This window comes from Grus americana, chromosome 2 (genome assembly GCF_028858705.1).
Source record: "Grus americana isolate bGruAme1 chromosome 2, bGruAme1.mat, whole genome shotgun sequence".
Classification (NCBI taxonomy): domain Eukaryota; kingdom Metazoa; phylum Chordata; class Aves; order Gruiformes; family Gruidae; genus Grus; species Grus americana.
The window spans coordinates 79,445,940-79,518,028 of record NC_072853.1 but is presented as its reverse complement, the minus strand read 5'-3'; the positions used below and the strand labels follow the sequence as shown (position 1 = coordinate 79,518,028).

General features: G+C 42.5%; 2 protein-coding genes across 2 annotated transcripts in view; one reads left to right on the top strand and one right to left on the bottom strand.

Annotated features, from left to right (window-relative positions):
• Positions 1-1,525, top strand: part of DAP (death associated protein) — a 57,187-nt gene extending 55,662 nt beyond the window's left edge. Inside the window, exon 4 of the mRNA XM_054816811.1 lies at positions 1-1,525. This exon is cut by the window's left edge and continues 1,286 nt beyond it. The gene's annotated coding sequence lies outside the window, so the exon portion shown is untranslated.
• A 19,504-nt stretch (positions 1,526-21,029) lies between these two features.
• ANKRD33B (ankyrin repeat domain 33B) lies at positions 21,030-66,695 on the bottom strand. Its single transcript, XM_054814721.1, has 4 exons — positions 66,258-66,695; positions 33,915-34,044; positions 27,682-27,822; positions 21,030-21,880 (listed from the first exon to the last, which is right to left on the bottom strand). Exons 1-4 carry the CDS (start codon positions 66,693-66,695, stop codon positions 21,030-21,032), a joined length of 1,560 nt encoding a protein of 519 aa, XP_054670696.1.
• Between the last annotated feature and the right edge of the window lie 5,394 nt (positions 66,696-72,089).

Genomic DNA, 72,089 nt, shown 5'->3' with positions numbered 1-72,089 from the left:
TACAGTACAGCCTTTAGTACCCTCCAGGTTTATAAAACTTCTAATAATGTCAAAAAAGTGGGTACTGGAGCTAGTGCTGCAAACATTCACCTGGCAAATCAATGAAAGCTTGGGGTCACTTGGAGCTTTACTAGTCCATTTATATTTAAAATCAAATAGTATAAAAACCAGTGAGGAGAGTTTTAAAAATACATTTTTAAAAAAAAAAATCTGCAGATTAAATAATTCCCTGAGTAGCTGATTTCAAACAACAACAACAAAATCATGTGAAATATGGCCCATTTCACAAGTGGAATCACTCACTTCATGTGGATGAGAGGGACATGGCATTTCCATCTCTTCATAGGCTTGAAATGGAAATGATGTTTTGCAAAGGATATGCATGGATATGTTTATTCTACACCCAAGAAAGGATGTTCAATCTGTATATGCAGCCCTTACTTTCAATTTAATTAGATAACCGTACTTGCCTTAAGGAATGAGCGTTGTTTATAAGAATTATTCTGTATTAGAATGTACATAATTTTAAAAATATGCTTCCTGTTTCTGATATCAGTACGCCTGAGGCCTTGTTTGTAGCCGCTCATGAGGGTAGCATTGTCAAGCACCGTGGAATATCTGCACGAGGTAATTTGCTGGGAGGAACGTTTGCAGATTCAGGACAGAAAGTGGTGGCATCTTGCTGATGGCGCAGCCAGTAGCTGTCAGTGTGCTGTGTCAGCGATGAAGCAGATCATCACAGTCGCTTGGTACCTGTGGCTGCTGGCTTGAGAGTGAGCTGCATAGTCTTGTGCCTACGTCTGAAGTAGTGTCTAGATTCTAGCTGTAGTCAATGGTGATGTAGTCAAGACAGTTGGTACAGTTTAGGTATGGCGTCTTCAACCAAATGGAAGTGTCTTTCAAGGTGAGCTGGATCACTGCAGTGGAAAACTAAACGTACCTCAGTGTAGAAGCACATGATTAGGTGGGGCTGGGTACCCCTACTCTGTGTCTAGTAATAGCTGGCAGAAATGCATATTTCTGTCTTCTGAAAGCAACACCACATTTCCATTCTCATGCTAAAAGTTAGGAACATGGATGCTTCTGAATTATGAACTACTGCTTCTGGTTGTTAATGCAATATATACAGCATATATAGACAATACCTGAATTTTGTCTTTGATTACTTAAGATGGATATGTGAGTTTGTACAATGGGGTATGACTCTCAAGATAGCATTAGTGGCTTTTAGAGTGCAGGAATTTCTATATGGTTAGAAAATGTCTCTGTATGAAAGCATATTATATATTGTTGGGAGGTATCCATGTTTATACATAGGCGTCCTTACCAAAGCATTACTTTGTCTAAAATAAAGAATCATAACTGGTGATCTGGATTGCCTACTGATGGTTATTGATGCTTTTAAAGTATGTTACGCTAATGTGCAAGCACATGTGATGTTTGATGTTACCTTCAAATTAATGTAAAAGAAATTTTCTGTAATTGTCAATGTGGCAATAATGCAACAATAAAGCATGAAGTTGTATATTGGGCTCTTTTTTCCGTAAGTACAATGTAAATCAGCAGGGTGCGGTTTTGTGGGGTTTATGGGATTTTATTACAGGATGCTGCACGGCAAATCAACATTTTATAGATACTGAAGTTTATTAGGAAGTTTTATGACACAGTGTATCAGCTGTTTTGGTCAGTCCAGTCTCATTTAAAATGAAAACTAGATGCTATCAGCTAGAATGGGAGTTGCTGTTTTTCACTATGAAGTTGGAGATCCTCACTCAATTTTTGCAAAGCTATGGAATCTAAGCCTGGTAATAAGTCATTATGGTAAAGGAAATGAAATTTACCATTTTCCATTGCTTTTCAAGTTCTAATCTTCTTTCAGAAAAAGCAAGTATTGTAATCAGAAGAGGTGGCAAGCTTCTCATAACACTGCAGTTAACATTACATAGTACATGCCATAACACGGTGATTCACAAAAGAGTTTGGAGAAATGGCCACAGTGTTTCTGGAAGCTTTCTGATACTTTGGGCATCCTATGTTTAGTGTATGTGTAGTGTGTATATAATACAACAAATGTATGTGACACAGCGCAGGTATGAGAGATTTACTGCCCTGGGACTATTGTAATGTTACATGCTTACACTTTGCAGTCACATGATGATGTGCTCCATTATTCAGAAAATGTCTTCTTTCATTAACGTTTGGGGAAAATACACGTGTGTGACGTCTGGCATGCTGCTGATTGAGTTGTCCATATTTATTCCAAGTTCCATGGCCCTGCTGTCAGAAGTATTGCAGATGTTAGTAGTAGTTAGAAATAATTTACTTCTAATTTCAACAGTATGGCTTACCCTTTTGTCATCAGATGTCTTGAAACATAAGTCTTGTACTGTTGTCCATGGTAGTTTGACCATCACATGCTCCTGCTGTTTAATGAAAGTATTCACGGCAAGCTGTTTCATACAAAGGTGAAGGAGATGGATCGGACTTATGTTTTTGTCCCTTTGGAAGAACTTTATTCTGAATACTCACTATCTTCATGGAGGAGGGAGGTGTGGGTTTTATAAACCACTTCTGATGTCCTCTGCAGACTTGGGTATATCACGTTTAAAATGAGATTTAAGCCTAGGCCAACGCCTTTGATGACAGGATTAAGATGTGTTAATTGCATTTTAGAAAATGTGGGGATGTCAGTAAGGGTACAGTTACTTTTACAGCAGGAAGAAATGTTGCTGGTCAGGTGCTGCAATGATGTAAAGAATTAAGAAGATAAATCTCTGTTGTAGTTGAATTTCTTTGCACACAAACCTTCTCCCTCACAAGATAAAGACACTTAACCCTAAGTGGTTACAGCTAACATGATCTGCTCTGTCTGTCAAAGAGGAATCCACATCATAGTGACTGGAGGAGCCTTAATGAGCAGAAACTGAGTCAAGTCTACAGTGGTAAATTTTCATCAGACTTCTTCAACAGGCGGGTAAAATAAATCTGCATTTTAGCTGTAGCCTTTGGTAAGTGCTGTGCATGATTGTATTATGTTTAATTAGTAAAGGTAATTGCCAAGTACCTGATTTGCTTTCCTGAAGAATTATTTTTTTCCTCAAAATTTCTCTGTCACACCTCTGGCATGCACACTTTTTTCTTAGGAAGGTGGAGGTTTGTATTTTGCTTGTTACTGTGTTCTTGGGTCTCCTTCAAGAATGTGTGTTTATTTGTTTTCCTCATCCCCCATCAGAGAAGAGGCTGCACCTAGTGTATACTGGGTTTTGAGTCTCTTCATAAAATGGTCACGCTAGTATTTAGATGGGGAACCTGAGAGGAGAAGAGCAATGGGTTGTGTTTGACAAAGCACTCCATGAACGAAGAAGCCAATTCTGTTGCAAAGACTGTTTCCCTTCCCTTCAGGATGCAGATCAGAGGTGAGAACAAGAATACAATACCATTTTCTGAGAACGTAATTTATTATTGCTTGGAGCTGACGGGCACGCGTGGATGCTGACAATTGTTTGCAAAACACGCTCCCAGCACTGCCAGGGACAAAACTGAAACACAGATACTAAAGCCATTGCAAACGTAGAGCTTGCAAGTGACCTTGAAAGAAGCCCTGTAACGTAATCTCTGCTGTCCAGCTTGTGTTGAAGATATTTTTAGAAAACTTCAGTGGCTGGCATTCCGTAGGTCACTTGCGGCTTTAAGAAAAGACAAGCATTTGTAATCCACAGTGATTTTAAGGATTATAAAAATTGTTTAGCTGTTAACGAGCTGTGAGCTCTCTATAGGCAACAGTAGGGGCACGTATATTACCTTTGGTGTATTCTCACATTGTTGTGACTCAAGCTGGTTCAGCAAAATGGTTTTTATCCTTCTTTCTGGCTGGCAAACAAGAGGCAGGTTATGAAGGTATGTAAAATAACTTCTTACGAGCTGTTTTTGGTAGGCTGTGTCAGGTGTCAATGGATGTCTGATACCGCGTTAGGAAGGATAATGACATCACTTCCTTACGTAGGGAGGAGCAAGTGCATTGGAGAGCACAGCAACTAACCTGGCTTCCCTCTTAAACCCAAAGTGTCTCTTGAAATACAAACCAGCAGATTTACTTAAAAGCAAAAGTTAGGTGCTAATCTCTGCGTGCTGCCAGCAGCTGAAATAACATGACTGAAACTGCAGGTGTGTTCAATGCCTTTTTGAGTAAAATTGTGCCAGTGTGCCAGTGTTTGGAGGAGTGGGTCTGAAGGAAGACAGGTGTCCATTTTCTCCTTGTTTTATGCTTATCTTTGAACCTACTGTATCTGAAAACTTGGCTTAGTATTTTAAAAAGTCTTGTTTCTGAAGTCATGTGCATCTAATCCTAGGCTTCGTTTCATTTTTCAAGTGATGTATCACACTCTGCAGTGAGGGTTTGACTTCTGCCGATTTCATGATTCATTTCTTTAGAAAACCTGTGCTAATCCCTGATTGTTTCTGTGAATTCAGAGCAGGTTTTCACAAACAGGAGCCATGGACAGCAGGTTCCTGCGAAGAGACTCCTAATGCTGATCGAGGTCAAGGAGTAAGGGGAGAGCCCACAGAAGGGGTTGACGAGGGAGGGAGGTGATGGAAAAGAGTGGGCAGCCTTCAGCTGCCAGGGCAGGCTCAGGAGGTGGGGGACCGTGGGAGGGGGAGTAGTCGTGAGCCAGCAGGACCTGATCTTTTTGAGCTCCCTCTGTCGTCCTGGCATCTGTTATTGAAGTATCAGAGGAGCATGGGCTGAGTGGAGCCCTGGTTCTCAGCTCCGAGGCGTTGCTCCAAGCAGGTCTGTCCCCTGCGGCAGGGTGGTTCAGCTGGCTTTGTAACACGGTAGCGGGGAACTATGAGGAAGCGAAAGGTCTTGGAGCTTTGCCTCGAAGACCAGCAGACTGGGGCACATGCTGGTGGCATGTTGCATACTTCAATTTATTTTTTCATGTGTTTAAATCTACAGTGAACGGGAGCTGTGATTAAAGCAGTAAACCCTCAAGTATTAAAACTGGAATAGTAAATGGATCAGCATAGAAGCGGATTCAGTTGTGCTCTGTAAAATTGTCGTTAGAAGATGATGAGAGAAGAGAAACTGAGCTATCGTCTCGTTTCAGAACTGGATACTGACCATTTCTTATGGTGCTCAGTGACCTCAATTTCCATTGCCTAATTATATACTGAAAGTACAATTCATTGATTTGTAAATCTACATGTCCTTGAATCATTTTGCATGGGAGAGACCTTTGGATGAGGAAAATCTGCAAATGCAAATATATTTTAACACACTTCTGGTTCTTTAAACCTACAAGTTTTAGTATAAAGAAATATATATTCTCTCTCTTTGTTGCAAAAGCCAGCACTGGGTGTATGCACATGCAGGATGTGGAATTGAGACATATTCTAGTTGAACTGAGACCTAATTAATATTCTAGTGTGTGTGTACCTACAAAGAGAGAGAACTGTCAGTTTTGGAATCTATAATATTTTATTCATCTCAGAGGCATTAAACAGTACGAGATCTGATTCCTCGGAACACAAGAGTTTGGGTGAACACGTTTCACAGCCTTTTGCAGGTAGCTTTTCACTGTGTTAAATCTGAGTTGCTAATAAAAACTACATTAGAAGCTGATTCCTTATCTAATTCCTACTCCCTGGGTAAAAGATAATGAATAGTAAATGCAAGAATTCCCTTTCAGGGCCTGATTTATCACCCAGAACAGAATAAACATTACCCCACTGCTGATGTGACAATTGTAACAGTTGGAGGAGTCTGGAATGAAAGGCTGAAGCCTTAGATACGCCTTTCAATTGAGCTCGTTATGAGGGCGTTCGTTAAACCCACAGCCTTGCTTTTCACCGTGCTAAAGAGCTCCTACGACGTGCACGCTGGAAACCTATACTTCGTAGTACGAGAGCTCCACTTTGCGTGCTAATAGCTGGTTCACCGTTAGCCAATTGTTGCTAAGGTAAATATTTATGGAAAGTATGGAGCATGATCTGATTTTGATCATGACTCATAATACTCCGCTCTCCTAGGTTTGTATGTTTAGTTTGTTTACAGACAATTTTTTTCCTGGCTGTCGTCGTGCACAGTGTGGGTCACTCTGTGATGGTCCATCCTTTGTGACAGGTATGACTTTGTTCAGTGGGAGCACGTTAAAAGGCAGGATCTATACCTTAGAAGTATAGAAAATGTTGCTAATGGCATCTAAGCAGATTTTTCCTGGCAGATTTAGGAATCCTACAGATGTAGGTTTAAATAACCTTTAAGGCAGGTTATTTTCCCATCCTGTGCAGGCCACCGATCTTTCAGAGTGGATTTCTATTTTGCATTTATAGAATCCTGTTAACTTCAGTGATAACTCTGAGTTACGAAGCTAACTTCAGATTTGTTTTGTAGGACTGGAATGTCAGAATAGGTCTTTTACACGAACTAACGTAGGGGCCTCCAGACATTTGTCTTCTCAGACACTGTAGGGCATATCAACCTGAAAACAGTGGAGTAGAAGACTTGTGGGCAGGTTCTTTTGCTTTACGTGAGTCGTGTTTGTGGAGCTCCGCAGAGGACTGTCAGTGTCAGATGACTTTATGTCCCATCTTCAGTCTGTGGCTTGGTAGCTGCTAAACTGCTTTTTTAACCTTGGGTTTTGGGCTTTTTGCTGACACCCGAATGTGTTGTAAAGCCCTGGCTTGAGGGAGTGAAATTAAATTTGTGATGCCAAGTATGACCCCAGCCTGTTGTTGTGTTAGGTCCCATGATTTCAAAAATAGGGGACTGGAGTTCAACAGAACTCTTTGGAAGAAGGAGCCCCTGTCCATGCAGTGCTCCTTGCTGGAATAGCAAGTTTAGAAGAAAAGACGGTATGAGTGAAAACCTGAGTTATTTTGAAAATAGTTGAACGGAATGCTGCAGAGTAAATTAGCTTACTAGATAGGAAGGGAAAAAAATCATTATTATAATGCACAGGTGTACAAGTACATCTTTACATGTAGATATTGTATAATCTATTACCTGATTTCAATAACTAGGGGAAAATGCCCTTATTTTGCAATTCCTAATAAACGAGTGTACAGTATGTCTCGGCAGAAACAAACATAAGTCCTACCACAACCATTCTTTGAGCAATGATATAGACCCTGGGAAAATTTACAAAAGCAGTCCAAGGGTTACTGTTCTGCAGTTTCTCCTTTACTTATGTGTTGCTTTGCCCATAATAAAAAACAGACTGCAAAGCAATTGGCAAGATACCTGCTCAGCCTGGAGATACTATTGAAATGCTTTTAATAGTCAGAATCAAGCAGGAACTTCACTCTTGATTTATTGTCCTTTATGTTCTGAAAAATACAAATATTTCTATGGTTGTAAGGAGCTGAGATTATAGAGTGAAAAGATTAAAGCACAGCACTTCAGGAAGAAGAGATGTACCAATTACCCCGAGAAGCAATTCTAAATAGCAGTAGTGACCTAGCACCACTATTCTGAAAGGTGTCTAAATAAAGATGGCACCTTTGTGTTCATTATGGGCGTCTGCCTTTTGATAGCTTATAATATGTACTCAAGGTAAAATGCTAGAGCTGATGTAAATGGAGAATATTACTTTGATAGCATTATAGTTCTAATGGGTAATAGAAGCTACAAGCAACGAATATGAGCCCTGTGTATTTTCAGCCGTATTTGCTGGCATTAATAACAATACAGCTGAAGTCTTTTTGCTTTTCATCAGCTGCGCAGCAAAAGCTCTTCAAGTGCAAAGGAGAGGTGAACTTGTTTTTACTCTGCAAACTTAACAGAAATGCTTCTTAAGAACCAGTCTTTGATCCCAGCGCATTTTGCCAACAGCACCTGCTGGAATTGGCTGGGGCATCGCTTCAGTGTGATCAGTGCAAATTTGGGTGAGACTTTTTCTGGCTTCACAGCCTTTCCCATCAGCAACAACAAGGAAGAAAAGGAGGAGAGAGAGAGAGAAAGATTCTGCGAAAACATCAACTAAAGGGCAGGAGAAGTGACAAAACCTGATGGACCTGCAGTCCCTCCGAGGCAGCAGCGTGTAACACTGTCCTGTCTGCTGCCACTCTCAAGGACGGACTGTCGCACCATGCCGTGCCTTGCAAACTCCCAGATTAAATTTGGTATGGTACTGTTTTGTGGTGAGCTAGGCTTCTTAGAGGTGAGAGCTTGTCCAGGTGTGAGTAGGTGTCTAAAAGCAGTGGCTGGGAGAGTATGCAGGGGAGAGACCTCAAGCTGAACGTGCACCTTCCCTCTCCCTAAAACTGCCACTGAATGCTGAGAGTCTGGTAGGCATTTTCTGTGGATTCACTGAGGGATGGTTTGGCAGATGGACAGAATTTAGGGAAGATACTAGCGAAAGATCATGGTAGCAGCTGGGCTGATCTAACCTTGATATTTAGAGAGGGAAATGCTACAGCCTTCTTGGAAATGCATCCTGGAAATGTTTAAGTTGCAGCTGGAAGGAAAGAAAGGAAATCTCTTAAGGAAGGTGCAATTCAGAGAAGTGAATGCAGTTCACATAATTATGCAGGATTACTTTGTCTACAGCATTTGGAATAAGCAAATAATGAGCATTTATTCTGTGGGTGCAAAAACTGACAGGGAGAAATATAGACATGCCTGCTCTGCAGTTTTCACTTGCCTGGCCCTATCATTTCTGTAAGCACAGATCCCATCTTCTTCCCTCTTCCCTTCAGCTCTTGTGGAAGAGGTCACCACACTGTCTTGCATGGGGGTTCTGGTGACTCCTGTCTCAAACTCCCCTGTCCCACTTCCTTGAAGCTTATCACCAGTGGAGCTGCGCTCCTGCAGGGAGCTAGGCATGCTCCTGGCTCTGCATCATTGCTGGCGACATCCCAGATGAGAGCCTCTCAGCAAGGGCAGAAACAGTAGCGCTGAAAAGGTGCTGTTGGCTTGCTCAAAAATTTCCCCTGGAGTCAGCTGAGTTGGGAGGATCTGGGCATGGCAGAGATTTGTACATTGGGGGGAAAAAAACAAATACTCAAAGAAAAGGATTTTCAAGGCTGCCTTTGAGCACCAACAAAGCCTAAAAGAGGTTATGAAGTATCAGAAAGTGTTTTTAAGTGTTCTTGACAGCCTTTTGTATTAAGAGATGAGTCTCCCTGTGTTGTTGTGTCCCAGTCAGTTATATGGATGATGCAGTGGAGAGCCTTTGGTCTTAGCCAGAGACCAGCACGGAAGACCAGAATATGATCTCTGTACCCTTCCTTGGTGACGGTCTCTGAGGTTTATACCCAAATGTTATTGATGTAGGAGCTTGGAGGGCCACTGCCAGTTCTCGGGACTCTGCCATGAATGGTCTTCAGGGCTCAGGCAGCCTGGAGAGCCCCAGCGCATGGGGCATGTCTGGTGACCAGTGGCATCCAGCCATCAGGTGCTGGTCTTTAGGAGAGCCTGTGAAGGCTTGTTGGTGGTGAGCAGTGACGGGAGAGTGGGGAACAGGAGTGTTTTGTTCTGGACCACAGAATATGTTTTGAGTTTGCACCAGACATAAAATATGTGGGGTTACACACCACATGTGACTGCGTCTGCCGGTGATGCTTACGAGTGACCTAGTAAAAGCACACACTGAGTCCCTCAATAAGCAGAGTTTACAGCAATGCCTAGAGCATGTTTAGAGTACAGACTCAGATTTTAAGGGATCCGGATTTCTAGCCCATTTCAGTGGAAGCTTTTGTTATCTTTCATGGAAATTGATTGCTTACCAGTAAAATGTGTGCAGTTATTGTTACAGTTTAATAGGGTTTGCCTGTGAAAACAGATGTGAAAAAGCCTTTGAATAGCTACATGCCCTGCCAGCACCCCAGCATTCATTGCCAAACTCGGTAGATATTTTCTTAAGGGAAAGACATGAATACAATTGAAATTAGCAGAAACGCTTTGCAAGGAATCCTAGGAAAGGTATGAGTGGCTCCCGAAGTATTCCACAGGTGCAGACCTTGCTGCAGAGGTGTGGGTGCAGCGCGGTGCTCAAGAATTCCTGCTTTCCCTCCTTCCCACCACCACAGTTTTCTTGATGCTGTCTTCATACTGTAAGCAGCGTAACCAGTGCATTGATATATGGGTTTGCAGGCTGCCTGTAACTCTCTCTAAGAGTAGAGTACTCTTTGTGCATCTTAATGGGATTGTTGGCTCTGAAACCCAAAGCTGGTGACTGGCAGCATCATTAAAACTGAAGCTGAAGGCAGGGTGAAACATATTCAAGTTCATATTGCAGTAAGATGTCTGACTACTGTACTGACCATAGTATTTATTTTTATATTTAGTTCAATAACTTTGTATAAATCAGATGAGAAAGTGCTGTTTCCTCCAGCCCATGACAGGGTTTGGGCTCAGCTGGCTATGTATGGCGTCCCCAGGGCCTAGTTTACCACCTTCTGCTTCATCCTCACTCATGACTCTCCCTCAGTGCCTGGGAAGTTTTTACAGTCCCATCTAAACATCACCTGCCTCAGCTACATTTCTGGACAAGTTTAAAGGAACTGAGAGGAGCTGATGCTTGAATATACTGCACAGCCTGTTTAAAAAGCAACCTTGCCCAGACTAGTAGTAGTGAAATATCTGCTCTTCTCCTAAAGCATTTCTCAATGCGTCCTTAGAGCATCTCATACTCATTTCATAAGCTTTATTATCAGGTGGTTGGGTTTGATAACCGTGACATGACTGGCATGCCTGCTCTGACACAGGGGAGAGGCCTTCCGGTCATGAGTGAAGGAAATGCCGCTGTTGTCTTCTCTTTCCTGGACCTAGAAATCCAAAGGCTATTTTGGGTGGGTGCAAACCCATAATTGCATAGAAGATTCGTGTCCGTATGCTAATGGGATTTTTAAAGACCTCTGGTGGGAGATTATCACTGTTAAATTAGAACCTGGCTTTGTTTGACTTTCTGCTGCTGTGTTGTTGCTGTTGCCTCTCCTTCCTCTCTCCTCCTGCTCCAGGTTCATTTAAATTCCTTCTAAGTGTCATTCCCTAATGTGTCTTCTTGGCTGGCACGAGGCTTTCAGAAGAGCCTAGCTAATGGGAAATGGCAACACAGGGATTTAATGGCATTTAGACTGCATGGACTTGGCTTTAGCTTTCATAACTTCATAAATCTATTAAATAGCCCACTGGAATCTCCAAAAGCTGGAGCTCTTCAGAAAAGTAGGGTGTGATGGTGGGCTTTGATGCAAAACTTTTTTAGCCTTGCATTTCTAGGCAAAGCTTTCAGTGTACTTTCTGCAATACAGCAAATACTCATTCACTTGAGGAAAACACTCAGTGGGAAAAACAGGCCAAGGGCACCATCAGCTTCCTGTTACTCTGAGAGAAGTATTTTTTTTTTTTTTCTCCTCCCATGGGTTTTGAAGGATGATACCTTTAATGGTATATATCTATACTGTGGGGAATGCATCAACACTCTAGTGCTTCTTTGTCTTCAGAAGCTATACGGGTTCAGGCACCTCCTGGCCATGAGCAGCGGATGATCTATGTTCTGGATGTGTCTGACCTCATCATCATTTGACACCTGCAGGCTACCATCAGGATAGCCCCTGCTGTCCAAACTGCCTCTACCATCTATAAAGAACTTTATGTGGTTTTCCAAAGCCAATAGATGATACGTGTTCAAAGTTTTCATTGTGGGGTTTTCCCACCCATCCCTTTTCCCTCATTACCTGATAACCAGAAGCTGCCATTATCAGTTAATTTGGGATTTAGGAAAATATTTCTGTTTAATTGATGGGGAAACTGAGGCACAGAGGAGACAAGCAAGTTTGGCTGGAACAAGCCCTGCACTCCATCCAGCATGTGCCAACACAGGAACAGCTGCAGCTTTGGTGCTTCTGGAAATACCTGGATGGTGATGTTGGTTTTAATCTGTTTTCTTCCCTCAGTGTTTTCTTAGCTGTATCCCCCTGTGGTGGTGGTTTCCTTTCTCTCATCCAGCCTCACGTTCTCTTTATTTTGGTCATATCCTAGCTCATTGGTGTATAACACTCAGCTGGGATGATGGGCTCAGGGGAGAAGAGAGCCAGAGCTCACCTACCATGTTTGTAGATTTTGCCTACCACGTTTATAGATTTTCTCTGTGTGTTTCTTGTACAGGTAGACACATCCTGAAGCTGACACTTTTTTTTTTGAGCAACTAAAAATTGCTACAGTTATGGATGTGCTCTACACCTGGCAATTGAAGAGCATACCTGGAGATAAAGAAGGAATAGAGGTCTCCAAGCAAGCCCCAAGCTTAGTATCTGGGAGGTAGGCTGTTTGTCTGCAGTATATGGTTAAATCCCACGGCTGGCTTCTGTACAAGCTGTGTTTTGTAGGAGACAGCCTTGGGAAGACCTGCAGACAGAGAATTACTATAATCCAGCCTGGATGTCGCAAAAGCATGGATTAATATTTCATCTTCTGCCTCTGACTGTTGTCAGGCTCACTTTGTTCCTGAGCTGGGACTGTGATCCTCAAAAGACAGCCTTGAATTAAAGATTAAGCCAGTGTTTTACTTGATGGAAAGAGAGCAGTTCTCTGTGGAGGACGGTGACGATGTGGTTCTTACCCAGTGCTGCATGCAGGGGTTTAAAGTTTCCCAAATCCAAACGACAGAGCGAAGCTGCGGCGTGGTGCTGGGGACGGTGCAAGGGGAAGGGTCTCAGGCAGTTGTGAGCCACCTTAATGGAAGTGAGACTGGTAATTAGCCCAAGGTGAGCAAGAGGCACTGAACTGCTCCAGGAGGTGCCACTGACTCTGCTGCGTATGAGAGAGCTCATCAACGATGAACTGTAGAAGAAAAACAAGTACCTTACTGTCTGTTGGAAAAACAAAGGCTGCAAGGAAACCAGAATGGGTCAGCAGAGCCTTCCCCCAGGTCAAGGGTACGGCCCTCTGCCCAGTGGCAGGGCAGCACTCTCACTGAAAATCAATTTAGTTAAGCTGCCACAACTCTCTGGGCAGAAACTCTGATTTCAGGATGAATTATTTATATCGCTTTAATCTCAAGCTGGTTCTGATTGATTAAGTCAAATGAATATTAGCTTGATTTAAAAAAACAACCCAAGAGAGCCTGTGTATATTTGTTCAGTTTAACTCTTCACTTAAATCAGTTCAACTGCTTTATTATTTTTGGTTTTGTTTCTAAATGCAAGACCTCACCGTGATACCTGGCTATTTCTTCTTTGGACAGCTGACATGCAGTTTAAGTCCAGCACTTTATCCTTGGCTTTTCTGAGCACAATAGCTTAGTCAGTCATGGAAACCCTAAGACAGTTCAGGGTATTTAAGGTTCATAAACGGGCAAGCTGTTGGGCAAGTGATTACCCAAGAAAGTGGAGAACCCAGTTTGAGAGTGCATCCATAAGTGCCCATAAGTCACCGTGACAGAGATGACCACTGTCACACCACAGTGTTCCTGTGGCTTGGCGGAAGCTGACGGAGTTTCTTCTAGCAAAGAGCAGGTGCAGACTCTCAGGAGCCGTGGTGCAAGAAATCCTATGTAAGCCCAATAAGGCTCTTGCAGAAGGCTGTCTCGTAGTGGCTGGGAAACCACGGGCAAACACTGCTCATTCTGCCCAGGAATATAAAGAAAAGGCTAATACAATTGATCATACAAAGAATAAAAAACCACAGTTTCCACAAAGCACAAGTGAAAAAGTGATCATGTAAAACATCCACAAAGTATTTTTTTAACTGAGCACGTTAGACGAATTTGAGTTTGCAAAACAAATTTTCAAGAGCAAAGCAAAATTAATTTGACTAGTCTGTTCAGTTCTATTGCTCACCAAACAAGTGTTGTTTTATTTTGCTTATAACAATACATTTCAGGAGGCTGAGGCTGCAGCTTTTGGAAAAGGATACCAAGTGGTCAAAGCAATCGCTTACAAGACCACATATCCCTTGCACGGAAACTGGGCAAATCCTGAGTGACAACTATTCCACTACACTTCCTTGGGAAAGCAGCCAAGCTGATAGTACAGCATGTCTGCTTTTAGTACAACTACGTTTGTATATTCTTTTGAAATGCTGTTGCACCTTGTTTTGGAACAGAACTTTTAGTGGGGCCATTACTTAACAGTATCGCTTATTTAATTTGTGTCACATTAACACTGTCATACAACATTGCAGAGCATCCCCACGCTACTGGCTTCTGCAAGAAGCTGGCTTCAATATAATGGTAGCAAGCCCCAGGAAACCTTAGCTCCTGTTGCCGGATGCAGTTGGAAAGTAAATATTTTATCATCTTTGTCGGTGGAAGCCTGTGTGTAGATACTCAGAAAGCATCTTTGGTGGTTAACGCTTCCCCGAGCAGATTTCGGTTACTACAGCACCAAAAGCATCACACGCGTGCACGTGAACACACACAACGGAGATGTTCCAGCAGTTCCTGTGCCCCTCTCTTGATCCTCATTTCGAAAAGCTCACTGTTTGATCAGTGCCTTATCACTGAGAAATCACTGAATGCATCCAGGATGGCGCCTGCGAGCATGGATTTTGCACATCTGCCTCTTGAGGGCTTGTGCTTATTTTTGATTTGTTTGGGAAGAAGGGCTTGGGCAAAGCAGCAAGCTATCATTCATGTGGGAAGCTGCTATCACGGGAAGGAAAAGGAACCACCTGAGCTTGTTTTCCCAACCTCTTCTGTTTTCCCCAGAGTGGACTGAAACAGCAGTGTTTGGCCCACTAATTATCCACAAACCTCTGCACAGTTGTAGAGCCATAAAAGAACGCTATGAACATTGTGAATTCAAATGTGCCAAGAGAAGTGCCAAATTTAAACCTGACTAGGCAAAATTAATATGCATAATAACTTTAATTACCCTATGAAGGACGATTTTTCACACAATCCCCTGCCTCTTCCCATGCAAGCGCTTCATAGTGTTCAGTGAAAAGGCAGCTGGTCTGTTTTCTTTGTAGCCTCCATATTATACCCTGAATGATTTGTTCCTCTTACAGAACAATTATTTAACGCTAGCTTTCTTGGAGATGTTTATCATTAACATATTTGAGTGCTTCACATTATCACTGGGAGGTGAGAGGCTTTTTATATGTGTGTATTTTATAAATTTCTAAACATATATGAATATATATAGATGTTATATATATGGGTTTGGTTTTGTTTTTTTCTATTTGGGCTGGGGAGATCCTAGAGAAAGTGTCCCCAGGATCATCAGATAGACAACCTTTACAGGTCCTGGGAGGAATCCCGTTAAACTGAGCTGATACAGGACTATCTCTGTGAGAGTTATTTATGCAGCTGAAGAGGCTTATTTCTGAGGAATCCTTTGCCTTACAGCGTATCTGAAGCCCTGGTTTGCCTTTACCACCCGAGCAATGATGTCTTGGCTTCCCTATTAACAGAGAGGAGCAATTTTGGACTCACTGAAGAGATATGTCCACACTGAAATTAACTGTTTGACATCTCCTATTCTGAATGAGCTGATGTCAGGTTTTCATTGTCTGATCTGCGTGTATCCTACAGACAGCCTGCCACCGCTCTGCAGGCTGCCTCTTGTTCTCCAGCTCCTCCAGCATTATTTCTCCAAAGGGCAGGCCTGGGTGCCTTGAACATTTTGAGCAAAGGTACACAGGCAAGGACCTAAGTAATGTTCTTTGTTATTGGCTATTATTTTTATTTTGCGCTCATCGTAACTCATAACGTTGTGGTAGGTGGGACGCCCTACAGTCTAGGGATGGTGGCCAGCCTGCTGGGTTACAGCTTTATTTGACTTTCTTATTTTCAAGATGCTGTTGGAGGCATTTTCCCCAACCTCAGATCAAGTCTTTTACAACTCTGTCCAAAGTCATTGCTGAGTAAAAAGCTTCAAAAGAAAATGCTGGGAAACTGGCTTTCCTAGTTGTTTTCACCAACTGTTTGTAAGAAGTTTGCAAGGTTACCTTGTGTTCAGGAAGGTGTACAAAGGTGTTCAAAATGACTAGGAAAGCCAGTTTCCAAAAACTGAGGAGATACTGAAGGAGGCTCATATTGAAACATTTTCTTTTTTAAATAATATATTCCTTAGCAGACCAGAGCAAGCTTTTACGGCTGCGTTTAACTCTTGTCTACACAACAGTCAGAAAAATTTGGGTCAAAAGACCAATCTTGTTTCAAATCAGAGACACACCGTGGACACCAACATATTTTCTTTCCCCCTCGCTGCCTCCATTACCTCTTGTCCACTCCTCCAGGGACTATCTCTGCCCACTGTTATCTCTGATAGCGTTAGTTTAGCAGTTTTCAGTGACTTGGAATTCAAAGACTGAGTTGCAAAATTTACTGTAGGGAGAGTCTGCAGAACTGTCAGTCCAGTTTTTGCTTGCCTTGAGAAGATGGCTGGCTGGCTGCTCAGCTGCTCTCTCTGCTGAAAATGCTCTCTGGGTGAGTAATTATCGAAGTAATGAAGAACCTCTTTAAATGACCCATATGATTGTACAGGTTTGTCATACTACCTGTGATAATTTAAAAGGAAGAAAAATGTGAGGAAAACTCCCATTTCTTACAAACCTTTCTGCCCTACTTTATGGCTGAAGTTGCTGAGCCGCTCTGTTGCTGGTGCTTGTTTAATCTTTCCAACAAGGGTCAAAGGCGGGGGGGGAGGCCCTGTAATTTTCCTGAATATCTGCAAACCAGTCCAAGCCCCTTTCCTTGGGGTTCAGAAGAGATACAAATACCTGCAAGGTGTCACCTCTGTGTTTCACGCAGCTAGATGTTTTCTGGAGCTGCCTAACCCATGCCGGGGAGCTCTTCCTCACCGCTTTGGGCACAGCCTGGAGCGCTGGCTGAGCCACCTGGCAGCTTGCTGGCTCTGAGCGAGACCGTCTCGCCCCTTCCCTGCTCCCCTGCGCTGGGCTCCAGCAATTTTGTCTAGCTCATTAAACTGGCAGAATACTAATCCAGCAAAATGGCAGGTTTGCTGGGGGCGAGCAGGAATGCATGGGCAGGAGAGGGACAGGACTGCCTTTTGCAGCTTGTTGCCCACCTGCAGCCTCCGGGTATCTAACCAAGCTGTGGAGTGTTAAGTCATGAGACACAATGAGCGGACCTAGCAAAACCAGGCTGCATCGCATGAATTACAGAAAAAAAGAAAAGGCTTCAGTTCAGACCATCTGCAAATTGGCATATCCTAAATTAGATCCTAATTTCAGTCACAGCTTTTGGAAGTTTCCTGCTGAAATTTAGCTGTTTAAAAAAGAAATACCCTCAAAGAATGTTGTGTAGCTATATGCCATTTTTCTATTCAAGGTGTTTTTTAACGACCTGCTCTAATATCTGTCCCTTAGCAGGACAGCATGAGCATTCAGGACTATTAAGACATTCAATGAAGAGGCTCAGTGAGGATTTTTGCCAAGGCTTAACGAACAGTTTTCATTGGCATAAAAAAACCCAAATGAATAATACATAGCGATATGAGGAACCACTTACATGTAATATTGTGTTTCCACCTGAAAAACCTTCCATGGGGTTGGTAGTCTCTTTGCGACACCATTGCTCTCCGGAGATGAGAGCACAACATCATTTTAGAGAACACAGGGAAGCGCTTGGGATTGCACAATATTAAATTCCTGTTGCTTACTGCAGAAGTAAGTCAGCCCATCGGGCTGGGTGCTTCCTTGCGAGTGAGCATCAGACGGTGTAAGGCTGGCCGTCACGTCAAAGCTCGCAGCGCACCGAGGTAAGCAATGGCCGCAAAGGCAGGCACGGCCCGTGCTCCAGTTTCACTCACAACGCTCAGGACCATCGTTCCCACTAACGTGCCAGACTGCAGCCTGGCATCGAGGGCAGGCAGAAAACCTTCCTCCTCCCTAGGAATCAGTGTCCCCTTCCCCTCTGTGGGAGCATCCTCCTGCAGCAGTGCTCTCAGGGCTCCAGCTGCCAGGAGGTGCTACCAAGGGCTCAGTGGTAAACTGTCCTGCTTCAGCGACCGGGAGCAATCTGAAGGACTGTCGGTTTTGCTTGGCATTTCATAGTTATGGGTCTCTTGGAAAAAACCCCAACAACAAAACAAACCACTCTATTTGTGCTGAAATCCAAGAGAAATCAAATCCTTCTCGGCAGCAGCAGCTCAGGGGGGACAGACAGCTGGAGGAGAGCCAGGCGTGCCTCCTCCCTGCTACGGTCCGTTCGCCACAGGTTTCCAGAAGCACGTTTCGCATGAGCTTTGCCCACTGCAACCTTCAGCCTCTTCAGACAGACAATAAAAAAAGCAAGCGAGAGGCGCAGCACTTTGGGTGAGGGCAGTGATGAAGAGGAGGAATAAGGTGGCCGAGGGGGCAGTGAGGCAGCAGGGGAGGAAGGAAATGAGCAGACAGACACCTGTGCCTGCACTTCCCAACCTAGCGAGTGCAAAGATTTACACAGATGCACAAAAGGTACGTAAGGATGCCGGGGGACTGCCTGCTTGCAGCAGGGCGATGTGGCTGCGGGTCATCGACAAAACAGCTTCTCACTCCACTGAGATAGCCAGCCAAAGCCCGATGTCGGGACAAATGTAGTGGTTTTCTTTTATTTGTAGTGACAAATTCTCAGGGAGTGGAAGTTAACCCACAATAGCTCCTTCCAGGGAAACCAAACTGCTTTCAGATGGTGCTGCTTAGTCCGTTGGTGAAAGTGGGTGGGCTTTTTCATCTACTGAAAAGTGAAAAGCAGCATCCCCAAACCATTCTGAAGAATAAGGTCACCATATAAATTTAACAGCTTGTGCCTCTTTTAATGGAAATACAACGTATTTATACACATGTACACAGTAAAGTACAAAGGGTTAGAAAACAGGCTTCATTTTCAGCCCCTAATTCTAACATACTGTACGTTAATCCCTGAGAGCACCTGTCAATTGTATGTCTCCTGCAAGCAATGCTGAGAGTGCAAATTCAAGCGTTCACCTGCAGCACAGGTTGCTTTTCAGATACTGAATCTGAATGCTAAATCTTCCGTATTCTGGGCTGGCAGTAAACAAAAATTAATAGTTAAACCTTTCAATCCAGTGTACCAATTCAAAATCTGTCCTGATATCTTTGCCACAGACAGCTAAAATATTGTGTTCCTACTCTCCCAAGAAATTAGTTCAGCTTATATTCTGGTCACACCAAATCCATTACAAAATTGGTGTCTATGAATTGCACAGCACTGATGCACTTGCAGACTAAAATCCTTTTTATATTCACAGGGCTGGGGAGGTTTATTAGTAGGGTGCATATTCCTCCAACTCTACCCTGGGACGCTACCTGGCAATGCAGTCTAGCCTGCACAGCTGCTCCAGCAAGAGGTACAAAGAACAGGCTGTGTGGAAAAATCCTTGTTTCACACGTCTGCCGTAACCTCTGTCAGGCCCTGACCCCACAGACGCCAGCTAGCAATACCAATCCAGTTTTCAATCACCTGAATTTATTTCTCCCATGACACGCACAGCTTCATTACAAGTTCAGTGAGGCCGTGGCCAGCCTTCGTGCTGGGGGAGTAAAGAATGGAAAAGTTTTCTCCATCTTTAATTGAAGAGAGAAGCTGGTGACAGCAGCAGCTGGGGTCTGCCTGGGCTCTAGCAGAGAACATTGTCAGGAGGACACACCACAGCACATTTCATTTCAAATGGGAGCAAAGCCTGAGCAAAAACATAGTGTGAGCACATGCTGTATGACTTGCTGTTTGTGTGTGACCTCTACGTTTATGGATGTAGTCTTTTTTTCAGCAAGCAGCAGGTTTACAGACCTTCCTTATTGGAATTTGCCGGGGCTTGGTGTGCCATTCAGACCGACTGCTGGTAAAACGAAACGAAGCCTTAACGTGGACCACAAGAACCTGTGGGAACTGTGGGAACTGCCGCTTTGAGATGCACTCATGTACTAGGGAAGGTTTTCTCCCAGGTTGAGACAGAGGGGTGAGGTACTGCCCTCTCTGGGCACCCAGAGGCATACTGCCGAAGCTTGCAATGGCATCTGGCCACGGTTTCCTAACGTTACTGGCCGAGCTGCCTGGTACTGCATCTCTGGCTGGATGTTCATAGCGTATGGCTGGACTTGATACCTAGGAAAATTGCTTGGACTTCTGGAAGCTGCATTATTTTTCTGTCCTGGCTATAATATGGAAAGGCTCACAATAAAGTCAGTGGGTTTTTTTAATAGAAACTTAAATACCGACCTAAAAAAAAAGCTCACCTGTGGCTCACCATCTCCCTTATTTCACAGTTAAATGCAACGACAAAAAAGTCCCTGAGACTAAAGAGGAGACGACAGCTAGCTGACGAGGGAAACTGCATGGGGGAGGCAAATCTTAGGTGATGGTGGCATTCAAAAATTAGCTCAGCTTCTCTGTTGCTCCAAAGAAATCAGTCCCTGCCCCTGATTTACACCTGCAAAGGATGTGAATACCTCGATTACAGAAATATTTAATATGCAGCCCTTTTTATATTCAACAGAACAAACAGCAGCATTAAGAACTGCATCCATACAGACTGTATAGAGCTGTACAGTTTAATATCTATCCTGTCTTAAACTTCGATTACTGGAATTAAAGTGCTTAGTATAGTCAAAACAATTGTAGACCTGGATTTTCACTGCCCATCAACATCATGGTATATTTTAAACTTTTCATTATTACTATAAAACCTTGCAATACATCTACCTAAGCAAGGAGAAGGAGGAATGTCTAGTGTCAAAAGCACAATTCCTTAATTTTGTGCACTTCAAAATGAACAAACACAAAATACGATCCTTTTCACACACATGTTGTTTTTCAAGCTGTCCCTCAGTCATTAACCTGGAACTGGAAATAAAGGAAACTGCAAAAAGACCGTACCACTTAAAACTTCCTATCAACAGCAGACAGGTAAACTTAGTAAGGCTTCCACCTCAAAATACCTTTCCGCTCCACCATCAGACACGCTGTGGCATAGCCCTTGCCCTGTTTCTGCACCTTAAAGGCCATTATTCATTATTGCAGCTCCGTGAGCAGTGGGTATGCACGAAGGCATGCAGTCTGTTATCTTGCTCAGATAACAAGACAAACAGCTCTAAAACCTTCTAAGCAACAGCCTTTAAATCAGGTCCTGCATCTGGCAGGAGACACCTGCCTCTGCTTTTGAGCCTCTGCTGCTTTTTTCTTCTCCTGTTCCTCTGCCTTCTTCCGCTCCTCTTTTAGCTCCTTGTATCTCCATTTGGGAATCTGCAAATAGGGGTCGTCCTTTGCACTGCTCCTCCTTCTCGCCTTTTCTGGCTGGAAGGTGGGTGGAGGAGCCTTGCTGATACGGACTTTGGGGATGACAAATCCCGGCCTGACGCTGCTCCGTCTGAGCAGGTGGAGCGGCAAGAGGCTTGCTTTCCTGGTGGCTACCATGTTCACTTGAGAGACTGCAAGGCTGATGGGCTGCAGGCTGGCTCGCCGGTCCTTCTTCTTGGGGATCAGCGTGACCTTGGAGTTCTGAAATAGCTTCTTGTAGCTGCTAAAGTGGTCTTTGTCCTGAGATCGGATCTCCTCGGCTCTCTGCTTCCTAAGGATTTCTTGCACAGCCAGCCTGCGTTTCCCCACAGAAGGCGGGCTGCCTGGGCACACAGTCCGGCATGACAGAGCAATGAAAGGACTGCTCAAGCTTGTTGTCACCTTCACCATGTGATCAAGGACCCCGTCTTCTTCTGGGCCATAGAAAGACCGGAATGAGACAGCTGCCCTCATGCACTCAGAAATCCTCTGCAAACAGCTTTTTGGCTCTGCAGCCTTGGCAAGAAGTTCCTTCATCTTTGGCCATTCTGGATTATATTGATCACAAAACTGTTCCGGGCATGGCCTGTCCATCAGCTTTTGCATGATGAAGGCAGATTCTGACCTTCCCGTGAAACAAGCCCATTCCCATGAAGTCAGTCCACGGCTTGGGTCAGTCGCGTGAACATTTGCCCCTCAAAGGAAAGAAAAACAATTACTGTTAATTAATGAAACTTCCCGCACTTTTGTTGCTATGATCAGAGTTGAATCAGGCAGATCCCTGCAAGAAAATGTTACACATGACCCACTACAGTATTGGTGTCAAAATGAACATGCAATAAGGATAGATCATAGTACCTGACTTTCTGAACTCTTAATTTGTTTAAAAAAGAAGTAAAAAAAAATTAAGGCTATATATAGGAAATTCTCTTAAAACAATGCAAATAATGACATAACGAGTTTCGACTACATTAATTGTTGCCTGCCATTTTAAAATCCATTCAAACAGGTTTGTAAGAAAAGAGTGATGACTATGGAAAGAAACAATTCTGCACACAAAAATCCTTCCCACACAGAATAATGGACTTTGCACTGATCGCTGCCACTCAGAAGAGAGATCTTGGGGTAATGATCACAAGTTCCATCAAAATAACAACTCAGTGCTCACTAGGGGCCAAAACAGCAAATGATATACAAGGAATTTCTAGGCAAGCATTAAAAAAAATAGAGAAAAAAATAGACTCGATAGGAGAATGAGTATGAGTGAATACTCTCTGGTTTCAGGCAGTCACGTTCTTGAGCTGCAAATCCTTTTTTTATATTCTGACTTTAAACTTCGACTGATCTCAGACAAAGCTTTGCACGCTCTAGAATCTCGACTTTGTTCAGCAGATCTGCAGCACGTTCCCTGGGACAGGCACGGGCACTTTGCCCAGCTGCTTTCAACATAACTGAGCTCTTCAACACTCAGTTGTGGTTTACACATATCACTGGCCATGTAGATAATTTCTGGGTTTCTTGCTAGAGTTTCAAGCTGGGATATCAATGGGCTGCAATGTTTGACTTCTTGAAGGGCTTCTCTATCAGCTGAAGCACCATTTTCAAACAGCCAACAAAAAACTGACCTACACAGATCTTGCCACAAAAGAAAAGACATTCTGTCCTATTGCTTTGGAAGAAGGAGATGTCCAGAGATTGAGACCTGAGGAAAACGCCAGAGAAACATCATGATAAATTATTTTTTTCATGGTGGATTATCTTGGTGACAGCATTTCTAACTAGCATAAGGGGGACTAGATGCAAGAAATGGTAACCAGGAACCAGTTTGCAATGGCTCCAGCATAGCCTTCCCCACAAAGGATGGCTTGTCATTACAGAAAAAACAGAGGAAAAAGAAGAGTATGGGAAAGTGATCAAAAGCTCAGTTTTAACTCTATTAAGTACCCGTTGATTCCTAAGTCTCTGAAAAAAAATCCCTAAAAAGAGGACGCTAGAGACACAGACCAAGAGTGAATGTGGATGGAGACACCCTAAGCAAAAAAGCTGATCTCGGTTTAAGTGTAGTTTAAGTGAATTTTGCAGAAACGATCACTCAGAGAGAAAGCACAGGGACACTGCAGGGGGTAAAGCATGGGGCTCAGACTGGAAAGCAGAGAGAAGGCAAAGAAGAGGAAGATTTAATCAAATCAAATAGTTCATTAGCTCTAGTCTGAAGAAAGGATTGTGATATGTCAAAGGCTGCAGGGTTTGATGAAATTCATGACTGCAGAAGCCCCAGACAAACCAATGAGGGGAGAAACAAAGACATACAAAGACATGTCCTCCTGCTCCACTAGACTGTTTTTGAACCATCCTATCCAAATTTCCTGCACTGAATCTCTCCCATCTCAGGCTAGCCTCTTGTCCTGTCACCTTCTTAACACTTGTCTGTGTCTTCAGTCCTTCCCACTAGAGCTGGCCGGGAACACGGCAGATTACATGGAAGTTGTTTCTTTGTTGTACACGTAACAGGCAAGGATTTACCAAAAGAAGTGCTGTTAAAGGAATTCTCTCCAAATATTTAATGAACAGTATGCTCTGCTTGTAAAGACGCAAGAGGTATAGACAGCTGCTTACCATTAACTTCAAGAAAAAGACATGCCAGCTCTGATACGGTGCAGCTGTGGGACCTTGGATCAGACTCGTGCAGAGAGCTGCGTGAGAAAGCGCTCACTGGGGGCACCCCACCTTTGCTTGGGGGCTGCACTGAAGCTCAGACGCTCGGCTCTGGTCCTTGCCTGAGCTGTGTTGCAGCTATGCCTGTGCCTGGCCACGCGCCTCGCCGATACGGACCCTGACCCACAGGCTTAATTTCTTGTTTTGACCTCAGACCTACCTTGTTTCTATGGACTTGCCTTGTCACCACGGACTTACCCGGCAATCACTGCAGTACTGGCTGATCCTGGTTATTGTCACCAGCCCTGCTCTATGTCTTCATGAAGCACCTTTGTTGATGAGGCTAGTACCTCTGTGTGCTTTGCTGTCACCTGCCTTTGAGGAGAAGCCCACTCCTGCTGCTCCCTGACAGATGCGCCCCCAGGTGTTTTGGAAACTTTGTCTCACAAAACAATACTACAGAGTATTGAAATCCTGATCTTTCAACAGAAATCGATGCTGACTTTGTACCTTGTATCACAAAATCTCTTCTAAGGTATGATTTACTATAGTGGCATTGATTTTCTGTGCAAATCAGGAGACATTTCTGAACAAACCTGTGATTCTGCAGAATGCCTCATCTGGAAGATACGTGGTCATGTCCCTTTTTAAATGTGATAGCAGTCTTACTGAACTAATTGTCATTTCAGTGTAAGTATAGCCTACAAGTTTTCTTTTAGGAACATTGCATTTGCCACTTGCCTTGATTTTCCTACAAAAGTTGCCCCGGAGATCATTTTCAGCACACCTAGTTTGAATACACAAGTCCCTTCGGGATGTCAATATCCTATTTGATTAAAAAGGTTTAATTTCCCTTGAGATGCAAAACTGCCATCCTGAGTTTAAAGAGAGGGAGTGAAAGAGCTCAGGCATCTGTTACCGATCTGCTTATACGCAGTATTTAAAGCCCAGTCTCCAGATCCACAGCCACTCCGATGATTTTCCTAAAGCAGCCCTAAGTTTACAGCAGGGCTTGACACGTGAATTACAACCAGCATTTCTGTGCTTCTGCTCGGGCTGGCTCGCTTGCCGAACGCTGGCAGCAGTGCGGTCCTGGCAGCGCAGCCGCCTGTGACAAACTGCCGACGAGCGACTGGGTCCCCCCCTTACTCGCTGTGCACTCATGAATAGCAAATTCACATGTTCGAAAGACTCACTTTGAAAGAGCAAACATTATGGCCAAGTGTCTCAGAGCGCCTTAATCTTGTAGTGATTGACCTTGGCCACCCTCCAGGAACTCAAATTTTGGAATGAGTAGTCACTTTGACAATCCAGCTCCAACCACCTGTCACGCATTGCCGTTACCTCTTCCCCATCTGACTGTGTTAAATTCATGCTTAGGCAGCCAGGAAAGTGAGTTATTTTCCTTTACTGACCTCCTGCATTGCCGTAAGGAGGTGCCAGTCAATAGAGGTCCTACCCAAGCCACTAAGCAGATACCTCCTGTTTAAACCTCCTGGCTGTATTCTAAAGACACATACCTGCTCTGTAGCTATGCAAGTAGACCCACAGCTGAATATGGGTGCTTTCCCCCTAGATTTCCATGCGTTCTTACATTTTAACATAGAATTTTGCTAGTTTATTTGTGAAATTGATTTTTTCACCGAATCTTTTAATAACAATTTCTTTCATCTTCTTCAGCAAACTACCACTTTATTGTCAGCAGCCACTCAGTATCCCTTAAGCCTCAAACTACTTCTCAGTCCATTCCGAATGAGCAGCTCCCTCCCTCCCTACATTTCACCAGGCTGTACAGTGCTAAAAAATAATCAGATATTAAAATGGGTGCAGGCAATTTACCACACTTCCTTTGTGGCCCCTATTTTGAGCTGAAAATGTGAGGACCTGCAAAATACTCACCAACACATGTATATAAACTGCAGTTTAGAAACTCAGAGTATATTTAGCCAATGGATCATCTTTGGTATCCTCACTATCCTTGATGCACAAACCAGCTGATACAACTTTCTGCAGTTAAACTCTATGTGGAGGTTAACAAAGCCATTTTCTAGCTAGCTAAATGTTTGTTCTCCCCAATATTCTGTTTTCTTATGAATCATGAAAATCAGAAGGTGGCTATTCAGATGCCAGCAGCAGCAACCACATAGTGAACTTTGATATCAATACTTTTTGTACAATAAGTAGAATAACAAGGACTGAGTTATCTACAAAAATGGAAAGGTCGTGAAATAGCTTCTAGTGACCAAAACAGAAAGAACAAGCTTGCATCAGATCTCCAGTGATAATAATAGAAAGCCATGATACTGTAAGGTCAATTTGACAATCATGAGGTCTTGGGATTGAAGTTTCATTTTAAGTGATAATTTATAATGGGCACTGGAAAATTTTGAACTAGCATCTGCACGAAGTATGTGTTAGTACAAAAAGTGCATCTGTGTCTAGAAATACTCTCTGACGGTTACTTTATAATTTTGTTTCATAAAAATTTAACTCCAAAATGAATGATCTGATTCCAAAGCCTTGATTCTAGTATAAGAGGCCACAGAACCTTGCAGAAAAAAAACATGACAGTTACCACATCAGCCAAACATTTTCTGTGTCATATCAACATCTAGAAACTGGATATTATGAAAATGAATGAAAGTAATATCACTATGCTTGACAAATGTCTGCGACTAAAAATATTTAGATTATGAGGGGTTAGACTTCTGTGAGAGCAAAATGACTGAAATATAAACTACTTCTTCAAGATCTCTCTCAATGAAATGGACCTGTAGGATTCTTGGTCTAGACAGTAACAATACTCACATAACTCACTGTTATCATTTCCATAATATTTAATTTGTGTCAAATATCTGCAACTGTAATACAAGAATATATACTAACATATGCTAGTTATTTAATCATCAGCTAATACTTTATACACTGATTACTTAATATAATAAAAACATACAACACTGTGGCTAATAGGTGCTGTATGCTGGGACTGCTCCTGTAGAGGCTGTTGCCCCAATGCCTCTCGCCCTTCCGAGTTTCCTTGCCATGACCCCTTCACCTCGCAATGGATACAGCTTGAAATTCCACCGCAGTCAAGAGCCAACAGCAAGAAACCTATTTCCTCTTCTCAGATGTGAAGAGAGGCAGATGGGCAGAGATGGACCCACTCACTCCCTGTACTACGACTCCCTCCTTGCAGCAGATACAGACCTGCTGGTGCCCTGTTGCCCATAAACCTGGAGACCCAACTCAGATCTGTAGAGGGGTTAGAAAGAGGGATTATTCCCTATGTCACCAAATTTCCCACCAATGTCCCCTGTGGGATATGAACTCTACACTCAACTCTCCTGACAGAAGCCGGGGCCCCCAGAGCTCTCCACTCCCTGTCCCAGTACCTGCCATGGTTGTAGGGAGGGATGGAGGTCTGGCTATGGTCCCGCCACCATCACACACCCTTGCACTGTCACACCCACAGAGCTGGCAGCAAGAGACCTGCACGTCTTTCCCAGCTGTGTCATGAACTTCATTAGCTCCTTGTCTACAAATCTTGACGATCACACTCCCCGAACTCTCTTGGAGACAATGAATCCCACCCTGAGAGCTCTTGGAGAGATCCTGGTTGAGTTTCCTCTGGCAAATGGAGTGCTCCTGCACTTGCAGCACGTGGCTTCACCGCCTTGTCTATGACTTACTTGAAAGCTGCATCCATTTCCAAGGAAGGCTGCACCACACCTCTCAGAGTAAACATCCCAAAAGCCAATTTTCTTCTTGGTGTTTGCATGTGACCGTCTAGTATTTACAAGCAGATGATGACAACAAAGCAGCAGCAAAGCAGTTTGCATACCTGCCAACATCAAGGCTTTCACGCATTCAGTTCGGCCCTGCATCGCGGATTTCATCAGTGCTGTGAATCCGAACACATTCCTCTTCTCAATATCAAGCCCGGGAAAATAGTTCAACAAATAGTTTGTAATGGTTATGTGCCCTTTAAAGAAATGAAAAAGCAGATAAAATATGTCATAGAATTAAGGCGTTGTCTCACAGTTAAACCAAAAATTACTCCTGCAGGTTTGATGATAACAGGAAAAGTGTGGATAACTAATATGATCTTTTTTCTTTGTATCCTCTTCCACTCATTGCAGTCATTAGCCTTAGGGTTAAGTAGCACTGACTTGTGACCAGAGTGTTGGGCTAGGAGCCTGGAAACCTGGGTTCCTACCTTCTCTCACGTTGCTCTCCTCTCTGAAAAGTCAATTTAAGCTAAGGGAATAATTGAAAACCAGAGATGGTCACTCTAAGGTTGCAAAGGGCCTCAGTTTCTTGACTCAGTGAAGGAAGACCCATCACCCAGGGGAAATGACAGCAAAGATGCAGCTTTTTCACTTACCTGGTAAATCTGAGCCTTACTATAATAGTGCTGCATTGAAAAGTGATTACAGGTGGCAGTTCAGCCAATAATACTAACAAACCATGCCAGGCCTGCTAAGAGACAAAGAAATCATAGAATCATAGAATCATAGAATGGTTAGAGTTGGAAGGGACCTCAAAGACCATCTAGTTCCAACCCCCCTGCTGCGGGCAGGGACACCCTCCACTAGACCAGGTTGCCCAAAGCCCCATCCAACCTGGCCTTGAACACTTCCAGGGAGGGGGCAGCCACAACCTCTCTGGGCAACCTGTTCCAGTGCCTCACCACCCTCACAGGAAAGAATTTCTTCCTAATATCTACTCTAAATCTACCCTCCTTCAGCTTAAACCCATTACCCCTTGTCCTATCTCTACACTCCCTGATAAACAGTCCCTCACCAGCTTTCCTGTAGGCCCCATTTAGGTACTGGAAGGCCACAATTAGATCTCCCCGGAGCCTTCTCCTTTCCAGGCTGAACAACCCCAACTCTCTCAGCCTGTCCTCATAGGAGAGGTGCTCCAGCCCTCCGATCAGCTTCGTGGCCCTCCTCTGGACTTGAAATATTTTGTGTGGAATCCCACATTTTTATTTTTCCATCTGACAGTGTAGAGCCACTTGTAGAGCAATAGGAAAATGGGGCTGATGTTCAGTTTTGTTAGTAAGATAAATGACTCTACTCCTGTTTCTAAAAGCAACTGTTGTTGCCATTTGTGTGCCTGGTATGCCAGGATAACTGGTGTTAGCAAGGGCATACTGAGTAGTTGAAGACATCTCTGGCTAAACGGTTGGAAGACCAATTAAAACATCAAGTCTTTATAATTTGACTATTAGAACTAGAAGAGTATCTAGTACCATTATGACTCATTCAAAATAGTTTTCCCTTCACTTGTCATTCATTTTATGATGCTTTGACGCTTTATAAAATAATGCAGTCTGTCAGGCAGCTGCAACAATCACAATTTAATTACTAGGAGCTGTAAAAATATTCTCTCATCTCACTCTTCAGTCCAGCTGAATATTCTGTGATGCATGTCATTCAAATTCATCTAGAAATGTTACTGAAGCAGATTATAATTCATGCAGGACAATTTTAATAGTCTATAGTGTCACATCTGGTACAGATTTCATCAGCAGTTTCTTTGTACCGACACAGTCCTGCATTCACTTTGGAAAGCAAATTAAGAAAATCGTTACCAATTAATTTAAGATGTTTTCTAGGTATTACTCTTCATGCTGAACTCTGCTACCTTGCTGCATAACTGGAAACTCTCCTGAAACCTGAGCAGATGTAGAGATAGCGCAGATCGGCTTAGCAGCGCCAGAGAAAACCAAATAAGGAGCTCCCCGAACCTTGCGCAGTCCGATGCAAATGAAATATAAAGACATGGCAAACCACAACAAACTGAACAAAGCAAAAGGGAATCGGGTTCAGGGCAGGATCAAGTGACCCGGTCCTGCTTACTCAATACAGAGGTTTCGGCTTCACTGACTTTATGGTATAAGATCAAATCCTAACAGGGTATCGGTTACTACCGGGAGAATCTTTGTCCCCAAATAGTTTTGCAGGACCTGCTCTGTTTCACTGATGTACAGTGTGCGTCTTCATGAAGGTTTTGGAACAGCTGAAATACTCCTTTTTGACCACAGAAACCAGAGACAGGAACTGAAACAAGGAGAAATAATAAGATGGAAGATTTTTCAGCATCTATTACATTACTAAAGATGTTCTTCCCTTTGCCAAACGTATAGCTGATGTAAGAGACATTTTGCAAATCTGGGATGATCCTAAGACTCAATCCTGAAAGACCTTGCTCAGCCAAAACTCTTCAGGGGACTACAGATGGCCTCAAATGAGACAGGAAAAAACCCAGCAATAAAGTAACAAAGAAAATGAAGAGGTTTGTGATTGTCAGAAGTTTTGTGTCTCAGGGATTCCTGAAACCCACTTCAGTTTTAATCTGCAGGAGCTTCTGTCCTCTGAGGTTTGCATCAAATTTCAAGTTCAAACAGAAATCAAATTCAAAGCAAAACTCAGAGCTGCTAAGTTTTTGTTCAAACTCTGTCATATGCTTTTGATTTAAGGCCGTAAAGTTTGCTTCAGTTCTCCTGCGTCTGGCTGAACTTAAAGTGTGTATCTAAATCGTTAACCAGGTGACTCTTCCATGATTTAAAGTCTGCTATGAAAGGTGTGTGCAGCTCTAAAATAAATTAGCCTGGCCTCAGCCAGTTTGGTCATACTGAGTTTGCGTCAGGCTCTTGCTGCTTGTAAGCCAGACCTATCTTCTACCAGAACTGCCATGCTGAGGGTACGCTTCTTCGCCTTGTGAGCTGTATTCAGAGATCAGCACAGATGTCTGTAGTAGCTTAATTCACTTAATTGCTGCCACAGAGGAAATGCATATAATGATGACAATATTACCTAATAATCTATGTAATGCAGGCAGAAGGATAAGCTGCATAGTAAGAAAGATGCTCTGTCTTATCATATCACAATTTCAAATTGTACCTGCAAAAGCCTGTGTTTGGTCTAGGGGTGGTGAATGCCTTCTGATGGGTGGGTGGAACCAAAGACACCCAGAACCTTTTATCCTCTGGATGCTTTAGGTGGTTGCGTTCTCGTGTCTCCCTTAATAAGCAGAAACTGGGATAACTTGTCATTTTGTGTTCCCAGCTCTACAGCCTTGCCCCAAACTGGTCTCTGTAACAAAAAACATCTATACTGTGTGAGCAAATACAACTGTGACTAAACACCACTGTATGCCAATTACTGTACGCTGCCACTGATGTAGCTATGTCCTCAGCAGCAGCAGAACTGAGAAAAAAAATTAATGTAATTTTCCTCCCTTTCCCCTTTTTTTGAAACCACTCTCCTTCCTTCTTTTCTTTCCACTTGTTATTTCAAGCTCTTGTTTGCATCAATCTCCCATTTTTTTCTGCGTTGTCCTTGTACTGACATTTAATGATTGTGCTTTTGCTTTAACAGCATCACCACCCAGTGCTGGGCACCACCTGCTGCAGGCTGCAACAAATTTACAGTTTTGGAAGGCAAGATCTCTTTGAGAAGGGATATCACGTCTGTAAGAAATATCGAGAGAGCAAGTAAATGGACCAATTTTCAAACCTGAAATTTACACACGAAGCAGAGCATTTTGTGGTTATTTTTCTATACTAATAAGCTTATTAAGAAAATACGGCTTTTCACTGATCCTTCCAGCCTATCTTTCTCAGGTCAGCCCATGCAGAAAAACGTTAGGTTTAGATACTTTAAAATGAGGATCTTAAATTATCAAAAGCAAATGAATATGAGGAACTGAATTCACTCCTCTTCTGAGACTCTAGCTGGTCTTTAAAATAATTCTATTTAAATCAAGCCGATGCTCAGATTTGAGCATCTTGTCTGGCCAGTCATGAAACGGCATAAGCAAGTGTGGATTTTTAAACTCCTCTAGCAAAAGTAGAGAGGCCTCCCTGTCATCTCCCATGGTACCTGTACCTAGCGTTACAGATGCAGCCTCCAAAATGCACAGAACGATCCCTGAGGACTGCAGCTTCTTTCCCACCCAGCTCCTCTTGGGTGTCTGGCCATACGTGATCAGTGGGTCAGAACAGAAATGGCAGTGCTTTCTGAAACCTTCTGATATCACCTTACAATCAACGGAAATGATGTGGATTTGCTATTAGATTCTATACAGGAAAACCAATACTTTTTGTATAAATAATAGCGATCTCTTGGAATAATTTATTTTGCAAAAAATATTTTTATTTCCATGGCCTAAGGGTAAAGAAAAACAAATAAACCCTCCACTAAAGGAAAGCTCACATAAGCTTTGCTTCCAGTTCTTTATAATACACTGCTCACCGTTTCTACTTAACATTTAGCAATAATTAAGCGGCATCTATTGCACCGTAGCTCCTCTGGTTGCAATGTTAACCTCATGGTAATCTACACTACAGCAGCATCTTGTGATAATGAATTAAATGACTGGTGTCAACACTGTAGCTCAGGATTATCATAGACAGGGGAAAACATCCAAGTTATTAGGAGTTTGTATAAGCTTCTGCTGACTACAGCCATTTCCAGTTGCTTTGCGTATCAATAGCAAATACTGGCAGAGAGTGTCAAGTCAATGTCAGCCCGCTGGATTAATTCTGAGCTCATTATCACGAGTTATAAAGGTCAGGAAGGAGTCAGTGTTAAAGTTAAACCTTTTGTGGTCCAAATTTAAATAAAAGATAAATAAAGCAGGTTAGAGTTTTGGAGACTTCTCCACTTTCTTTGGAAAGCTACTGTACTCGTGACTTTGCTATTTAAGTGACATCTCTGGCCCCATCTTTCTTTCTTCCAGTATTCAAGATCTATCTCATAGTGGCTTCTTTAGCAGAGTTCACTTTTTGGTACACCACAAACCAAAGTTTGGAATTACCTGGAAATGTCTAGTGGCAATATTACTCAGTTAAACCCAAAACCTAACTGCTCCGATCTTCAGACACGGCTGAAGCGGACACGGGATGTCCATTGATGCTGCTTGATGGAAACTTATTTCCTCCATCCAGTCAGAGGAGAACAGTCAGAGTCTGGGAGGGAATACTATGTCCCATGATCTCCCATGAACATCCCATATTTTTCACCAGTGAGAAGACCTGATAAAGACCAAGTATGCATTTCCTCATACAGTGATTGCTTTTGAGGAGCACACTTGAGGGATGCAAAGGAAACCATGGATGCAGAGCCAGGCAGCCCTTGGAACAGCTTTTAGACCACAAAGGGATGGCCACCTTGGTCAAATTTTTCCTGATTCACATGCTTCAGCCTTTTGTTAACACTTGTAAGAGAAAACTACAGCTTCCCTTTAAGATTAAAGCAAAGTGTTACAGTTTTAACAGAAATAATGGACTGATTACTCTTAACTGTACACTTGAAACTAGTAATGCTTTGGGGAGAATCTCTTACATTTATGTCATCTGTTACACTTGTTCACTGAATATTACCATGCTGGGTGGGATAAAAGAAAACCCAGGGATAAACTCTGCTCTCACTCAGGTCTGCATCAGGATTAACACGGTCAATTAACATGTCAATATAATCAGTCTGTTATAAAAGCAGCATTGACAAACACTGAATCCTGCTGGGGCTATATAAATAGGGGTTTTTTTGCTTTTAACTATGGAGTGGTTGAAGAATGTCTTAGCAGCTAAGACATTTCTTAATGATGATGCATTTTCCAACAGTCAGCATTTACTACAGACCCACTGAGGTTGGTACAACAAGCATGAGAAAAGAGATGCTATGAGCACTGATACAGCACATTATATGACCACAGTGTTGACTGGTTGCTTGCCAGAGCAAACATAGGAAAATAAGCTTAAAGGAACAAAGTAGTACAGTACTGCCCACTTAGGGCAAGATTTTCATTATTTTTAAGTTAAAATAGTTAATGGCTTCTATTGGAAATTTAAAGCTTTTCCTGTCTTAATACATTGGATAAATATTACTGTGGATTAATTAGTTCAAAGAAAACCATGACAAACTTATTTGGGAGTGGGCTTGGCCAGGATTATTTTATGCGGACTAATTTCTTTTAGGGCTTTGACAAAATCCTGAAGATAATAGCCACAACACACACTCCTCCTAAGGCCCTGTATGCGAGAGGTGAAACAAAGAGCCTTACCTGCCTGCGCAGCTGTAATCAGAGCCGTGTTCCCTTCGTTGTCCTGCCAGTTCACGTCAAGGTGAGGGCATTGTGCTAAGGCTATTACAATATCCACATAACCTTGGTAACAGGCAATGATGAGACCATTCTGTAAGTAAAATATAAAGAGAGAGTTAGGTTTACCAGACTCAGAAAACTTCACTGAGGAAGTGAAGTCTGCTTTTTTATTTACTTTATTTTTTTTTCAGAATGAAGAACTGAGAAGATATCAGCATAACCAGTGATTAGCTCCAGGCACAATGTTCAGATCCAAACCACCACTTTTTATGTCTGCCCTTTGGCGAGTAACATTTGGTATTCCTCAGAAATACCTAAGAGAGTAGGTATTATATTATGCTACTTGAAAAGTAACTGTTTATAAATGGCTTATGCTTATATGACTATATAATCTAGATCCAAATGAGAATAAATCAGATTTTATTATATAATAAAATGAACCCAGCAGGTAAGATGAACTGGACCTGATCTGAATATTAATTCTCTGTAAAACAACTACCTGTTCTCTGAAGGGGAGGTGGTAGGCAGGAGTCATGTTCATACTGCCTGTTGCTATCTTTAAATACTTCAGGTTTCCCATTATACCCAGACTTTTTTTATAATCGTAAATAAAATAAAATTGCTTCTAGAGTTCCTGTTTAATGTGCTTTATGACAGCTGGAAGCTGTAAAACTTCCAGGATGAAGCCAAGCCAGAAGGTAAACCTTATAACTCAGCTTGGTTCCCAGCTAGTGTTTCACTCCACAGAGGCAAACTGACAGCTTTCCTAAAACACATAAAAATACACTTGTCATTAATTAAATGGAACTACAGTACTTAATCCTGGCTGCTCTCTTGACCACTAGGATTAAAACCGTTACCTCTGATCTTCAGGATTACTTGGGCAGCCCAGTGTTCATCTGCACAGGGCTGACGGGCGTAGAGGGGGGCAGGTGCAGATAAATCAGTGCTCCCTGCGCTCCCTCTTCACTGCCAACGCGTGATTCAATTTCTCTGAGCTCAGCATCACTCTGACTATTGAAAAGATAAGGGCAGAGACACAAATCTCAACCTCTCTGGTAACCCTGCCTGTCTAAAACGCGCTCACACAGATATGCTGCAAGTTCATAACCACAAAAGACTAGCAAGAAGGAGAATCCAGTTATGAAAACTGAATGGCCCACCCTGACTTCTCCATCATTTTTCTAAGCTGCTCTTGCATAAACACTCTTTCTGTTTCTTTTCCCCATGGACACGACTGAGACAGAGCCTTTCGCCAAATGACAACAGCTGCAGTTTCTGATTTATTGTCATTATAACTAGTTAATATTTCAGTGTCCTGTTTCGTTGTTACTCTGGATAGTCCTCTTGGTGGCAACCAGCTTCATTAAGAAACAGAGGCAATGCCAAATCTTTGGGACACTCACAGGCTATGTACAGTATTTCTAATTACATGTTTTGATAAAATTATTACTCTGATTTCTTTTATTCTCAGTTCATTCTTGTCCTCAGTATGAAACAACACCCATCACTGCTTTATAAAGAGCATCTCCATTTCCTTGTGAAGCACCTGTAGTACTTCATTCTGTTGAAATTGTACACAGGATTCTGCTTAAAGATGTCTATATATACACATATGACCTGAAATAGGTAACTAAAACGTAGGTACTCTCCTGGTGGGATTGCTCAGATTAATCCGAGTTTTACTACAATGTAACCATTCTTAGCTTTTTTTTTTTTTAAAAAAAAAAAGTATCAGTGTCCATTTGGTAAGGACTTGAGCATTATTTTAGTTCTTTAATAATTTCATTTTTCACCTGATGTTCAGGATATAGGTCTTTACAGTTCCAAAAACTCTGCAGATTTAAAACACCACTCAATCATTCAAAAAAAAAAAAAAAAAGCCAATTACTAATGACAGCAGAAAACTAAGCGTGCAATAGGTTGGAGACCTAAAATTCTTAACAATAAGAAGGCAGATCCTATTGGTCATTGAAAAAAACGGCATTTCTGAAGGGCAGTATTTTCAAAAAGCTGTAAGAATATCTTAGAGTAGTTTTCATCTCTAATGGAAAAAAAAATGTTTCACTCAGTATCTGGAGGATATTTTCACAATATATTTTCACAGGACATTTTTGTGTTCTAAAAGTATTTACCAGTTGCTTTAAAAAAAGTTTATTTTTTGCTCTCTTTAAAAGAAAAACTGTAAAACAGGAAAGCAAACAATAACAGACAACAAACATTAGCTCTTTTTTGCAAGAGGCTTTTGCACGACAGTATTTAGGGACTTTTGTCCTACTTTAGTGGGTATCTCCATCAGACAGAGTGCTAAAGACATATCCAACACACACCGGCATTCTGATTTCAGCAGATATGAGACACAAATGATCTCAAAATCAATCAATCTCATTCATCGTTCTGAGTTTACAAACCAGGAGGATTACTTAGGTATCAACATTTTCTAAAGTTTATTTTCCAAAGATGCTATCAAAGACTGCTTGCTTAAGGATAAGGAAAGGCAACAGAGAGTAGGAGCTTTCTGTGGGATTACGTGATGCGGTAACAAGGAAAATAATTTTTCTGGAGGACGGTTGTACGAATCTGAAGTGTTTCAGGTCTGAGCGTGAGAAGCGGTATCCAATGGAGCACGCCCAGCACTCCCTGGTTGAGAAGCAAAACAAGCAATTGCACGAGGACATAAAAACAAGTCGTTTCATTGCCATGCGGTTCCCAGCGACATCCAGGGCCATAAAGCTGATGCAAGTGCTCTCTGGTTGCCCTCACCGGTTATGTGTCTCATAGGGAGGTGGTGAGACAGGCCGCTTGCTGAGGGGCTGCGTTCCTCTTGCGAATGCGTCAGATATTGAAATGAGGTGCAGGAGGCTACAGCTTTAGAATAAAAATTGCAATAAACCCCTGAATTCAACAGTCATTTCCCAAATCCTGCTTCAATGATACCATGGTAAATTGTGGTTTCATGTTGCCTTTTTTTTTTTTTTTTCCTTTTTTTAATCTTTGCATCCATTTCTGGCCCCGTCTGTATTCCGCTTGCTGAAAGTTAGAACAAGCGGATTGGCCAGGATGCACAATCAGTCAATTGCAACATGAGTTATTAGTCTGGAATCTTTAACTTCATGTACCAATAAATACTATTATCCACAGCCACAATACATTACAAACTCTTTCAACAATCTCAGTTGATAAATAGAACTGATACAAAACTGCTTTCAGCAAACTGCTTTTTGAAGCAATCGGTAAAGCAGTAGCCCGTATCACAGAAGTCTGTAGGAAAATACAGCTGTGCGCTTAAAGTTTTTTTAAAAGATAAAGCAGTATGAATGAATTTTAGCTAGAAAATTCTGAACGTGAGTAATATGGTTATCCTGAGAAAAGAGATGACATTTCATCTTATTAGTGTTCTACCAAGGCATCAGTTATTCTGCTCCTCATATGAAGGGTCATAGTGCAATTGTGAAATGGCCAGTGTATGTGGAAAAAACAAAAAAATTAAATTGAATCTTACTATTATTTTGTCAGTAAGATCAGTTCTCAGACATATTCACTATATGTGAAAGCTTAGGAGAAGGAAGATTTGTAATTCTTAAATGCATGTACCCTGCCTAAGACTTCAACCTTTCTCCTTCAACCGCATCCCTTTTCCTCTCTTCCTTTTCATATGTCCTCAGCCACCACTTACTTTAAATCATAGTAACAACTCAAACTGCTCCCATTAAATAATAATAATAATAATAATAATAATTAGAAGGAATAACTGTACATACATCACAGTGTGCAAGCACAGTATCCCTGCTTTTCAAGGGCTGTTGTGTTAGCTGAGGCCTGCTCTCTCCTGTTCAGCGGCCAGGGTTGCTGCCCGTCATTCTGCCAGATCAATGAAACAGAACGGGCAAAAAAAAAAAAAATCTGCTTTGATCCTCTGTGCAGAAGAGACTGTAAACATGAAACGGCACCGATGCCTTTGGATTATAGGAAAAAAGGATTTGTTCATTACAGGAGACCGGGGCTGCTGGCTTCTCTGAGTTTTGCAACAGATACTATTTCATTTTTCAAATACCGCATACAGACTCTGCTTGACAAACAAGAAAACATGGGTCACCCATCAGATCAACTACATTAACATTTACTGTATATTTTTCTACGTAATGGGGGAGCAGGTTGAAATTCAGCTCCGTAACACGGGTTTTTTTCCAAGTAGAAGCCATAATATTGCCAGGTGCTGAGGGCTCTGTCTTTCCTCTGTGGAATATTTGGCTTTTCACAGAGCTTCCCCACAGTTTTTCTATAGTATATGACTTATTTTTATGTAACTAGCACGGTTTTGCAATATCCCCCGTTGTTTTGAAGTGACAGAGCAAAATTAACAATACTTTATTTAGAATATATGGCAAAACAGTCAGTCTGGGATAAATTACTTATTTTCCATATATTCTAAATAAAGTATCTAAACTATAACTAATTTTCTTAATTTCATCCCAGAGTACTTAAATGGACATTTCAGGCGTGGAACTACCTGAAGTTAATGAGATGTTGCAACATCTTCCTCAAGCAGTGTTTACAAATTGTAAGAGTTTCATAGTGCTCTTCTATAATTGGACTAAAAGTATTGTATTAAAATTCCCTACAAAAGCATAAACTTGAAATTTGTGTGTTTGAAATAGAATAAAATAGTCTTGGGAAACTTTTGATTCCTTTTAAACTGATATTTTTTCATGTGCCTTTGATTTCATCTAAGCCTGGAATAGTGCTGCCACAATAAAAATAAACTCTGCTTTCCTCAGCTGTGTCGGCTAATGACATAACAATGTGTCTGATTAAGTGAGGTCATGGATATCTCAGGAGACAATTTTATAAATCAGAGGTTATGACAAAATTACAGAGGTAAGGCTATTTGTACACTAGATCATTACAGATAACAGAGATCACAAGAAATACGAGAGGATCAATAACGAACTCAAGCTGAACGGCAGAGCAAATCACATACAGCATGCAATTATTTTAGCTTTTAAAAAGATCTCTTCAGGCAACTTATTTTCCACCAAGGTGCTGAGAATGAAAAGAGCTTGTTATAGCTTTTCGCCTATTATCTCAGACAAAAATGGGTCTGGCAAAAGACTAAATTGACATTACCCTTTGCTTTTCGTAAGCATTGGGATAAACAACTGCCTGGTTTGCTTTGCATGCATCTGTAAGTATTAATGACAATTTGGCAAGGTTGATTTAACAGCAATGATTAAAACTGCATGTAATTGAATTAAATCAGCTAATGATTCATTGTAATCCATAATCATATGCAGGGAGAACTACGAAAATTATGTCTAAGTTAAACGCATACTACACAAACAATGTTATGAGCAATAGAAATGGAAGAATAATAGAACATAAAGGAATACGAAGTTGTGTTTAAACTTTTTCTTGTTGATTTACTAAAATAATAATTCATATATTTAGTATTTTGTGTTATACATAACTATTATAACAGAACTATATATAACTATCACTCACTATAATATAATTCACATACAAAGCAAAAACAAAAAAATCAGGTCAAGTATTTAAAAATAAATCTCCCAAAATTATTTGAGGGAAATTCTGATTTCCGCTAAAAACTCTGCAAGTCTGTGAAACTTGGGTTAACAGAGATTCTAAATTTGCATTGTATTAAAGAGCAAAATGTAGCGCTTAGCATCACTATCCACTATATACTAATTTGTGTATAATGCACAAAACCTTCCAGTCTGCATAAAGCAAGCTGGGAAACTTTCATAAATGGCTTGAGCTTATATTATAATTGGTTTAGCTGATTAGATCAACAGTGACTGAGATGAGGTAATTATTCAGGTCATCAGTCCCATGGAAAGTGGTGTTTATGTGCTACAGAAATCCATCAAGCACATAAGCTTTAATATTACTGCACAAAATAATTTAGGCTGACCTTTTAGAGAAAGGGCTGCAACAGCTTAGTCACATACAATTTTATATTGGGAAAGCGACAAAAAAAGAGCTGGGAATTTAAATTAATTTTGTCCGACTGTTGCTTGGACAAAACCCCACATGCCTGGAGGGGGGAGATGCTGATTTTGCTGGGGGAAGCGATCAGACAAGTGCAAAAGAGTATTCGAGCAGGGATGGAGCGGCAGCGTGCAAAACCCTCTGACTCCTCTGCGGAGGCATGCAGTAGCCTGAAGTATAATCATGTATCCAAAAGCAAGCTTAAATGGCACTGCCCCTTCCAGTGCCTGAATACTGAAGGCAAAAAATTGTCACCTTCGCTTCACGGCATTATGCGTGCTCACAGATTCATTTCACAGTGTGAATTGCACTCTGCTGGCTAAAAACACGGGCCACTCTGCGGACGTGCAGATGATAACCCACCATTTTTTCCCTTCATTTTGTGGGATATGTTTGACTTCACTTCATAAATGCCTCTTGTAGCAGTCGGGCCACATGTCTTTAAGTAAAGGTATAGCTTAGTATATGTATCATCTCTGCAGAAGTCCTTACTTAATCTATTCTAATCCAAATCTCCATGATCACCTCTAAAAATAGTCCCAGGAAAGTTCATTCTACTATGCCTGCAAAAGCTCGCATTACACAACAACGAAAATCAGTGCCACTTGTGTAATAAAACCGACAACAAGAAAAGGTAATAAAATTAGTGTGACTTTCCTTATTTACTAACATGTACGTTGTCCGAATCGGTTTCAGTGTCACTAGTGATATAAGCAGCTGGCAGAAACCTCGAGAAACTACTGCCAGGGGCCACTGGGGACACACAAGGCAAATAAATGCACGCCATGTAGCCAGAGATAGCCCAGTGGGTGGGATATAGACGAAACAATTTTTTTAATCATCTGGCAATACTGAGAGATGCTTATGAGGGATTAACCCTTCTCTTTTTTATTCCTATCAAGCCACATAATAAAAGCACATGATACAAAGGGAAATCAAAACCCCTTGAGGTGAATGGGGACTTGGGGGTTGTGTGCTGTTCCACAGGAGGCTGGAACACGTCCCCAGCTCCCGCACTGTCCAATGTCTTCTCCCAACACCAGCCACATAGCTGCCTCCTGACATAGCTCCCTCGACCGAAGCTGGTGGGGAGAGGATGATGGAAGAGTCAGATGATGATTTCTTCAACCCATGGGAAGCCCGATGGGAGAAAAACTGAAGCGTTGCACCAAAAGTAGCAATCCTTTTTCCTCCTCGCTCCTGTGGAGAGTTCTCATCTTCCCATGCGGCAAACCCCAGGTGAGACAGCACCTGGTTGCTCAGGAGCCCTTCACCGCAGCCTGTCCCCCCAGGGATGCTCCGGGAGCCGCAGAAGGTGGCTTCTCTCTCACACTCCTCTACCCCCAGCATCTGCGGCCACCTCTCACCCCGCACGCGCCTCCCCCAAATCATGCCATGTCCAAAGGGCTGGAGGGCTGCTGGAGTACAGAAGACATTTTTTGACTGTATAGCCTGACCAACAGCCAACGCTCGCTGGCACCTCCTCTCCCAACCAGCGGAGAAAAGGGTCACTTTGGTTCTCGCTGTGTCGCACCCTCCCAGCCATCCTTGTCACTGCGGAAGGAGGCCAGAAGCCGAGGGCACTCAGGATTACATCTAGCAGCGGAAACAGCCCTGCAAAAAAATATGCGCTGAGGGACACTGTGTCGATGGAGTTGCAGGAGGCCTGGGCTGCATTGCCAGCTGTTTTACTACAAGTTAAGATGGCACTTGGTGATACTTCTGAACACATCGGCAACTGGACTTATCACATGAAAAATCTTTTATTGTTCTTTCCTCTCTGAACCTCAGCTTGAAACAAAGAACTGAAGACCTGAACCCATGAACAAGAGCTAGTAGCAGCTACAGCTAACTCAGGTATATTTAACATCAAGGCACCTGAGTTAGGAAATTTAATAGTATTCTATTGAACTAAAAAAAAAAAAAAAAGTAAAGTAGTATTTGCTTAGGATGTTAGCAGGTATATACATTCATACTCAAGATCAATTTTGTTAAAATAATGTATTAATTTGCAGTGACAGCTGGTAAGACTATATTAAGAATGTAGTCATCAGTCTGAAGTTTCATCAGGTAGGAAAAGTGCCTTTGCTAGTGACAGCAGACTGTTGTGCAACAAAGCAATATACAGAATGAAAAAGTTTATATGAAAAGCAAGGAAACTGGGATCATTTTCCCCCAACTGAAAACAGAAGTGACATTTGATGTAGTCCAATCAGCCCAAAAATAAGCTTTGCAATATATGTGAGATCTCCGGTCACAGCAGAGGTAAACAAGGTATCATTTTAGAAGAGGACTATGTAAGGAAACTTTAAGGAAATACTGTTTAATAAAAATAACACATACTTAAAATGAACTGACAGGTCACCTAGTAAAGCTTATCATCATTCTGTACATTAAAAGGAAGTTATCTCAGGATTCCACAACACAGCAAATCAGCCCAGGATACCATTTTCAGGGAAGGGTTCTGTGTTCTGTTTATGGGGTGCCTGGCTGTAAAGGACAGAAAATACTGTGGGAAGATGGTAGGGAAAATAACACAAATTTTATCAGGTTAAATTTCACGTTTTCAGTTTATTTAGACTGTCGTGTTAGGTACAACTACTAAACAGTGATGATCCCTGACAAATAATGCAGCCTTACTAATCCTAGCTTTCCTGTTTGTATAGCACATACTAATCAGTGTTAATACTGTCAAATGTTAGTGCTAAGTTTTGATAGTGTTGACAGTAATAACACATGATACATGCAGCCAGATTTATACATCCCTCTTTGCTATGCCTGTTTTTCGATATCTGTGCTAGACGCAGGTCGCTCTTCTCTTGCTTAAAAGTAAGGGAAGAGACATTTATAATAAAGAAGCGAGAGGTCTGACTTCAGAAAACAATGCAAATTATGTACTGAACTTTAATGGGAGGGGGGACCCTGATGTAAACCCTGAAGGCTTTTCTACCACAAATGCCATGTCTTAAAGTACTCTCAACATTTGCAACCCGAACCATTAACTGCAGAGGGCTGGGGGAGGCAACATGACAGACTCCCACCGACGTCAGGATCCTGCCCCAGTGAGCTGATTTTAATTTCATTTCTTTGTCTTTCACTGGCTTGCTATGCAATGTTCAACAAGGCTTCCAAGGGCTGTAAAGCATCCTGTGCACAATGACAATGTATTTCCGGATCCTTAAATGAACAGCACATTGTTGTGCTTTGCTGGGAATGGGAGTTTCCAGCTAGCGATAGATTTAAAACAGCAAAGTGCGGATTGCTTCCTCCTGTGAAGACATGAGGCTGGGAGCTCCTGCTGCTCTGGGCAATTGCTGCACAAAGCTGCAGTGGGTTTGGGAACCACTGAAAGAGATTGAGTTTCTAATAAGACTCAAACTATACCTTTTGTGGAAATAATTATATGGAAAACATTTTGGAGAATCTCTCAATCGCCTGATTACTTCAAAATCCAATGTTACAATAATAGGCTTCCTACCAATTATATCATTGAAGCATTTGGGGTTTTGGTTTTGGGTTTTGGGTTTTGGGGGGGGGGGGTGTGGTTCAGAAAGGCAAAACCCCTAAGAGTTAAACAAAATGATAGTCAAAGGTGATCATCTAACAGCATAACCCAAACCTGATGGGACTCGTATCCAGTGCACTCTCTCACCACGTAAGACCTTTTAGGAACATTCAGAAACCAGTTTAGATCCAAGTCCTGGGCCAGACAGACACTACTGTTAACTTCTGTCCTGATCTCTAAATATATACATATATTCACACACATATAAGATAAAAGGGAGAGTTTGCAGCATTTTAAAAATATATCTTGTAGTGCATTCAGAAGCCATGTAAAATGCATTTTGTGCACTGACATAACTCTGTCAAAAAGTACTCCCTTTGGCTTTAAGGCATATGATTCAACTCCTCTCTATGTGTTTAACAGATACATTTTCCTTTCCGTTATGTGCTGTCAGACACAGGCTGACCGTAGCTTATGTCTGTTGAAAGAGGCTAAATAGAGAGTTTGAATGCATAGGTTCTATCAGGAGACTTCTCCAAATGTAATGACTCATAAAATCTTTGTAAGCAGTAAGTTTCAGTTCGACACTGGCTAAAAGATAAATGTACAACCTTCTACTCCGTCATAGTCTATCATTGTATCTAACCTGTCTCTTCTATAAACAACATTTTAAAGGCCCCAGTGCATTTTCACTGTGGAGTTCTCTGAAGAGACACGGCCAGCCATGAGCTTGCAAGCACCCTCTTGTGGCAACGAGCTCCTGTGGTTGTGTTAGGAAAGACCTTTCCAAGAAGTTTCAGTTCCTTTCCTCCAACTTCTGTAAATTAATTTTGCTTGAGTTTCTCTGAGCCTCTTGTTTGTGGAATCGTATCAGACACAAATCTTGTAAAGAAAGAGCCCAGGAAGAGGTCTAATTGCCACTGAAGGGGGGGAGGGGGGAAAGTCTCTTTCCTCAATAGGAAATCAACTTGATGAAGAATCCATCAGGGTGAAAGCTCTTCCTTGCAGAGGCTCTGTGCTCACCACGAAAAGCAACCACATACCCTTCCTGGGACACCAGAGATGGGGGACCGCTTGCATGCTACACACAACACTGCGTAATACCACACACAAAAGTACCAGCCTATTGCCCCACTCTTTGATGTAAAGAAGCTGTAAGAGTGAAAAAAAGGCCCAGTCTCCATCTTAGTCTGCCATTTGACAGTAAGTTTCATAACAACATCAGCGGATAAGTAACACCCTCATTGTATCTTCTTCCCAATCACCCCTGTACTCTGCCTTTTGAATCTCCTTGCTTCCTTTTCTATAACACTTCTAAAATAACGCTCCCTATTGATCTTGGACCTAATAATAATAAGCCTTATTGATCCTGGACTGACCTGAATCGACCAGGAAACTGCACTAAACTTTCTCCCTCCAGTGAAAACAAAGAGAGGGGAAAAGACCAGCTGCCCTTGCACAGCAGAAGGGCAAATGAGTCTCCGATGACAGAGATGGATTAGTATTTAGCCTACAGGATTCAACTTACATACTTCAGTCTAGATGTGTTATCACATAGCAACAGCCAGCATCCTCTTTTCAACCAAGAGGATAACAGGGTAACAACGATCAGTAGCTGTTCATGAAAATGCAAGGTACATACTGATGTTCAGGAAGAAATGTATGCTGAAGTATTATTGGTAGACATGAAAGAGGTTCTCCAGCTGGACCAGGTGTTACTATTTTACTTCTATCAAGCAAAGATCTCACTGATGGGATCTCATTAGCTTGTCTCTTCAGATTATCATTAACTAGTGCAAGTGACAATGGTTCTTCAGATGTCAAAGCATCCAGGGTCTTGAAAGCCCTTACAATTGTGCTTTCCACAATGGAAGAGCTTCCTTTATCTAGGATATGCATCCAGTTTTACCTGGACTGGTTTTCATCTCAGTTATGACCCTTTCTGTTTTTTCCCCAGCTCTAACAAGGCAAAAGATTTTTTTCCGCATAAATATGAGAGAGGTCTCCTGCTTTTCCTTAGAAAACAAACTTTTTGAGCAATAGATATATCTGTGGTCAATTGACGGGAGATGTCTGTTTTTCACTCAGAGACCTAAAGTGAATTTTGGTATGTATGGGTTAGTGTCAACTCTCGTGATCCTAAAGGGTTGCAATCCTGTAATCCCACAGCTCCATGCAATGCAGCTACTGTGGAGTATAACAGATGACCGTGCTGGAGGCCAAAAACTGGATTTTCATAAATATTACTCCTTGGATTCATGTTTGTGAAACTTGGAGGAAAGTGCCACAGTTCCTGACTTCATAAGAAGTCTTTCACTCGTTCCCACCTATGCACTGCTTATTACTAGTGCTCCACAAATTGCATTGAAAAGTGGGTCTCCACAAAGAAAGAGAGAAGAGGCACTAATAAGTGTAATTTTTTTAACACAGCCTTGATAAATTCAGAGTTTCTGAATACTGGAGATTTTCAGTTCTGGATGAAAACACTACCTTCAAACAAAGTATGCAATTTTCAAGTAATGCATAGTGAACTAGCATTGCTAATACTAAACAGTACAAATTTTATGCCCAGGTTTTTCATCTTTTATAACTGTTAGAAACACTGATGACTGCGATCCCATTTTAAATTACAGCAGAACATGTGGATTATGTTTCAGTAAGACTTTTCTAGTTTTTATGCAAATATGCTTTGGTCAAGGGCAAAGAGGATTGTGCTCTTGTGACTTACACCTACACTGACGACTTCATAATGTTCATGGCCGTTTAGAGAGCAAAAACTAACTCCTACTATAAAAACCATCAAACTACGGTTCTGTCTATTTTAGGAATAAAGTAACTGATAGGCTGCATTCAGCCACCAGAGGGGAAATCCAGCATGCCTCAGACTTCCCATTAAGGAATGGTTCCTTCCTGAAGGTTTAGCATCACCCTGTGAAAAGTGCACCTGTTTTAACAAAAGGCAGAATTATATTTTTTAAAGATCAGAGACTAGCACTTGGCTAAATCAAGAACACCGCTGCTACTGGCTTGCAAGTCCTAGTGAGTAGCCTCACATTAATTTAGTGCTGCATTTAGAGAATGGGCTCATCCACGATGCCTCTGCAAGAGGCTCAGCCTGGTTTTTTGTTTGAGAAAACACATACTGTGACACAGAATTAATCTGTTCAGAGGGACCTTTTTTGTTCTGGTAGTTCACTGGGTTTTTCTGTAGATTCAACTTTTTTAAAAATCCTGAAGAATGTGGTTCTAAAGCAGCTTTTTCCTTAAAGTGTGTATCTCCATTTTAAATTTCTCTCTTTTATTATCTCATTTGGCCAAACAAGGATTCATCATCCACAGCAGCTGTAACAGGTATCAGTGTATGAGCAGACAGCTCAGCAAAGGTGAAAATCATATTTGGAATATCCAAGTGAGAGACAGTAGCATTACTATCTTATCCGTCTCGACTACAGCACTGCAACTTGAGTTTAGTAAGCAAACGCAGCACGCGCGCGTACGGTGCTGCGTTACCTGGTGGCAAGAGCTGCGTGAGGCTCTACCTGCCGTTGGTGCAGCCTTTCCTCTTCTACAGAGACTGTGAGCACCCAGCTCATCCCAGCTGAGTGCCTAGCTCCATGCAGTACAGGCAGCAAGGCATCTTCTGCCTCTGTGTCTGGACCTAAGAAACTCATCTTCTCATGAATACACCCCATTCATCTGAATAATGAAGAAACATAGGGAGGGACTGAATGTTAATATACTGTTGAATTTGAAGTAAAGAAGATAGAATTAAATATCTGAAAAAAGAGGGAGGAGCAATTTCCCATTTATATTCAAATGTCTGGAGTTACTAGCGGTGACCTGCTTTTGTAAAAAACAAATATATATACTTTATAGAACAGTTTCAGTCAAACAATCGAGAAACTATTCTTCTTCTGCTTCATAAAATTGGAGAATATTTGGGTAAACTGCAAAAGGTTTCTCTTGAGTCAGCACTCAGGAATTCATACAAGCAATCTACTTTTTAATTTAAGGACCTATGCCTATGAGAGAAATGGTAGACGTTTAAAACACAGTTTTCTTAACAAAAGAACACCTTTTGCTGAAAAGAAACACGCTACAAAAAAAGCAGTATGTATCAAACACATCTGAAGGAGGTTTTTCAGAGCTGTTTGTGGTGAGCTTGATGCATCTCTGTGCCCCACAGCAGCTGAATTGCAACAGAGTCTTTGGGTACGTCAAGGCATTGCTTGACTGCAGGATGGCATTATCGTTGGTAGAGGCTCACTAACAAGAGCAGTATCTGAACACACTAAGGAACCTTTGAATTATACCCAGGCCCCGGAAGAAAAAAAAAAAAAAAAAAGATAGCTGGCGTATAGGGAATTTTCAATACACGGCTGCAAACTAAGAATCATCATAAAAGCTTTCCAATCTCTCCAGCTGAAGATTTGTAAATAAATACTTTTACAGAAAATAAAAGGATACAGAGAAATATTGGCTACCTGACTCATTCCACCTCAGTTTGTGACAGCTTTTACTGTTCACAAGAAGACTATATCCTAATGCATTCAATGTTGGCCAAACATCATAGCAATTATTGGACTAGCACTTTCAATTAGCTGCATCCATATTATTCATGTCTTAAAAAAATTAGGAATTAATGCATGGGCCTGCACATCCACAGCGGTCTGTGTTGCTTTCCAGGACTTCTGTTGGCAGGAGAATTCTTCCCATCAGCTCAGTATGTCATGAGGCCACACAAGGTGTCACGGCTGATCTTGTTGCTATTAGAGAGCTCCACCTAAGCAAACAGGCTGGCAAGCTCAGAAAACTGGAAGTGTATTTCAACTAAAGGTATAAACAAAGGGACATCAACAACTGCAGAGATTCCTGTATGGTAAATGAGAACCTTTGGTAGAAATGGACTTGGTTGCTTAAAGAGACTTGTCCATTAAAATAGTATAGAGGTGACCTGGAAACCCAATTTTCCTCATTTTTGTGGTGCTCAACTCCAAAGCAATGGAGTTTTCTAAGAGATAGGAACAAAGAAGCGCAATTACTTTGAAGAAATATTGCAAAGAAGATTCCATTAATATTTGTGCAATTTTTCTATTTCATAATAATGAAGAGCATGATAGAGAAGCAAACTCTCCAACCATTGGATAAGCACAGGGCGGTTAGCAGTAAACAGGAATAATGAGAACAAAAAGCTGGGATGAAGAGGTATGTCTGCATTTAAAAGCAAGATAGTATGTGTTGGTGTAACTAAATATTCTATTATAAATTCTGCATTTTGTTATTAGCAATGTATGACATGTTCTTAGCGTAAGTTTTCAGCTGTGCAGCCTAATACATCACACTGAACAAAACCCATTACATTTCCACCCCATAAAGGAATAACAGTAATTTTTCTAAAGTTAGTCCCTGTTCATTTAGCTGTCACTCACAGGCTACACTCGTGGACAAATCAAGCAGTTTTATAGGAGGCTGAGGCAAAACCAGAAGATTGACATTTCTACATCTGATGGGTGATTAAATATACCCAACCACTATTAAGATGCTAAATGGTAAATGTTTTGTCTACATCTTTTTGGCACTTCTTTTTGTTTCATCATAAGTGAATATGTGGAGCACCACCTGTCCTTCTTCAGCAGCAGACCTGTAGGAGCATCCTTAAACCCGTCTGTGCGTGGCCTGAGAACAGTAAATCTCAGCGGCATGAAACCTCCCAGCTCCACGCGGAGCTGCCTGCGGAGCTGAGCTGGGCACACCAGCAGCACAACCGATTGCCAAAACTTGCTCTTCTCTGGCCCTGCGGGTGGACACAGGACTCGGGAGCAGCAAACGCTGTCCTTCATTACCACCAAATCTACACACGTGTTGTTTCTTCAGCCATAACCTCTAGAAGCAAATGCACTGAGGTCTGTATTTTCTGTTCTGCTTTTTTTAATTCCTCTAATGTGCATTTTATCATCCAGCGGTGAATGTTTCATTTCCCAGGACTGACTCTCCCACCTCATTCTTTTGCCAAAGAAAAGAAATGTACAACTGATACTTTCAGTTCTGAAAAAGTAAGAATTGATGTGCTAACGATGTAGCCTTCAAAGCCTCTGAGCCCTTTATTTCACAGAGAACTTTCCACTTGCTACAGAAGGCCACCAGACTGTGCCCAACACTACCAAGCAAGAACCAAAAACCCTTTCCACATCTCAGGAAGGACACACAGGTCAGATGAAATTGCATCAGCTACACAAAGGCAATGACTCATACAAGAGCAGTAAACTGAAGGAGATGTGTACCTTAATGATTTCGAAGAAAACTGTTTTTCAGGTTATGATCCTTTCTATTTTTGAGTCAGGTTTCTCACCCCCCTTCCTTAAAAAAGTGTGTGCTAACTCATCTTACTCAGCTGGATATTAGAAAGCACAGGGAGGAAATATTAAGGTCTTGCCTCTACTAGAAGACTGAAAACTTATAACTTCCTTCTCTTTTTTTAAGCTCATGTACAAGCAAAAGAGCTTTTACATCCAGATTTGAAAATTACTCATTTAATAGCATTTTACTTTCCATATATCTTCATTCATTCATATTAAATTGTTTGTGGCATGAGGAACCTCATCAGTACGTGCCTTTCTGCATCAGATGTCTCTGGCCTAAATACTTGCTTAAGGACAAAAACTCCAGTATGCTTAGAGAGATTTAAAATCTTTTCAGAAAATATATAAGCAATTTTTTAAGTAATTTCTGGTTTCCCTATCACTTCTACTAAAATTTTCATCACTCTTTTGAAATGCTTTGATCCGGAGATAGGCTGTGAAGCTGTCAGTTTCCACTGGCTTTTATTTTTAATTCAACAGGAATTAAGGTAACTTACTTCTGTGTAAAAAAGCTGCACTGTAGTAAAAATGACGAGAAGGTTTGTTATGATCTTCCTTCACTTGCACCGATGAGAAAGGCAAAATTTTACAGAAGTGAAATGAAATGGAAACCAAAAGATATAAACAAGTATGGTAAAACTTAGGGTTTTCTCCCTCAGTTTTCAGGCACCTGGAAGCAGTAACAGGTTTTCCCCTAAACCAGATAATTTTCAAATGTTTTGCTAAGTGTTTGGACTTGTTTTTCTACTTCTCTGACACAAAATGAGAGAAAACTCCTTGGTAATCCTGCAATATTTTTAAGAGCAGAAGGTCTGGTCTTTGTATTTCTACTTCAAAATTTTGGGCAAGATGTTTCCTGTTTCCTTCAGAGTCCGACTCCTTCAGTCCACCTCTGGAAAGAGACAGACAATAGGAAATATGTAAAATGAAGACTTGTTGCAATTAATTGATACTAACTAAATTAGTGTCAAAATCCTACAGCCAAAAATCACCTTCTTCCCCTTAACGTATGAAAATCTCATATTGGAACTTTGCACAGTAGAATTGTTGTTAATAACATGATTATACCAATTGACATTGCTTTGCAGCAGCAATCTTAAAAGTTCAGCCAATACAAGTAGAGTTCAAAATCGTGTATTTTGGAATGATATTATCGATTGCAGTAGCGCAAATAATGAGGTAAAGTCTTTCCAGATACACTCCCTGAAGACCTTAAAATCCGAAAGGAAACAACAGGACACGACTGTGGGAAGGAAGAGAAGCAATTTTGTGAAATTAATGACGACAATATTTCAACGCTTTTGTTAGTTTTTCTATCACGTGAATGATCCTCACGTGCCCTTTCCCCTGTGACTGATAAGCTGCCAAACTGTATAGGCTTTGCTGTAACTCTTATTTCCTATAAGACACACACTAACAATTTAGTGATAAATCAGAACTGATGCAATCGCTGTACTAGAAATAGAAACTACACAAGGAAGTGGAAAATACAGTATTCAAAGTCTGAACTAGGTACCTAAGTGCTATTTTAAAAAACTTCCTCCCCAGAGGAATGTGGTTTGTGGACAGCAAGGAGTAAACAGAAAAGAAAGGCCAATATACACATTAAATTCACCAAATGCAATTACAATTACTATTTTGCATTACAGAAACATTAGTAGTGATTTTTTTTTTTTAATTCTCAAAACAATGTATTTCACCGTGGGTATATTTGAACGAAATTTTCAAACTCTGCAGATTGGCAGATGAATGAAAGTAGGCTAGTTAACAATAGATATTAATTACAGAATTGTGAATGGTACTTTTCTGCACACTCCACTTGTCCAAATAATAATGGCAGTATAGAGAGATGAAATTTTTAAATGCAATGGCTGTTTTTCCCTGTGAGCAGTCCAGCATGAAGCCAGCAGCCCTCATTTCACTCTGCTGGGGAGATGTACTTCAGTGAGACGTGCACAAAAGCTAGGCAGAGTCAACTTTTCACATAGCTATTTAACATCCACAAATGTGGCCTGACGAGCAAGTCCAGCTCTGAACCCCTGCTCCAGCAGACTCAGCCCGGGGACCTGAGCGGGAAGCGGCACCACGAGCGTGCACCTGCGGGTTCAGTGCCGGAGCCCCTGGTACCGTGCTCCCGCGCTGCCACGGCTCTTCCTTTGCACCCATACCAAAGGAAACCCCGTGCTCTTAAAATCCTTCCTCTCTGCGATATTTATCACACGGATCACGTGTATTTATGCTATTTAATTGGCAACATTAATCTGTTTTGCCACACGGTTACTGTGTCTAATAGGGTGACCGAATTTGTGGTCCTAGCACAAGAGGGTAGGAGTTTCTACTGGTCTAGCATCAAGTACTAAAACTCCAAAGACAGGTCATAGTATTTTTTGGTGACACCTGACAGCTAGGGGATTTCATAGCTTTAATGCCAGCAGAAAAGAGAGTGATAGACCTCAGATACGAAACACACTGGGGAACAGCATCATCTTCCTTGAAAAGTCTAGGTAATTATTTTTATTCTTATTTGAACTCATATCTTTAGAGGATGATCCGTTCACTGTACATTTGTGATCTGTGAAAAGCATGGTAACAATCACGTAGCTGCACATCAAAATACCGCAGCTCCACCCGCACCCATCTGTGAATGGAGCCTCCGCTCATAAATCAACTGTACTGACTGTAATAAGCATAAACTAGGTCAAGCTAAAAATGTCCATGGAAAGATAAAATGATAATAGTAAGTGCAAGGCATTTCGCAATCTTGCATCTTAGAGAAAAGTAATTTGGGTGATAAATTTTAAGAGACAGGCTGACATTTATTCACTACGTCTCTTTCTTTTTTTCTTTCTTTGTGTCCTGGGATGCTTATAGTGCTTACTGCTTCTAAAATGTCTCATATGAGTATTAAATATTTCAATGTTTGCTTCACGTCATATCACTAACGGGATGATTGGGAGGTAATGTATGGTGGGAAAGGACTGCGGTATCTGCTTATATTTTCAGAATTCAAAAGCAACTTTTTCAAAGTCTTCAGGCAACTATATTTATTGCAACAGGTCTGACTTGGTAAGGCAGCTCTTGCCTGCCAGATTTTATTATCTTGCTTTCGCAGGGAATTTTCCACATATATGTAATGGATCCAATACACTTCATGGGAACTTGTACAGAGACAAGCATTGTAAATGCACCGAGACATCTGAATTCAGTAAACTGCATACATGCTATTTTAATTCAGGTGAGGTACTAACAAGATGATCGTGTACCTAGCACTCAGTTCGGGTTCCTATTCCACAGGCAGTTCTGCTCACAAGTATCTTCACGCATGGGCATGCCTGTTGCATCCTCACAAGAGGAAGAACTTTCCAGGCTGGGAAATGCCTGCGGCTCGTCCAGCAGCAGAGCACTAAAACAAAACAAAGCGCAACCGACAAGACCTTCCTTTCCACACATGAGAAATAGGTGGCAAGGAAGATTCAGTCCCACCCTACGTAAATGTCGGCGGGAGGTAGCCCGGTGTGGACTCCGTCCTGCTGTCTGGCGCTGGCCCCAGAGCCGCCTGAGCCTTCCTCACAGCCGCCGCTTGCGGGCTGCAGGGCCGTCCCCGCGTGGGGCATCGCGCTGGTTTTCTCTCCCTGGGTACAAGGAAGACGCTTTCACTCCACTCCCGGGGATGGAAATTAAGCGCTTTCTTTCCCTGTCACCTGTGAAACGGCAAACGCTTTCACGCCCCCGTCTAACCGCCAGCCGCGGTTGCCCCCCAGGAACAACGTGGGGTTTATTCCACACTGGCGTTTCCGCACGGGGAGCTCTGCTGAAGCGGCGCCACAGAGCAGTGTCCGTGACGCGGTCACGCTGCCCAGTCTCCCGCGCAGGCAGGACTCGCCGAACGCGGTGGTGACCAATGCCTGCAGCACGGCAGGGAAAATAACCTGTGGCTTCCCAGCCGCGGTTTTCCTCTGGCTGCCGTTGCTGGGTACATCCAGGCATTTACTATGCAGTGCTGCTTGTCCCAGCACAACCAGAAAACTCTTCTATTGTGCTTGCGCTTTTTGCTAGCTCGGAAGGCCTTTATAAGTCTAAACACTAAAGTTTCATTAATATTTGTGGTACTTCATTTTCCAAACCCAACCAATACTTGTTATTCTATACTCTTTGTCTAGCAAGCTATTGCTATTTCATGCTCTTTATAGAAAATCTTTCTTAGTACAAAAAAAAAAATTTAAATTAACTCCTTTATGAACCTGAGCTTTGACTCTGCCTTCTCTTGAAAACTTTCAAACCCATATGATGCTTCCAGATATACAGAGGTATCCTACCACCTTACGAAAAAAAAAAATCTTCCCTTTCCTTTCATCCACACCTGAAGAGGCTTTTATGAATACATGGCTACCCTTCCCGTATTTCCCAGCCAAATGTTAAACAGGTGTGCCAAGCCTTTTTTCATATGAGCTACAAATAGCAAGATACCTAGGTTTTCTAAAAAAAAAAAAAAAAAGCCAAATACCCCCTGAAAGGCTGCTTTTATGAACGTATATTTAGTATGTTATCTGCCACTGTTCCACTTCAGAAAACTAATAACAATGGCTTATGTGTAAGCCCGCCTCTCCACTAGTAATGGAGACAAAACTTCCCCGAGGGCCCAGTTCTGAGCTGCGGTGGCTGCTGGCAGCATCTCTCGTCATCAGCGGCTGGTCTGTCTACACACAAAGATTGCGCCTCATGTACTAAGAGGCAAAGAAGCAAAAGACAAAAAAAAAACCCCAACCCAGATATGTGAGAGGGTATTACAGGATCAAGCTCAAAACATGATATATCCGAAATATGTGAAGCAACAAAAGCCCGACCATGAGTCATTCCCGTTTTGCATCAGCTTGCTTTCAAGTTGCTCCCTGTGGAATTTAATAGACGTAATAGAAAATAATAGAATTGAAAAATGGGAACTATTTCTACATTGTGGGTTTTTCCCACAGTGCATACAATTTGAATTGCTAATTCACTGCCAGATGTGCCACTACAGACTCTGTGACAACCATCCTCTTCCTAAGGTACTTAATTATTTCTTACTGTGACACACTGGGTATGCTACAGGATTATATTTAGCCCAGGTTGGAGGGGTTTCGGTTTTGTTTTTAATGAAAGAACCCTTAGAAATGGGTAAATTCAAACCGATGTGGCATAACATGTTAAATAATTTAAGAGGGTAAGCTTCTGAAAGTAACTTTATTTATGAAAACATTAAAGGTGAACTCCTGTCTCCAGTAAAGCCCGTGGGAGTTCTTCATTGCTTTCACACCCTCCAGAGATTTTCTTTTCTATTTAAAAAAATCTACCAGCAGCTTTTAGTAGGTGGCCTTTGTTCAACTCTACCTCAGTCACAAAAGTTAAACCTAATTCCACAGTGTAACAACAGGCAATATAGGAAGAATATGCAGAAAAATTGTTAGCAGGTGATGTATTTTTTAGGTCAATTGCTAAAAAACTTCCCAGAACAGAATGACTTGTATAAACAAAGTATGAGCATTGGAAAAGGCACCAAAATTAATGACAAAACTACTAATTTGGGAAAAACTGGAGCATCGTATTACCTACGTCATCCTACCTGAAAGCTATTTCATCGTATCTGTAATGAGTACACAGTATTTGCAAACAGGTACCAATTTCAGTATCAGTGTAGTTAATGATTTCCAAAGCCATATCACAGCAGGAAATATCACCAGTCCTTTCAAATGATGGGCACTTTGAATTGAAAAGTCTAAAAAAAAAAAAAAAAAGATTAATTAGGAGAACAACTTGGGATTCAGAGAAAGCCCGGGCCAAGCGCCGGCTGTGCGGACACTGTTGGCTCCCTCCAGAGAGGCTGACTCTGAGTAGGGTGGACGTGCTCTTGTGTCAGAGATGGTTTCCTCCGGCAATGCGCACACAGCCCGTGCTCATCTAGTGGGGTCTTCTGCAAGTAAAAGGCTGCCGACGTTTTCCAAATCAATCTTGATTTCAAAATTAACGGTCAGTTTTAGTTAGTGATCATGTACTACTTTTCTTTAGAGGAAAAAAACTGTGTTTCGATGAAATGTAATTTAAAATAAACCTGAAGCACGTTAGGCTCATCTGGAACGAAGCAACCGACACCTGTAAAATCATTCAACAGCTACTACTCAGCCTCACTATTATTCTCCTCCTTGAAGTACTACCAACACATAATAGTATTATGATAAATCACCTGATTTTTGTTGGGTCTCTGTCACACAGTAATCATTACCAAAATGTATAACGGGGCTTTGTTTTTTTTATCTTTCAGTCTATCTCTTCTTGAGTAATAGAACAGATTTTGAACGCAATAGTACCTGCTGAAATGTCTGGATAGATCCAAATAGATATTTTGATTACTTCTACTCCTTGATCAACATTTGTTAGTATTTATTTACATAGGTTATATTATTCCCAAGTACACACACAAGACCACATGACTGAAATTAATATGACAACAGAGTGGTTCCTGTGGCACATGCAAAAGTCAACCTATCTCAAAAGCCTTTTTGAAATGTCCCCGGAAACCCGGCAACAAGCCTGACTGCGTGAAAAGGGCACATCTCTGAAAAGGGCATTACCCAACGAGGGGCTGAGCATCCTCACCCCTGCCTTTCCACCTGGCAGCGCTGCCTCGGGTCCTCCAGGAGCCACAGCCCGCATCACTGCTTCCAGCGCCAGCGGGACCGAAGGATGTGAAGGGAACTCAAAGTTGAGCTCTTGATGATGCTGAAAGATGCAGCACTGGGGACCTGCTGTCCCTCGCAGCTGGCATCTGAACCCATCGCTCCTGTGGCACTTCTTAGCAGGCAGCTCTGAGCCCAGCGCCTGAGATGGGACCATTTATTCTTTCTTCCTCAGAGACCTTGCCTCGAGACCTAAAGTCTTGATAAACGAGGTACCATACAATGACTTGGTGGTACTTAGCTTGGAGCTGAAGAATTTGGGACTTTTGGGGCTTTTGAACCCTCTTCCTTTCCCAGCGTACCTGAAGCCCGGTAGCTCCTACAGGCTACTGAAACTCAACAGGACCCAGCTTTTCAGAGCAATCAGGTGCTTCTTAGTGGTGCCATCTGTTTCAACTTCCATTTTCTTCCTGAGAAACAGTACTGGCATGCACTTTGTTTCAGGTCAGGCATTAGTCTGAAAAGTGATTTCTGTACAGAGTAATATCCTAATTCAAGGAGCACTCCTTACTCAAAAATTTGAAACACCCCTAAGCTACCTTAGGCTCATGGACAAGTGCTACTGGAAACTACATTTTTTTCCTGATGTTAGAAATCTTAGCTTTTGAGGAGGGGAAGGTAGAAGAACAACAGTGCCCAAAGATTAATCATTTCCATTGGTATGTATGTGTGTATGTCAGGTATCAGTAGAGCTGCTGGGATCAAAACAATGCAAGGGTTCTCCATATAGTGATGCATTCTTTATATATGTCACTGGACACTGAAACTGATTGAATAGCTCAATGATGAATGCCTGAATACCACCACAAAATAGCAAGGAGCTACAGCTTCGTTTAGTTTTGGTCTTATCATATCCTCTTTAAAAAAAAAGACACCACCTGCTAATGAATACAGATACAGCATGGAAAACCTCGGGCCGTGAGAAGAGCAACCAAAGGCTTTCAGGATTGTGAACCTCTGTGTAGTTTCATGCTAATGGAAGATGCCCTTTTCTTCTTAACTTCTGATTCTGAATTTGCAACAGCCATGCTGCCCACATCCCAGATGTGGGGTCTCTAAAATCACACCTTTTAAAACTTACTCATACCCAAAATAGTTTTTAAGCTCCAAGTTTTGTAGTTGGTTTCTGCTTAGGGGTGAATTGTAAATACAACCGAAACCCACGCTCCTGTCCTTCAAAAACTCCCTGCCTTTGTCCTCTCTGGGAAGATGGGCTAAACACCTCTGGCAGGTTTCAGGCCACACAAACTGTGTCACAGATGTGATTATACTCTGGAAAGAAGAAGCACTCTCAGCTCTGCCTCTGAGGACTCTCAGTCCAAAGCCAGGCCAGCTGGAGCACCCCTCAATAACCACTGAGAACAGCCCACTTCTCTGAGGCCACCCCGAAGCCACCAAGCAACGTCAACCAGCGGTTACTTCATCAGTAACTTTACAGTAAGAATTCCCAGACCTTTTTGGAGAGGTCCAGTTTTAAGGCACCTTTGACACTACCAATGCTCTGTGCATTGTATGGAGCTGAAAAGCCAGAACCACAACACTTAGATTTAGAGCAATAATAGGGAGGCAAAGCAGAACTGGGAAGAAATTATAAACATTGCTTATTTACTGCTATAAGAAGATACAGGATTGCTGAGATAGACAGAAAAAAAGGAAAAATAACCTACTTTTTTCATGTCCCAGGATGTTTCTAGGGTTTTCTTATCCTGTATCAGGCTGTGGTTAAAAACCCAAGTCTTCTGCATGGGAGACTTCAGTCCCACCAGAAGCAATAAGGAGAGCATTATCACTTTCTTCTTCTATATCTCCTTTATTGCAGGATTTAAACCTGACTTTTCTAAAGATAATTGCTCTTCATGGACTTTTCTGAAGTCCCTTTCTCCCTCTTAAGTTCTTTTAGACCTACTCTTTTTTGCAGTTTCAGCATCACAAATTACAAAACTTTTGTCTGAAGTTGCCTAGATATCTACAATGTCTATCCATTACTTCCAAAAATACCTTTTTTAAATACCAAGCTACAGGAACCTCAAATTTATGTAAATCTTGAATTTCTGCCTCAATAAAATTTCAGGGAAAGGATCTTAGGGACCTTTAAGGGAGAAAATTAGTGCCAATATTCCTTCTTGAGTAATTCTTCCATACGAATATAAATTTCCATTTCCCAATGGGATGAAGGAATCAGCAGTGTCACATTGTGCATTGTGAAATAAACCTCAGAGATTCTCCTGGAAGCATGCAGTAAGGCATCTTGAGGTCACATTTCTTACCTGCGTTAGAGGCCTGTTCTGTTAGAGACACCATTATAGATCTGTCATAATGATTGACGACAGATGTCCCAAACAACCAGTCTTGTTAGACTATCATTAGATTTTAAATGCAGCTACATTTTATTATACCTGGAGTCAACCTGTGCTCAGCTGGGTAACCAGAATCAGTGCTGCACCTCTGAGGAGCTCTGCAAGTCCAAATACTTGATTTAAGATACTTAAAGAAGAACAAAAGATTGCTATGACCTTTACTTCTGGGCTACTGCCAGGCTAAAACCATCCCTCCTGTTCCGTATACTTTGCATTAAGCAATTTGTCAAAATTCTTCAAGGAAACTGCTCTTCATCTAATTTCTCTAAAAGCTGCATCATTTGAAACTAGATTAAACTTATACAACTTTCTCATGTTGATGAGGTCTTCAAATCCGTATCTATCAATTTCCATAAGAGTTATATCTGTTAGCTCATGCTGCTTTTTAGAGTAAGTACAAATTACATCTTACAACCTGTCTATTATTATATCTTACTACCTGTCTATCCTCCTGCATGGAGGATGCAGCAGGTCTGGTCACGCATTTCCAGTGGCCTGCTAAAGGCCTGCATTTCTATTCTTTGTGTCTAAGCACCCTCATGGTCCTTATTAATTGTTCTCTTTACTCCATAAAAATCATGTTCTGCGCATATACTTCTTCTTCAGTTAAGCTCTTTTAAAGGATATGTTTCTGTGCCAGAGTTACAGAGGCATTACTCACCTAACGCTTCAGACGAACGCAAACAAGGGCAGGCAGACAGCTAACCTGCCCACGCTCTTCTGCAACGCCTCGGAGCGCCTGTCTGTATCAATCTGGTCCGTACTCTGGTTCGCTCACGGGGTTCTCTCTCAGCCAACTGACTTTATATTTTCCATGCCCTATCCATTCCTTTCTGAAGGCTTCCCTTCAGGCGTAATTACAGTATTTGAAGGGTTCCCAATTTGTTTTGAGCAGTTTCGGTGTTTTGACAATTATTCCTTGCCTCGCTTCGCTCACTCACTTCTTTTTTAAACACCTCAGTCACTCCTTTTTTAAACGCATACATATTTCCAGGGACTTTTTTCAGTGTATTTGGGTAGTTCTGTACTTTTCTGAAGGATTTAAATTAGATTAGATTACTCTTGCCATTAGGGTCTTTTTAAAACTATTTCCACCCTAAAAAATTCCCTTTCATGGTTTAGTGTCACAACATTAAGTTTCAATACAATCCTTCCCATGAAAATACCTTGTATGAGAGATTATGAGAGAACTGAAACTGCCTATAAAAATATGAAAAAGTTCCCAGCACTGTAGCAGATGACTTTCTTCACATCCTTTTTCTGACATGGGGTGACTTACGCTATATGCCATGATGACGGAAAAGCAGTATGTGGCAAGGAGATCTTTATCCCTCACCACAAAATGCTGGACTCCTAATTTTTTATTTTTGCAAGTTAACATTGTGAAGGTAACAAAAATAATAAAAACAGGTTAATGGAGTGTTACACAAGCTCGGGCACTTTTTGTGATACGTGACTTTCCCGAAAAGCATTATCCAGCGCAATATTCCCGTGCCCAGGAAGTGGGCACTGAAGCGCTGGCACCCTGTCCTTCTCAGACAGTCACAATTTTAGGAGCACAGCCCTTTGGCAAAGACGAATTTGGGTGTCAACTCCATGAAGGACTCACTGTGCATCTCTCTGTGAAAAACTCTGAAGGGTAATGCTCCCGAAACTCACCGAGTTGCCTGACGCAGCCTGGCTGTGGCAGTGCAGAGCCCGTGGGCTGCTTTGCCTCGCTGAGGAGCAGTCTGCAGGATAGGGCAGGGAGACCAGTATGACATGCCCGATGCCTCCAACACCGTCACGGGGCCAATAAGGAGACCGGGTGAGCGATGCCATTCCAAAATGTCCTTTTACGGCCAGCAACACGCAAACAAACCTAGGCTGCGTTCAGAGAAACATCTCCGCTCGATTCAGGGGGTTGCTCTCTGATGCTGCCCAAGGCAGCGTGTCCACTTCAGGAGGTATGCACGATGCCCAGATGAGGAGTCTCATGTGCCCAGTCTCTGCAAACTCTCTCAAAAGTCAGCAGAGGGAGGCTTTTTGGCAGGGGGTGCGGGGACAGCAGTTAGAGCATGGGCATAACATAGACACCTAGATCACCCTCTGGAGAAACCCACTGCTCTCTGCTGAGGAGAGGAGGAGAGTGGGGAAACCATCTTCCTAATTCATGCACTACACCATGGTGTGAACTGCCCCTCAGGAAACTTCTCTCCTGCTCCTACTTCTCTGGGCTTACTTCCACGGCTGGCACAACCCTACGTTCTCACAAGCTTTTCAAGTAGGTTTCTAGCCAGGACGTGACTACTTTGTTGATGTTTATTCAGTAAGAGCAACTTCCAGGCTTTTGATGCATCATTGTCCCTGCCCAGGTTATTCTTCATTTGTTTTTTCTACCAAGCATCATGAGAGGGGAAATCAAAAGAAATTTAGATCAAGAAGAACAACAATAGCCTTCAAAACTCTGTTTTCTTCCTTCAGCAGTAAAAGGAGAGAAGAAAAAAACAAATCCGGACCTGCTTAGTGACAGAGCTGCAGAACTACATGCCTCAAAGGAAAACTTACTCCAAAGCAGTGCTGATCAACAGCATCCTGTATAAAGCATTATTGGGAAAAGCTAACTGTGCTCATATATGGATTTAGGAATATTTTCTGAAAGGAGAAGAAAGAGTTTACAAGCTGAGCCACATAGATTATTTTGTCTTCACACCTTTTAAGGGGACAAAACAAAGATCACAAATGTAGGATCTCAGCTAGGTAATGGTCTACTTACAACAACAAACTTTTTAATTGCAAATTGGTTCCTAGCTATCTATGAAACTGGATGAAAGATTCATTGAACAATGACATAAAAAATAAAAAGCTGAAAAAGACTACAGCAGAATATTTTCACACATGTATCAAGTCTAAAATACAGAGTTACAGAATAACTACTAATACAGACTATACCACATGAACGGTTAACACAAAACCTTTCTACAGATGAGCTGCAGTGATTATTTTCAATCTGGCATGAGAATGTTCTTTGCCTTCTTTTCTCTCTCTCACCCCCATCCCTTATCATCTTCTCTATTGTCATGGCAAATTTCTAAATTTGCTTTCATTCTCCAGTTAGGTAACACCAGATTTCAAAACTCTGTCTTTCTAAGTATATATAATTCTGGCCTCCAGGCAAGATTTAATATGAAGTGGTGTTAAACTTCTGAGATGCAAATATCTGAATTTCTAGAAATGTGGCTAGTAAGGAGACAAAACCCGTCCCAGCGTGTAGAGAAAAGCATTTTCCAGATCCCTCTTTGGTCTCAGCCAGATCAGCAGATTTCACCAGAGCCACAATTTTATCTCCTCCTATATATTTGAAAATCCCTCTTTATTGCCAGCCTGGGGCAGGTAAATACATCCACATTAGTGAATGAGAGGCTGCCCTGCATGATCTACAATTAGTATATTATATGCTGTTGTAGTTGTTTTCCAAATATTTCAGTATTAGATTTGGCAAGGAGAGGAAACGAGCAGTACCAAGCCAGTCTTTCGGGACTCCGTATACACACAGCAGTGCAGCAGAAGATGCAGGGATCAACCCTTTGGGGATCCTACGCAGACAGGGATGGATAAACTGTTGTTGTCTTGACAGTAGTGAAAACGAAACAGGGCAGGTACCGGTCTTCAGGCTACATGTAGTGACTAATAAACGGGATGTTGTGGAGCCTGGGTTACTGCAGGAAGGTGAATTTAATGAAAAACTGTCCCTGGCAGGTGGTTCTGCCGCTCATGAACAGAGCATGAGAAAAATACGCTTCTGCAGAAACCCCACGACAAGCCACTATCCAGGCTGGGAAAATTGACTCAAAAGAGAGAATTGATGTATTTCAATAGAAAGGATGGATGAAAAAATAAGTAAAGTTACCTCTGGGTCTTAGCGTTTCTGGAAATAATTCCTTCTGAATCCTAAATTTATACATTTACACTTTAGGGATGAGGTAAAAATTTAAAACCAAAACAATGGCAAAACTCCAGTTGTTTGTGTGCAAATTCCTTTAAAATATTTAATCTTTAGAAATTTTCTTGTTCTTGTTATGTTTTGTGAGTGGTGTTTAATTACATTCAGAATCAAAATACAGTATTGTCTTACTACTATAGCCTGTTACATGTTTTGTCTGTTTTGAAAAAAATAAATATTGTGAAACTGAACTTAACAGAGATTATCAGATCAGGGTTGTGAAAATAGTTAATATACTCAGTTGGACAGCCCTCCCTTCACCATCCCACTTCTCAAAAAGTAAGTTATTCTTCCTTCTCTCTCCTGCCTCACAGAAAAGAAACAAGATCTCAGAAGAAACAAAAGTTCATCTTATTTATTCACAGTGTAAAAAACAAAAGACAAAAGAAAAGATGCTTTGCAATAAATATATGCCAGATATAGCATTGCAAACAAACATTATCCTGGTGAAAGAAGATGCTGAAAGCTAACAGTACAGATTTCAGCAACTGAAAAATTTCCTTAGCACAACTGGTTGTCCTGGGTTTCGGCTGGGACAGAGTTAATTTTCACAAGAAGCTGGGAGGGGACACAGCCAGGACAGGTGACCCAAACTAGCCAAAGGGGTATTCCATACCATATGACATCATGCTTGGTATATAAAGGGGGGCTGGCCAGGGAGGAGGAGTGGCTGCAACCGGCTGGGCATCGGTTCCAGGCAGTGAGCAAATTGCATTGTGTATCACCCGCTTTGTATGTTGTGTGATAAGTACTGCTGCTGTTGTTTTCCTCTCCCTTTGCTGTCCCAGTGAACTGTCCTTATCCCAACCCACAAGTTTTACCTTTTTCTTCCAATTCTGCTCCCCATCCCACTGGGCTGGGGAAGGAGTGAGCGAGCGGCCACGTGGTCTCAGCTGCCAGCTGGGGCTGAACCACGACCGTGGTGTATGTAATTTGTACCGTGACTTTTTGGCAGTAAAACTAAGTTTTGTTTACGCGTAATGTGCACTGACTTTATATGACACACAAATTCAAGAGCTGCAAAAATTCCACAGAAAGGGCGATAAACAACCTGAGCGAAACTTCCCTTTTGTCCAGTAAAATTCTCTGAAAAAGGTGGTTTTCTGTTGCAAAATAATGTGAATTTGCACTGATGTTCCCTGTGGGGACGTCAGGACTGCAGTCACACCTGATGTTTCAGCTTCCTGGCAGAAAGGTTGTTCCCATCCCATTCACATCTGTCTGGAAAAGTTAGACTGTCCTGCTCTGCACTGCTGTGACTAGGGCACTTCATGAATGTTTATATCCCCTCATGTGGACAGAGAAACTGGATCCATGTCTTCCACATCATTAAAGAGGCTTCCAGAAGTTGCTGAGTTACAGAACTTCTTTTGCTTTGTTTTCATGAAAAAACCCCAGAAAACAAAATTTGATGTCAAAGTTTAATTTCAGGTCAAATGGAATATTTGCTTAGGTAGAAAAAAAACTTGTGGGTTTGTTTTTTTTTTAACATCAACAAATAAGAGGAACTTTCAGTTTGGATCCAAGGGATTCAAGCTACAATTTTGTTTCTTTTCTGGGAAGCTGGAGAGATAAAGAAGAATAAAGAAGAATAATTTGCTTTTTGGGAATTGGGAGAGTGAAGGAAGGGCTGTCCAACCAGGTAAATTCCCAGTTTTCACAACTCTGCTCTGACCACCTCTGCAGAAGGTGCTGCTGTGGGATGAGGGCTGATGCCTATGCTGAACTTGTCCATACCCCCTGACTCGGCTCTGCACGACGCCAGCCCTGAGACGGAGGATGCCTCCAGCTTCACAGCCAGCTGCATCCCCTCTGCTGGGTGGGAAGGCCACCCTTTCGGAAAGGACAGCTGTGGGACACCTGCTCTTTTACGCCACACGTACAGTGGGGCCAAAGCTCCCCCACCATCACACACTTGAGGCACGCTGAAGCAATGGACCTCAGCGGAGGCGAGGGTCCACACAGTGCCGGGGCTGGTTTTGGGCCCCTGCTGAGGCCCAGACCTCACATACAGGGTAGATGTACCTGCAGGATCTTCAAAATCTCCTGTAATGTATGTTTGGATCTCGCATGTTACTAAGAGTATAACTACCCCCTATGTTGGTTTGGGCAGAAAAGTTGATTTAAAACATTTCTACCCTCTGCTGCTCATTCCCACGCCCATGCCATAGTTCGCTGCCCCCTCACATGTGTTAATATAACTTCTCATATTTGTATCTGTTGCAGAAGTTTACTGTAAACCAGATCACTAAAAATCTGTATTAAAACCAATCCTTTGGGGGGAAGTAAAGCTATTTTGTAGGAAAAGTCCTACAAGTACATACATCTAAGACACAAAAAAGCCCCTCTCCAAACAGCCTCAAACGCTAATTATTGCATTATTTTTGATGCAAAGACCACTTATTTCGCCAGCTAAAATCACTCAGGCTTTCTTTCGAAACGTTCCTGTCACAGACTAGTTGGAGAAAATTACTTGTAGTTTGCATAAAGAATCTAAAAAAAAAAAAAATCTGAGTTTTAATATAAATTGTAGTAATACTAGTGAGAGAAGTTGCTATTGCTAATCTTCAATATTGTTGCTCAAATGTCTCAGTTACACACTACCCAGGAAATCTTTCCCAAGTTTTCACCTTCTGATTTAATGAAGTACACTTCTGTCCCTGCAATTAACTTGAGAAAGAGGCAAAAACTGAATCACAAACCTTGTAATGACACAAAATCCAAAAATAGGCCGCTGACAACAAAACACATACCAAAAGAACTCCGAAAAGTCTGATTTTAGCACAGGAATACCCCAAGCCCTGCTTGACATTCTAGGACGTGGGAGCAAGCTCACATTTTTGGGGGAGCTAAACAAACAAACAAAACACAAAAAAGAAAGAAACCACAAACTTTGAACAGTTGTTCAAATTCCTCAAGTGAAAAGCGTGAAGTACTGCAGGGGATGGACTGCCCAGCAAAGAGGAAGGTTTAGCACTGCTGAACACAACCGTTACTAGCGATACCACTCTCCCCGGTAAACTGTGGGAAAGCAAGACGAAACTCAAAACCGATGGTGGGAAAACTGGACTCTCAACCCTTCCCTCTTCCCATAAACCAGACCCTTCCTTTGCCAGAGACAGAAAGCCACACCTGGCAGGGCGAAGCTTCAAGCCCTTCTCCCGTCCCCGCTGCAGGGGGTCCTGTCCCCCACGGGGCTGCAGACCAGCGCCCCTTCCAATGCAAGCAGTGTCACCCAACCCACGCCCGCCCGCCCCCGCCCTCTCCCCCGGCTCTGCTCCGCGGGGGATTCGGGGGTGGCGCGACAGCGGAGATGCTCTCCCCTCCGCGGGGATGCCGCGGCTGCCGGGGGCGGGCGGGGGCACGGCGGCGGGATGCTCACCCGGCGGTTGCGGTCGGTCTCCCGCACCTCCTCCTCCTCGGGGCCTTGGCGGATGAGCGCCTTGAGCACGACGGCGTTGTTGGTGCAGCAGGCTCGGAAGAGGCTGAGCGTCTCGGGGCTGTCGCGCTCCCCCCGCTCCAGGGACCAGCGATCCTCGTCCTCCTCGTCCTCCAGCCCCCTCGGCGGGTAGAAGGAGTCGTCCGAGGCGATGCTGCAAGTGTCGGGCAGCTCGGAGAAGTCCTCGTACTCCTCGCAATCCTCTTCCTCCTCCTCATACTCCTCCTCGTCCTCCTCCTCGTCCAGCCCCTCGGCGGCAGCCCCCGCCGCCCCCTGCTCGGGGCTGCTCTCCGCCTCGGCGCTGGGCATCTCCGCCGCCGCCGGCGTGGGGCAGACCCGCTCCCCGGCCAGCTGCTCCCCGTCCCCCGACAGCAGCACCATGGTGGCCCCGGGGCCGGGACGCGGGAGCTCCCCTCCGCCCCGAGCGGCGCCCGGCCCCGCGGCCAGCGGCCCCGGTTCCGCCGGGCCGCCCTCGCCTGCCGGCCGCGGGGCGCTGCCCGGGGGGGGTCTCACGGCGGCCGGCGCCCCCGGCAGCCCCCCGCCCGCCCGCCGAGCGCTGCCCGGCCGGGAGTTGCGGCTCTCCCCCGTGCAAACCCGCGGCGGGTAGGGGATCTCTCTGCCCCCCCCCTCACGCAAGTTTCAGGCCCCTCCCGCGGGTCGCCCTGCAGCAGCCCGGCGGCCAGCCGCCCCCGGGACGGGGCATGCTGCCGCCCGAGGTTTCCCCGGGGCGGGGGGGGTGTGGGGGGCGGTCCGGGCCCGCTTACCGCCGGCGGCCCGGCAGAGCGGCGGCTGAGATAAGCGGGGAGAGGCTGCCAGCAGGCAGGGCAGGTCTGGGAAGAGGAGGCAGTTAGCAAACTCCTGGCCCGTAATCCGCTCAGCATCTCTTTGAGAAGATTTGGGCTCCGGCTTAGCGCGCTGACATCAGGGGCGCGGTGTAAAAGCGCTTTGCGGGGGGGAGCGGGCAGCTGCCGCGGCTGCTCCTTACGCGCCGCGCAAGGGAATTGCAGCTGACAGGTGGGAAAACCTGAATTCCCAGCGCAGCTCCGAGCTCCGCGCAGGGCCTGCTCAGCCGCCCGGCCTCTCAGTCCGGCGGCGTGCCTTGCACCGCGGCCGTGGGCGCGCTTCCGTGCGGAGAGATCGCCCGCTCCGAGCCCACCCGCGGGTGGGAGAGGCGGGGGGAGTGGGGCCGGCGGTACCCGGGGCAGGTGAGGGAGAGGCTGCCACTGGGCATTCAGCACAAATTGCGTGGTCCAGAAAGCTGTGGTTACAGAGATGTGTGCGAAACTTTGCAGGAATACAATTAGCCTGTGTAGCATTCGTCTTTTTAAACAAATATTGAAACTAAGGAAAATGATTATACAGAATTTGAATGCTTTGAGGGAGAGCTTACTTTAAAGCAAATAATTCATTAAATCACATAACACAGTCCTGACAGTTTACCAACTGTAGAGATGTCAGGCACATACTTTATATGGAAGGCATTTGGAGATTAGGTTGAGAGGAATAATGCATGTATAAATTGAGCTCCTGCTTTGTTACAGTTCTTCTGAAACCTTTTCCCATTTCAAATACCATGGATTAGCACTGTTCTCTGGCAGGGAAATGGTGAGGGAAAATCTTTTGGCCAACAAAACAGGCTATTTGGTTTCTTCAAGAGAACTTTGAAGCGACCCTCATATACATGATACGCTTCAGCAGGTGAATGAACGTCCAGGGTCCAGGTCCTGCCTGTCTGATGGGAGAGAAAGAAGCTGCTATTTCTGCATGAGGTGAGGTAGAGTGTGATACACACTTTTTCATTAAAAGAAGGTATGAATGGAAAGTAAAATGTAACTGTGATTAAAGGGGGCCAAGTAGTAGGTGTTTACAGTCTTTCATGAAAACATCATGTGAGCCAGACATCATGGGTGATACAAAGCCCAGTGGCTTCTTGCTGATCTCTAACTGGTGGGGTTAGCCTAGTGCCTAGCAGAAGGATATCGGTGATCAGAATTAGCAATAAATAGCTCCCTGATTGGCTGCTTCTGCAAAGAAGCTAAACTGGGAAGAAAGGAGATTAAACTGTTCTCCCACCTCCAGACACCTCTGAGATCACAGCTGACGTATATTACCTACCACTGCCAGTCTCCAGCTATGTGTGTAAAGAAAGGCCCTTACTCTGATACTGCTGGATGTGTCTGTTCCCAAATCAAATGCTTCTGCGTCGACTTTACCTGCAGCATGACATCTCCATAGGATCAACTTTTTACTCTTGTTGCCTATCAATTTGTTAAGTATTTGCATTCACATAGTTTAAGGGCTCCATTTAGTTAACTCTTTGTTTCTTACTCAGTTAGCATGGCCACTGATCTGCTCAACAGAATGTCATTTCTTAGACTCATACTTGCGTTCTGGAAGAACTTCATTTTTTCCATGAGACCCTGCAGCTGGCAGGGAGCATTTGCATTGTTCTCAGCCTGAACTCATCATAAAAGCTCAGGAAGGTATTTGGCTCTAGTAACTTTGAAGAGCAGAAAAATAAAAAAAAAATAATTCTAACTAGAGGGGAACAAAAATTTGGGGGGTGAAGATTCAGCTCATCTGTAAGAACTGATTCATCAAAATACTTGCTTTATTTCTGTCACAAGAATAAAGATTTACTTTATTTAGCAGATTTTTTTTTTACATGAAATATGTTAACAAAGATGCAGGCAGCAGTAACTTTGAATCGCAAACACCCCCCCCAAAAAAAAAAACCCAAACCTGAAAAAACTCTAATTCTTACTAGAGGAAAACAAGTGTTAGTTCAGTATAAGAAAAGATGTTTGATTCTGAAAATTCATGCTTATTTTTAGTCTCAGTTCAGAGTTTACCTTATCGGCTTATTAATGGAGAAAAAATGAATCAGTTCACTCCCACAGCTGTAGTGATTCTGCGGGGACCTCAGAGATGAAAACTGTTTTTTCTCGCCAAAGCTTGACGCTTTCATCCTTTCTCTCAAAGAATAGTGCTATATTGCTTGAGCTTTCAAAGCAAGGTGTCAGGCTAGCACAGAGCGGACACTGTGTTTGCCATTGAATTTTTCACTTTTACAACTGCTGTTGAGACTGTAGTTCAAATTATTTAATCTCTGTGCCTCTTGACAATAAGCTACCACAGAAAGGTGCAGCTAATTGGACATAAACCGTTACATAGCTCTCTAAGATGATGCTGCAGCCGTATATCTTGTCAGCATAGAGGCTCCCACCACGGCTAGTCTGCTTGGGCACGGTTCTAGGTTTAGCATAGATTATGCCTGGTTTCTCAGTTCCTTCAGTGACACGGCTACTAGGTGGCAAACGGGGTGTCTTGTCATTTGTGCTTCACTATGCGAATCAAATTAAAACAATGTGAAGAAAGGACATAGGTTAAGTCTGCAAATGCTTTCAAATTATCAAAAAAAGCGCCATTTTTATGGCATTTGTAAGAGGGCAGCCTCAAACCTTTCATCTAGAAAAGATACCAGTTAACATCAGTGCAGTTAAATGCTGGTGTTTATAAACTTTGTAATAAAAGCAAAGAAATAAAGATTATAATCTTAAAGCAAATAGCCCAGAATTATTAGTCATTATCATCACCAGTATCTCATAAAAAATTATTACTGGGAATTAACAAGGCAGGAACTTAAAATATCCAGAGCAGATCCCACCTGTCCCTATGCAGACAGAGCTTCCCTTGAAGAAAGCAATTTTTGGAATGACTACGGCATTGGGTGCCCCCAATTTGCCTCGTTAAGTTTTGTAAGCCATTTTATTGATAAACAATTCTGAGATTGAGATTTAATGAGATTCATGTGCAATAGTAAAATTAGTATGAAGATTCAGTGAGTGTTAGGTGTCCTTTTCACATTCAGTAATTTAACCTAAGGAAAAAATTCACAACACACTGAAATTTATTGCCAGTATTCTTAAAAATGAAATCTAGTCATAACGAAAGCATTGGCTTTCTTAATAAAATTAGATAAAAAAAATATTTAGGTTTGGTTGCTTACATTGTTTAAGTATCTGAAATTTCTGATTAACAAGAAGCCTGCTTATGTTTTATTTTTACCCATCTGATATCTACGCATTTACTGTTGAAATTCTGAGTGTATTTCTCTCTATTTCTTAGTTTATCTGGCTGTAAAAACCTACCAGATGAGAATCTGAGGCTTAGTTAGCGTTTGTTGATAAGCCGTTTACGCTGTTTATGCACCTTCCTGGTGTATTCCCACAAACTGGCAACTTAAGCGGGTTCAGTGATTCAAGGGTTTTGTAAATTCTCGGTTGCACATCAGATAGGTTTTTCTGCAGCCAGTTGGCTCTTCACCCATTGCTTTGTAGGTTCGTGCTGGAGCATTTGAAAGGATGGAGCAGCGTATCGTTACCTGGCAGTACGAGCAGTCGTAGCAATACCACACTGTTAAACATAAGAGCCGTCTCCCTTCCTTCCTTCCTTTCTCTGTTGAATGGCTTGTAAAAGCTCTTTTTTTGAGATGCACGGAAGTGGGCACTGGACCGTTCTTTGGCACTTCCACCAGAGCCGCCAAAAGAAGTATTCAGAGCACAAGGAAACCTCCCTCGAGCGATCTTCACAGATGGGAGAGGAGCTGAAGCCTCCAAAAGGCCAACGCAGGGAACGGGATTGGTGGCATGACGTAAGCCAGCATCACCCCAACGCTGACCTGGTCCGTGCCGCAGGTCACCACAGGTGCCTCTGTCGAGGAAACGTGGGCACTGAGGGAAATAAGGGACTAACAGAGATGGGGTATTGCTTTTTACTGACAGCGTCTTTTTGATTTTTTGAGACGGACTGAGAGCAATTTGTTCTTTCAGCATTACTGCCTCCAAGTCTTGCGTTGGTCCTCAAAACAGACTGGTCACAGCTTCAAAAACCAGCTGCTTGAAGTTAGTCTTGATACAATATTTACTCATGGATGTAAGCAAACTGGTTCCTGGATGTAAGCAAACCAGTTCGTGGAGTTGTGGAGTTCTTGGCAGGGCCGGCAGACTAACGAATCCAACCCTGTGTTTGTTATGCCAAATAATGTATTTGTTATTTGGATGCTCTGCTAGGGCTGTAGCAGGCTAGCTGCTGTGAGGCATAAAAGTGCAATTAAACTAGTCAAAAGACATCAGGTGATATACCGTACTTCAGTGTTACTGTTGGTGAGCTACGTGTGAAGAGGACAGTCAAGGTAAAGATTAAGTTGAGATCACTGAGGAAACGTTTCCCATCAATTAGAAAGACCCAAAGACAGACAGCATTTGTTGTCATATTTACCTGATTGGGGGGAGTAGGTGGGGAGAGCGTTTACAAATTACCAGATTCAGCAGAACTTGCCAAGAACACCCCACTTACAAAGTCCTTTGGAAGGAGCAGGGTTGGAGCCTCAGTTCTCCTAAGCTCTGGCCAAGATTTGATGTGAAATCCTGCTTGATCTGAGAAGTAACATCTGCTAAGGAGTTTTGGGTGGAAGTCGCAATATGTTTCCTAGAAACCAAAGGCTTGAGTTGAGTGATGAGAGTGAAACCAGAGAATAAGAAATATTAGCAATCATCTTGCTAAATGTCAGTCTCTTCTCAGTTGCTGGTATTTTCCAGCTGGTGCTCAGTCAGATTAAATGTTGTTTGAAGTATCTGTAATAGCAACCTGTTGGTGTCTCTGTACAGTTAATACAAAAAGGGACGTAAGTTTAAAAATTCAATACTAGTTCTCGTAATTTCATTTACTAGCTATGAATGAAAATAATTGGTGTTCTGCTTTTAACATGAATCT

What these genes read in the sequence shown, in the direction of transcription:
- ANKRD33B (XM_054814721.1), bottom strand. Translation starts at nt 66,695, where the DNA reads ATGGTGCTGCTGTCGGGGGACGGGGAGCAGCTGGCCGGGGAGCGGGTC. An exon ending in GATTACAGCTGCGCAGGCAG is followed by an intron (nt 27,823 to 33,914) that starts GTAAGGCTCTTT and finishes ATTTCTTTAAAG; the next exon opens with GGCACATAACCATTACAAAC. An exon ending in GAAAGCCTTGATGTTGGCAG is followed by an intron (nt 21,881 to 27,681) that starts GTATGCAAACTG and finishes CTTTCCTTTGAG; the next exon opens with GGGCAAATGTTCACGCGACT.